Consider the following 69,612-nt stretch of genomic DNA (forward strand, 5'->3'; position numbering starts at 1 on the left):
GCCTATTATGTAGACAGACCTTAGACGGAGGAATAGGCCCGCCCACGCGGGCCTAGTGAAAATTGTGAGGCTCGGTTAATACTCGGGCCAAGCCTAGGCAACCGGACAAAAAGGCTCGGCCTCGCCCTGCCTCGCCTGCGATATGTTTAAGAAGTGAGGTGCCCTTTATTTTCAAATCCTAAAGAGACTTCTAATCTCATTCCTTCAAACACCAAGAAATTTCTCTCACCTCTCCTCTCTCTCCATTTCTTAACTCTCGCTCCACCTTTCACTTCCCCAAGCTTTCTCGTCTCACCACCTCAATCTCCACATCTCACTTGGTTCAACTATGCTATCTTCGTTTCCTTTTCTCCTTTTTTTTTCCTTTCGACGGATTTTTTCGGTGTTAATTTAATTTCAATGATTTTCCTTATATTGGTTTTTTTCCGGGATTTTTCGGTTCTGAATGTTCACATGTAATCAATCTGTTCGTGCTATTTGCTTTTTCCTCGAATTTTTCTTTATTGTCTACCCAATTTCTAAACGTTGATCTATATTTCTATCAATCTAGACTATCTTGGGCCGGGAGGAGCGAATAATTCGATCGGGCCGAGAAGGCCTGGCCCACCTCGTTCGATACCAAAACGGGCCCTGATTTTTGGGCCTTAACGGGCCTGGGACGGCCCAATCATCCGGTCTATTCCACGCTTGTTAAGCAAAAAGCCTGGCTCATTCTCACGGACCTTCTTCCTTCTTCTTCTGTTCTTCGCGGCACCGACTCCGCCGCGACTCACGACTTCACTTCGCCGCCGCCGCCTCCGCCTCCGCCGCCTACTCGGAGAAGATCGCGGGGGAGGATCGTGAGGGGTCGAATCGCCGAACTGGAGGGAATCCGGGGTTCCTCTTCTTCTTCTTCTGTAATTCGAGTGGTGGTCGATCGTCGGGAATTAAGTCGCGCGGCGAGAACTTGGTCGTCGAGGTCGGTGGCGTCACCGCCAAGTATCCCTCCGAGGATCTTCAACTGCGCCCCTGCTTGCCAAGGAGGAAAGCGAGCTTTTTTCTTGAGGTTAGGGTTTCGATTCTTGCTTTTAATCTGGCAGTTCTTGAGGGTGCGCCGCTTCGTTTGTTGGTTCGATTGGATGGGTGTTAGAGGTTGTTTTGTTCATCGCGAGTTGATTGCTCCGGTTGTTTATAATTGGTTGACGGCTTTGAGATTAGCCATTCCCGTAGTGACCCCGATTTCTTCGTTTGTGATGAAGAAAAGACAGAGACGGTCGAACCAGACCAAGAGCTGCCCAATTGAAGTTGCGTTGGTTGTGTCTTGCTGGGTTTCCTGTGTATAGTTGATTGGAATGCGAACGAATTGGAAATGCAGGTGATGTATGTTGAATGCTGCTCGTAAGTGTTTATATGTGTATCGAATCCTGTTCATGTGTGATTGTGTATGTCGAATGTTGCCAATGGAAGTTACTTTGAGATCGCGGGGTGCTGAAGAAAAGAGAAGAGAATGCTGGGAGTACTATTTTGATATGAGGCTACCGATGATGGTATACGTGAGTAGTGCATGCTTGTTGCAAACATTAAAAAAAAAAAAAAAATTGGTGTCTGGAGCATGTGAGCTACACGTATGTGCGATTTGAGAAGAAACAAGAGCTGTAAAGGAATTGAGAATAAACAATGAAATGATAGCCAAATGCTTGATTTGGATATGCAAAAGAAACATTACAAGAGAGTAACTGACGTGCATAAGGCCTTAAAGAAAACATCATGCCTTTTGCTTACGCATAACTAGCGAGCAAACGACTTAAAAGGGAAAAAAGTCAAGTAGAGAAGCAGAATGCCATAGTTGAGATTGATTGGTCAAGTGCTTAATATGAATGTTATAGATACCGTGTTCAACTTGCTAAATGTATTGCTAAAGGAATTAGTAGCGCTGACATATATGATTTTTGCAATTTGTTAAAATTTTCTGAATTTTTTCTTTTTTCCGGACTTTTGCAAATTTTTTTTATGTTTTTTACTTTGTTTATTAGCAATTTTTTATTGTGCTAATTTACTTTTTTTTTTTATTTGATATGAAATTTTAATCCAAGTAACATATACACATGAATAGCTTAAAGTGAGTTAAATGGGTGGTTACTAGTTTTCATAGATTTGTATTGCATAAAAATTGGTCAATTTGGGTCGAACCTTTTTCGACCCGACCCAAACCCGACCTGACCCGACCCGACCCATTTGACAGCCCTAGTCCTTGTTAACTGGATTGATAATTCTGACTTAAATCAGTGGATTCAGCAGCATACATATAGCTTATCAGGGTCGACGTGATTTTTTGCGTGACTTCAACTAAAGATGCGCTTGTTCGAGTTCTCGAGCTGGGTTGTTTTTTACCTTTTTGAGCTGTGAGTGTGACCGGCCTTTCGTGTTGTGTGCAGACTCTGTGTTTGCTTCAATTCCCGAGTGAACTGGGTCATTCAGATTTTGAGTGATTGTGACACTCAAGTTATTGGGCCAGGACATTCCCCGTGTTAGGCTTATCTTGCCAAGCTTGCTCACATCTCCATGACAGCATACTAAGTAAGGATCATCCACGGGACAGGATGGGTTCGGAGGTTGAAACACTCGAGGAGAGATTGAAGTCTTCCTTGGTCCAGCTCCATGCGGAATATGCCATTCTTGAAAGGATGGTGTACAAAAACAAGAACCAGCATAGGCGTTGCTCCTATTTCCAGTATCTTTTGAAGGTTCCTTTTTCCCCCACCGTTTGACTTGTGTCATGACCTGTTTTCAAGCTCGTTTTAAGGCAATGGAACTTGAAAAATGTCTTAATTGAAAGAATGAAAGGGAGAGATTAAAGTTTAGATGAATAGATGAATGATTCGTGGATCTTAAGTGTTCACTGGTGGTTTTGTTTAGGCAGCCTAAAAGGTTTAAACCAATGCACTCAAAGTCTATCTTTTGACTAGCTAAAGATCCACTATCTTGTAATTTTGAATAACAAGTATGCTTGTTTCAGGTAAGAAGGGATCTCAGGCTTTTGCAGTCAGCTAAGCTGGAAGAGTTATTGAGTTCTTGCTTTCAAGTGATAACAGGAAAGAAGCCCAAACAGAAAGTTCATCTTTTAGAAAGGTACGTTAAGCTTTCTCAAAATGTTGTGGGCATGGGAATTTTTTGCTTTTAATCTTGATCTACCCGATGCAATAGTACCCATTTTGGGAATTAGCTCTTAGTGTGTGCCTTAAGAGGTGATCAGGGATCACTACAATAGATTGCGGTCATGTTTCCCATGTTTCTTGCGTATGATCTTTTAGCAATTTTCAGCAGCTTGCTACATGCATTACTTTTAAATTGAACCATGAATGGATAATTTTATCTGATACTTCTAATGTCAGTTTTGTGCTGTAGTCTAAAGTGGAGGAAGTGTGATGTTGGGAAGCCTAATTTCATTGAACAACTTCATGGCGTCGCACGACTACTGTCACAGGTATTATCCGATCATTCTCTTTTTTGACCCCCTTCCTTCTTTTTGACCTGACTCAACAAGATGCTCCACCCGTTTGCGATTGATTAAGCTCAATGCCATTATCAAACACTAATTTTGAGCAAACCTGAAATTAAGCTAAATATTGGACTCTCCTTCAACCTCAAATAGTCAATGTAACTTGTTATGAATGGCTCACTTTCCTCTCTATATATGTGGATATCTTCATTGTGCTATGTTTCTGTGCAGATGGTTGAACCAATGTTGAAGGCAGCATGGTATCCTTCTTCTGTTGGCAAGATCCAACAAATTCATTTGCATCTTAATTTTGGCAAAGGCAGAAAAGCATATTCATTTAATGGATACATGTCCAATTAATATTTGTACTCTTGACTTTTAAATAGCGAGATATCGATCTTACTTGCTCGATCATTTTTCATGGGATTTTCTATGACAATCTTGTCTTTGCTAGCGCGTCTCAGAGTACTGGTTCAGCAAGTACGTATTTCTTCCTTATTCTACTGTTGAGGTAGTTCAGTCCTCTTTGTGCTTTTGGCCTTTGAGAACATTATGGTAATTTACGTAGGCTGCCTATATATGTGCTGATGCGGCGATGGCGCTGACAGATATGTCTTGTTCTAATCGCGAGCTTTGTTGGAGCATTGACTAGAATAGTTCAGCCAAAAGATCTAACTCTACTGTAGAAAAGGTTATGGACCATATGGTCAGACTGGAAGAACATCTCTACCAGATTTAACCAACTCCAGACTTTGTGACTTGAACCATTGCTAAAGTTGCCATTCCAAGTGAATTAGAAGCCATAGCTTTGAATGCTTATTCAAAACCTAAACAGAACTGATGGACCTGGGTTTTCAGCTTTAGTAAAACATGTTGGCAGAAGGGGGAGGACACAGGAGAACTCTTCTCTGTTTCTATGCTGCTTTCTCACCTAGTATATCATATCCTTTTGAATGTTATACCTGATTTATCTTTTGGTGATATCTCGATGCCATGCGATTTAGATAGGAACATACTTCATATCATGTGTTAGTGCTTAATAAATATATCCTTTCTTAGCCCTTACTGACTAGAAAAAAATCTTGCTTACAAATGAAGAAAAAAGATGGGGTGGGTTGTGGGGATTTTTCTCCGATATCTTATTTTTGGTGTTTCGACTTTTGTAATCTAAGATCGGTTTATCATATATCCTGCATTTTACCAAATAATATCCTTCCCTTTCCATTATACCTATAAATGAAGTCAGACTTTCTAATAGAGTTTGTGTTTGCTGAAGGCAACAAACAAGAGATCTATTCATAGTTTGCTTCTTTTAGATGCCGATCATTCTTCATATGCTTTCTTACAAAGTTTAGACACTTCAGAGGCCATGACAGAAGGTAATAGGGATTGTCACATTGAATTGATTGTCGCTTTCGTAACTTGCAGATATTACTGGATGTTGCTTCAGTATTCAACATTGTTTCTTCTATTTCGCAGAAAAAGCAGTCTGTAAAATTAACGCATGAAGGAATTGAGGTGAGTCAGGAACTTTTCTCTGAAGATTAAATCAATCTTCAATGCTTACTTCACTTATGATAACGAATTCCTTTTAATTGATGCAGGTTTTTAGGGAGTTTTATCCAACACATCAAGATCATATAATGCTAGAGTGTGTATGGAAGACTGATAAGTTTGTATTGCTTGAAAGCACATACAAGAATGAGGGTAGCAATTCGGATGGTGACAGAGCAAATGCTTCACCAGGGGCACCGGCAATACACTATAGAAGCATCGACTGTTTTCTTGAAGGTTAAGATATTCATGGTGTTTCCTAATGTGATTGACGAGCTTTCTCAGTACACCGTTATGGTCATCTTCCTTCTTGCTTCTTTCCCTTTTTCTGCCACCAAAAGGAGTTCCATCCTCTATGTTTTAGCTTCTCCAGCTTATCGCATGGCAATCTGTAATTTTGAGCAAAGGGCTATGCTTGTGGACCTATTTTGCCATATTTAGATACTGTGCTCTTTGGCTTTTGTTTTGCGGGGTGATTTGACCAGCAATCTGTGGCTTGCAGCCTTAATTTGCTCAACTTTCGCTCATTGAAATAGTTCTCTCATCTTCCCTTATTGTTCTCTAGTTCTGTTTCTCTATGTTCTCAAATCCTTTGCCTCTTTTGCAGATGAATGTGACTCAGTCCCTCAGAAGGCTGAGATGGGTCAAGCTGTTGAGCAAGCGCTGCTTCAGGTTGAAGAGGATGGGAATGGATCTACTCCCAATGTCTCCGTGCCTAGTGGCCGTGAGAAACAGGGTAATGTCTTGAGCGAGGAGGGCCATAATGCGACAACTGCACGAACCCCTGAGAACAAGTTCTCCGTGGATGGCGGGTTTCTTGATGGTCCGTCACTGAGTTCAGACCCTTTGAATGTGAAGTCTGGAACCAAGAAGGTGGCCTTTGTTTCTATAAAGAAACCTTCGTCATCGAGTAATGTGGATCTCAATTCAAACAAAACCGATGTGAAAAGCAGCAACGTTGAAGATCCGTTCTTCAATTTGCTTGCGGGTGGAAACCTTCGGGAATCTCTTCTTAATGACGATTAGTAGGTGTTGTTGGTTCGTTCTTGCATCTTTTCTCATTTATCTTACACACTATTGGTCATTACTTGTTCATTTGATTTAATTATTATCCGTGCACCGGCAAATGACAGATTTGCCGGTGTAATTGGAAATGCTACGAGCTCTAGTTTATATCAGCTTGATCCTTCAACTTCGCCATAAGCTTTCTCAGAGACATTGATGGAAAGTTTTGATTACTTAGGAAGATTACACTGTACATATAAAATCGGAAAATATTTTCGTGCTGATAAATCTTTGGCAATGTTGGTAAATTTTAAAGCCTGTTTGTAAGAAAAATCTGATGGAAATTTGCTTGCTCTGTAACAAATTAGAACCTGCCAACAGTTTAAAGTACCATCAATTATCCCAAAAATTTATCAACATTAATTTCAATAACTTATCGATGTGTTATAATTATTCACTAATGTCTGAATTTACCAATCTTAATTTGAATGATTTAACACTTTTTATCCGATTAAGTTACCAATACGATTGAGCTTTACCCTATTTTATTTGAGTTACTTAGCAAACCGTTCCAACAAGTTACCGACATATGTTTGTCAAAGCTTCCAACATGTTGAAGCGTTATCAACACTAATATTAAATTACCAACTTTAATTTGAAATATATCAATTTATCCAATTTACTTACCGACTAATTTTAACTTTACGCTCTCTTATTTGAATAACTTAATAACGTGAATTTGATTGTTTCGAAGTTAAAAAATATTCGAATAATTTTCTTCAATTTAGTAAGCAACTATTTTTAACTTTACATGATCATATTTAAGTCACTTAAAAGCATCAATTTGATCGTTTCAAAGTTAACAATCTATCCAATAACTTTCCAACAATTGTTTGTTAACGTTACCAACCAATTAAAGAGTTACTAACTGGTTTACAAAATCACCAACTTTAATCTAAGGTTGCGTTTGGTCATCTGGATTTATACTCAGGATAGGACTGGATAAGATAGGATATGAAATCTTAGGGATTTGATATATCCCATCTGTTGTTTGGTAAATCGCAAAAAATAAAGTCAGATATTTTCACATCTTACAATGTCCATTATTTGCTATAAACGTCATATCAATATAAATAAACTTAAAGTTTGCATAAACGGAGATGATAAAATCTCTCACGACACTCTTATTTACTTCATTTTTTTTTGCTTTTTTTTTTTTTTATTATTTTCCCTTTCTTTTGAATTCTTTTTTCTCCTTCCATAATTCTCTATTAAAAATTTATTAAATATTAAAATATACTAATATACCTAAAATATGTAATAAAAATATACATACTAAATGTATTTATTTATATATATGGAATTTATATCATAAGATAAAAAAATTGGAATATACAAATAAAAATAAGAATAAATAAAAATGAAATTATTGTTATTTATTTGTTATTTTGAATTTTATATATTAAAATTGAAATTTTATTTATTTTCAAATTTTATTTTAATTTTATTAATTTAACAAGTTTGTTATTCGTTAAAAATAACTTTTTTATTATGGATATTAGAAATCGTATCCACCTTTGTCCCACCATCCCCATAGGATAATTTTATCCGGGCTATATCCGACTTTATCCTATCTTGTGCAGGCACCAAACACGGGATATGATAAAATTTATCCTATCTTGAATTTTATCCCGACTACCAAACGTAGCCTAAGTGGTTTACCAACTTTTATCCAATTTAGTTACCAACTATTTTTAACTTTACCGACTCATCTTTTAGTCATCCAGCAATGTTAATTTGATTGTTTCAAAGCTGAAAGCTATTTTAACAATTTATTTGTTAAAGTTACCAACCTGTTATGAAGTTATCAACTCTTGTACATATTTTAACTAACCTTCATTAAGATGATTTACGAACTTTTATATGATTAAAAGACCAACTCGTTTTAGCTTTACCACTCTTATTTGGGTCATCTAACATCGTTAATTTGATTGTTTTGAAGTTGCTAACTGTCTAATTATTTGTTGAAATTTTGTTTATTAAAGTTACATTGAGTTCTTATCGACTCTCATACGAAATAATTGATCTTAATGTGAGTCACATTTCCAACTTTTCTCCGATTTAGTTACCAACAAGTCGTAACTTGACCTATTTTTACTCGAGTCACTGAGCAACATTAATTTGATTGTTTCGAAGTTAACAAACTTTACAACAATTTACGAACATTTAGTCGTTCAAGTTCCCAACCTGTTGTCAAAGAAGTTACAAACTCTTACATGAAATCACACACCTTAATTTGAGTGATTTTCCAACTCTTATTTTAGATTTACCCACTCTTATTTGAGTCATTCATTAAGTTAATTTTATATTTTCGAAGAAAACAATCATTTCAATAATTTTAGTGATTTATCAACTTTTCATTGATTTGGTTACCAATTAATTTGAGCTTTACTTACTCTTATTGGAGCCATTTAGCAAGTTAATTTGATTGTTCCGAAGTTACCACCGTTCCACGAAATATTTGTTTTTTTAGGAGTTGTTTAACCTTAAAGAGTCACCAACTCGTGTCAACCCACAAACTTCTGCTCGCTACAAAACTGGCCGATGATTCATTTGGCTACAGACCTTCGCGCGTGAACCTGTTGGACGTAATGCCTAAGAAAAAAAATCTCCTTTCGTTTTCTTGTGTTTAAGTAGTTTGGTTCTTTTAGACCAAAAAACAAGAAAAAGTTGTTTGGTTCTTGGCAACTTTCGTCGTTTCCTTCGGCACGAGGTTTGTCTCGCATGAAAAGCCTCATCTTTAGTGGCTGGTCTTTGCCCTTGGAGGTTGAAGTGGTCCCCGGACAAAGAATTCTTGAAGAAGAATGATGGGGAAGCTCTGTATTTCGGCATGGAATGGGATGTTGCAATGAAGGATATGCCGGTTTGATAGTAACGTGGCCCCTCATGGCTCGTGCTTGGAGATAGCCGATGGGTTGAGTTCATGTGATTCTTGCTTCACGACGAAGAAGCGGTGATGTGATTCGTCATGAAAATGCATGATTCAATTCGAAACGGAAGGTTATCTGTCGTTAGATTGAAAGGTGGAGTTTTCACAGATTGAGATTATTTCTATTTTTTGTTGGACAAGATTATAGTCATGGATGGTCCACATGATTATTTCTCAAGATCTCCTTTTCTGTACGTAAGTTCACGCAGCCTTAGGCGGATTTGTATCTTTTCTGCCTGAGGACTGACAGAGATACGATCTCGATTCATTTGCATGTATGCCCCGCTTTATCTGGTGTACCTGTGACCTGAGCAGTTGCTCTAGTTCTGGTGTTTCACCGTTCCTGGCTCATTGTGATATCGGATGCATTCGCAGTTCTACTTAAAACAATTTAAGATTTTGTTTTGGTGCTGGAAGGACTGGTTGGTGCACATCATATCACGGGTTCTCTCCATGAAAAGATGGATGATGCAACGAGTGGCCATCGGGGCCGGCATTACTTATGGTTCATACTCTCTTGAATACCGGCCTTCTCCTTCGGTGTTTATTACATGAACTTCAATATTGATAGTGATAAGTTATCGCAAGGAATGTGTGAAAAAGACTTTTAATTTTCCTGGTGCCTCCATTAAACAGACGCATGACTAGCTTTTCTTCTTCTTATCCACGAAACCATTTCTCTCATCGTTCACCATAGCACCACGTCACGCGTTAATTGACTTTAAGAAGTGTAACCCAATTTGTTTAGGAGTCCCAAAACTCCAAGGCAACTGGAGAAACCTACTCAGGGAGCTTCTTATCTTTGGAAGGGAATAGTGAACAGCTGGAACAAGGTGAATGAAGCGGTGAAGTGGGTGGTAAGCAATGGCAAGGTGGCGAGATTTTGGTTAGATCGTTGGATCATGGATAAACCACTCTTGGAGTACGCTTTTGGCCCGGTTGATCAAGCAAAACTTCAAGCCAAAAAAGGGGATTTATGAGGGTCGAGTAATCAGTGGAAGCGAGAGGAATTTCCGCATATTCTCCCTGATGACCGCGCTACTCTATCAATCACCGTCTACTTCATAAGAAAAGAAAAAATGGAGGGTGCCACTTTAATTAAGGTAACCCGGGGCTTGAACTAGTGGCAAAATAGGCTAATCTCGGTTATTCTTCCAAAGAAAATATTAGTAAGTGCTTAAGTGACTGGTTCCCTGCTTTAAAAGTGTGCATTGAGGGCACACGTGCTGCCACACCTTCAGAGTTTTCTGAAATTAATGTTTCTGAGAGTGTGGATAGCTCTCATTTTGCCACCGTGGGTCAAGTTATGCCATTCTTGTTGCATTTGAATGAAGGCCAAAATTAAAGAGGGCAATATCAACGGCAGAGCTAGAATTGCCTGCTGAATTCTGCGTTAACTCTCAGGTTATTCCTCTGTGCATGAGGTGATTTTAGAACGATGGCAAGTGGCGATAAGCAGTGGTCACTGATTAGAACCATCTGAAGTGAGCCAAACAGCTGAATTGGGTCACTGTGATGTAGCAGTTACTGGGTATTTTATTTGACTTTCATTTTTCACGAAAAGACTTGGGTTTAGTCTGTAGATTACCTATAGGCTATGGATTCATCTGATAAGGAGAGCTTACATCTTTACCCTGTTAAAATGAAGATAGTATAGAGGCAGCTCATACTGTCCGTAATTGATTAGTGTCCAGTAGAACCTTCCCCGTTTGACAATATATATTATGAAGTCCATGTCTTTCTAGTTACAAGTTTGAACCATGCAATCAAGTGCTCAGCCATAGTTGCTTTTCTATGGTTAAAGTGTCTGGTCAATCATTGAGATATTTTACTGAACGAGGTCTCTTCACGCAGCTATCTCCAGCAATAAATTTATGCCCCAACAAGCAGCGTCTCTTTCAATTAAGAAGAAAATATAGATTTTGGCCCCATTACTGGAAGTATCTCTAACAAGACAAGATCGTCGTGATATTAGTGATTTCTCATTGAGGCTGCCTTCGTCATCTTATCTACTAGCCACTATCCACTATGCACATTCCTCACCGCAAATACGACCACCTACTTTATCTCATGTCATATCACAACATTTTTAGGACAATCTCGCACTACAAGTCGTATAGATTCCTCTATATATATCAAGGAGATGTAATTTTATATTTTAGTAGAGCAAATATGCAGAAAGCTTGGTTTTATGAAGAGTATGGAAGTAAGGAAGTTCTCAAGCTGGGAGACTTCCCTTTTCCTACTCCCCACCATAATCAAATAATTGTCCAAGTTCGAGCTGCTGCTTTAAATCCGATTGATTTTAAAAGACGCCAGCGTCCCATCTTTCCTTCGGACTTTCCTGTGAGTAAAATGATTGAACATGTTGTGAGAGAGAAAGGGAGTAAAGCAAAGAGATGATATTTTTATGTGTTTATCTCTCATACTTACTGATGTGCTGTTGTTTTCCTATCTTGCTGGCCACACTTTGCTCTAGTACATTGTTGGCGGCATTCCTGTTAAGCTGGCTAGTTCTATGTGCATGTAGGTTGACTGTGACTAATTTTGAATTTATTAATTTTCCAGAGAATGGGAAATTTGCTTGTGGAATGAAAACAGCATGTTGTTTGGAGAACCGTGGACACTTCTATGTTAGTTATTGTAAATCAGGCAGCTCTTGTTAACGAGTTCGCCTTTAGGCTGATTTTACTAGTAAAACAAGTCACGATTATCCACAATCGATCAAAGTCCTGAGCATGTCATTACCCTAGAACAAGCGGTGTCGTGAATCTAGATGCATTGCTTGATATGGGATGCAGGTGGTTCCAGGCTGTGACATGGCAGGTGTGGTGGTGGCGAAAGGCACTGGTGTCACCAAGTTTGATTTAGGCGATGCAGTTTATGGGAATATTCAGGATTTCAATGCTCCTGGAAAGCTGAAGCAGCTCGGGACACTGGCAGAATTTATTGCGGTGGAGGAGACCCTGGTGGCAATGAAGCCCCAGAACCTATCATCTGAGGAAGCCGCGAGTTTGCCGTTAGCTGTTGAGACTGCAATTGAAGGGTTTGTAACAGCAGGTTTCAAAGAGGGACAGACAGTTTTTATTGTTGGAGGTGCGGGTGGTGTTGGGACTTTAGCTGTTCAGCTGGCCAAGCACTTTTACAGTGCTTCCTATGTTGTGGCAACATGTAGCTCAGCAAAGGTGGAGTTTGTCAAGAAACTGGGTGCCGACAAAGTTATCGACTACACAAATACCAAGTATGAAGAAATTGAGGAGAAATTTGACTTTCTTTATGATACCATCGGTGAGTTCCTTGAACAACCAATATTCGTTTGCTAGTTTTACCTTGGTACTTCATACTACTCAGGCAATTTCCTCGCAGTAGATGACATTGCCTGTTTTTTGAATTGATCATGTCATCTGAAATTTTGTCACGTTCACTGGTGGTGGAGCAATTCTTTTGTATGAGCACCGTCAGTTGTAGGAGACTCAAAAAGTTCGAGTACCTTAAACAACTGATGTTTTATGTCTGTGCCATCAACTTATGTCTCCAGTGACAGTGGCCCATATATAAATCCCATGAAGTTTTTAGAAGGGATAAGAAAGAGGTTGTGTGGCTTCTAGAGATTGCTTTGACCACCGGAAGATCAGTAACTAAAATGACGCTTAGTTGTGTCTAAATGTTATTTCAACATTATCTCTTGACTTCTTCAGGGGACTGCAAGAACTCCTTTGTAGTGGCTAAGGATGAAGCTCCGATCATTGACATAACCTGGCCTCCATCACATCCAAGGGCAGTCTATTCAAGCTTGACAGTTTCTGGAGAAAACCTGGAGATGCTTAGGCCTTATTTAGAGAACGGAAAGCTCAAGGCCATCATCGATCCTACCGGACCTTATGCATTTACAGATGTTATTGAAGCTTTTCGATACTTAGAAACCGGAAGGGCTCGGGGAAAAGTCGTCATTTCTCTGTTCCCCACAGGGAATGCTCCGTCGTTCGTCTCGCGCGAGCTTGGAAGCAACCAAATGCCTCGAAGGGTTGCTGTAGGGGCATCTGTCTGCTGAGTACATTGCATCCTGTTTTCTGGTATTGATAGCTTTGGTATTGCGATATCACAGACTTTGGAAAATCTCATTTTTTATTTGCAATCTAAAAGCATATATATGTCTGTGATCGCTTTATGAAATGAAAATTCTGCTCCGACATGGATGTGCTGTTTTGAGTTTTAGTTTATACTAAAACTGGTATCTGATAGACATCTCATGAACCATCCCACCTGTTGTTTAGGGTCGTCGGCATTTGATTAACACAAAAAAATTATTAGGATATCGCTTTGATGCGGTTCGATATGGATGATCGACTTTTGATTTCAACCAACAAATATAGATTTTAAACTTCCTTTGTGATGAATGCATCTTGACCCTTTTCCAGTAGTTCTCGTTCAACATGCTGAGGAAATGAGTGAGTAACAACCAAAGCACAATACAAGTGTAATGATCCTCTGCGCTACTAAACTGAAGCACGAAAGCCATCTCTGCAACAATTGAGTGTGTCGTAAGCTTTCTGAGTAGAAGTTGGCAATAAAAAGAAGGGTTAATACCACAAAAAACCCCAAACTGGTATACTTATGACAATTTTATCTCAAACTAATTTTTTTACCATCAAAAACCCCAAACTGGTACACCTGTGATAAATTTACCCCAAACTATTTTTTTGACCATAAAAAATCCCACACTTGTACATTTGTGACAATTTTACCCCGAACTAATTTTTTGACCACCAAAAACCCCAAACTGGTTCACCTGTGGCAATTTTACCCCAAACTAATTTTTTAACCACTAAAAACCCCAAACTGATACATTTGTAACAAATTTACCCTCTGTTAGTGTCCATTAAATTGGATTAATATCACGAAAAATCACAAATTGGTAAACTTGTTACAAACAAAGGGGTAAAACCCCAAACTGGTACACCCGTCAACTATCACGTGTAATCAAACATAGTAATTTGACAGTAAAATTTAACGGAAACTAGCGGAGGGTAAATTTGTCATAGGTATACCAGTTTGGGATTTTCGGTGGTCAAAAAATTAGTTCGGGGTACAATTGTCACAGCTTGGATTTTTGGTGATCAAAAAATTAGCTCAGGGTAAAATTGTTACATGTGTACCAGTTTATGGTGTTTCGTGGTATTAACCTAAAAAGAAGGGATAAGTGCACTAGAAGTCCTAAAACTTATTACGAAAGTGCAATTGAGTCCTAAAACTTTCAAAAAGTGCAAACAAGTCCTAAAACTTGTCATGAAAGTGCATTTGAGTCCTAAAACTTTAAAAAAGTGCAAACAAGTCCTAAAACTTGTCACGAAAGTGCAAACAAGTCTTAAAACTTTCAAAAGTACAATCAATGGAAGGACTTGATTGAACCAATTTGACAAGTTTTAGGACTTGTTTGCACTTTCGTGACAAGTTTTAGGACTTGTTTGCACTTTTGAAAGTTTTAGGACTCAAATGCACTTTCGTGATAAGTTTTAAGACTTGTTTGCACTTTTTGAAAGTTTTAGGACTCAATTGCACTTTCGTGATAAGTTTTAAGACTTTGAATGCACTTATCCCTAAAAAGAAAGACGATGAAGTGCATCGATCGCAAAAACATAGACTTCAAGGCGTGTCGCTATTGAAATGAAACTCCAAGCCATATTCTTCCTGACTGACCGAAACATTGGTGGATTGGCAATCTTTCAACTGAAAATGTCAAGTCCATATCCCCAATTTCACGCCATACGCATGTTGCTGGTCTTTTTGCCCGTGTGGAGGCATGGAATTTTGTTGTCTATTGCTTGAAAAGCAAGACAACGGAAAATCTATAGTCAAAGAAACATATGGTGATGGCTTTACAGAGGGCTCATGTTCACGCTCTATTGACAATGGCCTACATCTATGCGCTGTCGCTAGGATCGAAAATGGACAGCATACCTAATCTTTAAGAGAAGACATTAGAGATGTCAAAAGTAGTGTATGGTACTCACTTTAGTGCCAAAAGTTTTTTTGGATCACTTAAGTGTTAATTTTTTTAAAAAATAATCATTTCAGTGCCAACTCCGATCAGTTTGGCAGAAAATATGACGTGGCCTTTTTTTGTTAATATCTTAAACCGACGTGGCTAGCCGGAGGTTTAAATCAGCATGAAAATCCCAAAACGACGTCATTTATCCAGTTTCATCTACCTGTACAACCCAAAACGACATTCATCTGCCTCTCTCTCTCTCTTCCCCCCCCCTCTCTCTCTCTCTCCTCCATTTCTTCGTTTGAGCTCTGCAACATCACATGAAGGAGGAGGAGGGATTGGGCTTGGAGGCGGCATTGGAGAAAGATTATTGGCGGTGGGATTTGGCCCCAAGCTCGCGCTTCTCTTGCTCGCGAAGCTTCTGGATTTGCTTTTGCTCGATCTTGGAGCGCTTCTCAATCGTTGGATTCAAAGTTAAATCATGAGCAAATCGTGACAGAATGATATGGATTTGTGACGAATAGAGATGATTTAAGACTCTGCATACTATGTTTAGGCTAAGAAATACATTGAAATCAAGTCCAAAACTTAACTTTTAAAACGCCTAGCATGTGTTTGACGATTTGCCTGAAAGAGCTAACAAAGTTGTTTTCATGAAATCGATGTTCAGAGTTAGGATTGATTCACGATTTCTTCATTGATAGCTAAAACTATGTCTAAATCTATGATTCCCTATGGTTCTATGGCATGTCCTTCGATTCCCGGCGTTGGCCATGGATGACCACCTACGCCATAGTCCCTACCCATTTTCCGGCGATGCCCCATGTTCAAAACCATTGTCGTGAGATCCTTATTAGCCGGCGAAAATGGTGATCGGCGTGATGTTTTGGTGGCGGTGGTCTGGTGATTGGCAACGGCAAAGGTGAGTTGGGGTTGGTCGCGACAAGAAGAAAACGAAGAAGCAGCAAGAATGCAGAAGGAGAAAAGAAAAGAAAAAAATAGAAAAAAAAATGACGTGGAGGGAGAGGAGGAGAAATGTACACATGCAAATGTCACGTGGACCATTCTTTTTTCAAAATGCCGACTCATATTAAAATTTTAATTAAAAAAGTCACGTATTAATTTTGATTGGAATTTCTCGCCGTTGACATTTAAGTGATCGTTTTTTTGCCAGTTTAGCACTTAAAATGATCAGTTGAAAACTTTTGATACTGAAGAGAGTGCCGTATACAACTGTTGGCACTTTTAGTGTCCTTATCTCCCTAATCTTTTTTCCGAAAAAGATGTATTCATACGAATCCCATCATTTTGGGGGAACTAGACATTTGTAATCCTAGGAAGTCGACCTTTAGTAGCATTAGAATGGCCAACATAAAAGACTATTGTCAAAGCTTGTGCTTAAGCCTATATGAAGCGAGGGTTCTGTCCATAATGTCAAGAACTTGGGTGTTAAGCAGAGATCATGCCTAGGAATCTATGTGCCGTTTCTGGTTTTACCTGTTTTCTGTGGCAGAAGTCAAGAACTCAGATGATTAAGTGCTAAGTAAAGGAATGGAAAAGTCAAGAATCTTGAGATATAAATTAACGCTAGGATATCATCTACTTGATCTCCATCGTCATTACCTTCCATCTTTTTCACGAAAAAAGAAACGGACATCAACATAGTGTCTGCGACGCTCTGCTCCGCGGCACTCGTTCCCATCGCTCTTTCCATCGCCTTTGCTCTCCTCCTCCTGAAAACCTTCACCGGCAAGTCCCTCCGAAGCTCCAAGTACCCGCCCGTTCAAGGGACGGTCTTTGGTCTACTCGTCTACTTCAACCGGCTCCACGACTACCTAACTGGAGTCGCGAGGAAATTTCCGACGTTCCGGCTCCTCGCGCTGGACCAGAGTGAGATTTACACGGCCGATCCGAGGAATGTCGAGCACATATTAAAGAACAACTTTGATAAATACACGAAGGGAAAGTATAACATAGATATAATGAAGGATTTATTTGGGGAGGGGATTTTCGCGGTGGATGGAGAAAAGTGGAAGAAGCAAAGGAAGGTCGCGAGCTTTGAGTTTGCGACGAGGGTGCTAAGAGATTTTAGCTGCTGCGTGTTCAGGAAGAATGCTGCGAAGCTGGTCAAAGTTGTGCAGGAGTTGTCGGCTGCTTCCGAGGGATTCGATATGCAAGTGAGTAGTTTCGATCTTTGAAGAATGAGAACTCCACGAGGATCAAAATCACTGTGAAAAAAAGATAAGTTGAATCGAATCGAACACAAAGACTGCATATTGCCAACAGAATATCGAAATACACTAAAGTTGGTCATCCGGGTTTGATAGAGAATATAACTTTGTCTGAAAAATGATTGGATATGTGTGCAATCTAAAGAGTTAGAAATAGCTAGTCTTGAAGAGAAACCTAGGATAGACAAAAACCGTTGTGGTCACTCGACGATAGCAGCGACCATCACGTGGTAAAGAACATTTCCCGATAATGGTGTTTAGAATAAAAAAAAGAAGGTAACAGATCGTTGTACATTACTTTGCTCATCGTGCTGTCTTAAATTGTGTCTGAAGGATATACTGATGAGATGCACTTTGGATTCCATCTTCAAAGTTGGATTTAGTGTGGAATTGAAATTGCTTGGAAGGATCAAGCAAAGAGGGAAAAGCCTTCATGAAAGCTTTTGACGAGGCGAATGAACTAACCTACTGGCGGTATATCGATCCCTCTTGGGAGCTCAAAAGACTTCTCAACATCGGTTCAAAAGCTCGTCTTAGGAATAACATTAAACTCATCGACAATTTCATGCATCAACTTATCATAACCAAGAGAAATCAACTCGCCGCGCAGTGAGAACGAGTGAGTACTTTTCAATTTTATTAGTGAATGTGTGAGTACTTAGTGTATGTTTAGCTATTCGATTTGTTGAGTTCACGCACTTCTTTTGTCAAGCCACCTCTCAAATTTGGAAGAGGCATTATGGCATGTGATGTCGCGGAAGATTTTAATAACAAGAACTTGTTCGGTAGAAGGTCAAGTACAGTTTGTTTTGAGAGCAAGAATTGTGGCTAGGAAAACTTGTGGCACCATCTAATTTATCACAAAGTTGTCCTATCTTCCAGGTTTTTTCTTTGGCAATTCCTCTGACTGATTTTTTCTTTTCCCTATTTTTTCCTACAAGAATGACAAGGAGGACATTCTCTCAAGATTTTTGCTCGAGAGCGAGAAAGATCCCGAGATTATGAATGATAAGTACTTGAGGGATATGATTCTGAATTTTATGATCGTCGGAAAAGATACTAGTGCAAATACCTTATCATGGTTCCTCTACGTGCTCTGCAAACACCCCCTAGTGCAGCAAAAGATTGTCAACGAAGTAAAGGAAGTGATTGGAGATCAAGCAAGTGAAGCTAACCCTGATAGTTTTGTGGAAAGAATAACTGATCTGGTGCTCGACCGAATGCACTATCTTCTCGCCACACTCACAGAGACTTTGAGGCTGTATCCTGCAGTCCCGCTGGTGAACGTCAGTTCATTTGTTAGAATTAAAGTTCAAACCTCTAACCGATCACAGAAAAAGAAAATAAAATAGTTCAAACTGAGCTTGAGATATTATGATCTTAAATCAATACATCAGCAGAACGTCGGAGCTTGGAGAGAGCTAATCACAGCGGGTCTGAGTAAATTGCCATTGGCCATCATCGAAGTGTACTTATGACAGACTAAAAATTTTAGTTAAGTGCATGTCCGGGAATCCTTTCATTTGCATTAAGCAACTATACAGTTAACATTTTTCCCTCACAGATCAAATGCTAGCTTTTCATTTATCTCTAAATTCTGGAACAAATACTAGTGCTACCCTTCCGACTGCATTATGATCATGCAACTAGTCCGTAAGTCGCATTCAAATGTAAATGGCCATGCGAAAGAGTCAATATTCTTTTGAACCAAAGATGATCAGTGACAATGCACATGCTAGAAATCCATCGGATTGGAAAGTACAAATCAAGCACAAGCCAAAGAGAATATGCATTTAACAAGTTCCGGCTTCTGTATCAGTACATGCTAACTTCGATCTTCTGCACTTCTGCACAACAGGATGGAACATGTGCTGAGACAGATGATGTTCTTCCTGATGGCTTCCACGTGAAAAGGGGGGATGACATTAATTACTTGGCTTACTCAATGGCAAGAATCCATAACATCTGGGGAGAAGATGCCGAGGATTTCAAACCTGAAAGATGGTTGAAGGATGGAATTTTCCAGAAAGAATCACTTTTAAATTTGTTGCATTCCATGTTCGTTTCTCCATCCTAAGTCCTCGCAAATTGAATATTCAAAGCATGTGTATACGTTCCAAGCATCGTCAGTGACACTCTTACTTTTGAATATCCAGGCTGGTCCTAGGATCTGCCTTGGGAAGGATTTTGCTCTTCGCCAGATGAAAATAGTTTCAATAGCTCTCCTTCGCTTCTTCCGTTTCAGATTAGCTGATGAAAATAGACCTGTAACCTACAAGGTCATGTTCACCCTTCACATCGACAGTGGCTTACATCTTCGTGCTATTCCCAGATTGAATACATAAGAGCTGGACTATCATTGAGTATAGTTCATTGCGACATATGGATTTCCAATGTTGGATGCCAGTGGTTTTCACTGGTAAGTAAGCATGTACGCTACAAGATCTTACTATTGCATGTAAAAGTAGGAATATTAAGGTGTATTGCTTAAATTCTGTAAATTTGAAGTTATTAGTTTGTCAGGCTTTGTGACAATACTAGTAAAATCTTATTCTCATAATGCCTCTGAGAGGCTAATAAGCTGATATGTCCCTAGAACTGAGTTGGTTTTCAAGCTCATCTAATAAACAGCCATCCAGAACTTCATGATACCATTGACATACCACTCTGATAATCAGCTGATTGGCTTTGGCTGAGCTGGACCAATTCATGTTCACGCTTCACATTGACAATGGCCTCCATTTATGCACTGTTGATAGGATCGAAAAATGGATAACCTACCTAATATCTTTGCCGAAAAGCATGTACTTGTATGAATTCCATCATTTTGGGAGAACCGGACATTTGTAATTCTATGAAGGTGACCTTTGGTAGCATGAGAATGGCCAACATAAAAGAATAATGTGAAGTTTGTGCTTGAGCACAGAAGCAAGTTGATCCTATTAATATCACTGGGCTGTGTATGGTTCTGCCTATAGTGTCTGTCATAATGAACCTTTCTTAACTAGAAATATCATTAGAAAATTTGACCACTCAGTTAATTGTGAACTGTAAGCTATCAAATCTGCCACCTTTCTCATTCTTTTCACTAGAATAACAACATAGCTTGTTTTATAATATTCATGTGCCGCGGAGGAACCACCAATTATCAGGTTCATTCGGTTTAGTTTAGTACCTTAACACGACTCAAGAAACTTTTAAAAATTTGAGTAGAACTCTATCTTGTTGGGAGGTTTCTACTTAGACCAATTCCAAAACGTAATCAGAATGCATATAGCTTTTATGTCCAGTTAATTTTCCATGTTAACTATAACTGAAGCTTCACGGCCTTCATCATGAATAAGATGGCTTTATCTCTCATCGCATGCACCAAGCACTTAAAACCAAAAGAGTGGCAAGCCATCTGAATTATGACTTCCCCCACAACAAACAGATGAAACCAGTACATGCACATCAATTCCTACTCAGAATCTCAGCTTAACACCTAAGCACATCTCAATCACAATCATTAGTTTAAATCTTCCTTCCGCATTATTATAATAAGTAAAACAAAAGGAAAAGTCAATAGTCTTGACACATATATCAACGGAAGAATATCATATGCTTGATCTTCATAGTCATTACCTTCCATCTTCTTCGCAAAAAAAAATGGACATCAACATTGTGTCTGTGATGCTCTACTCTGTGGCACTCGTTCCAATCGCTCTCTCTGTCGCCTTTGCTCTCCTTCTCCTGAAAACCTTCACTGGCAAGTCCCTCCGAAGCTCCAAGTATCCGCCCGTTCACGGGACGGTCTTTGGTCTAACCGCGCACTTCAACCGGCTCTATGACTACCAAACTGAAGTCGCAAGGAGAACTACGACGTTCCGGCTCCTCACGCTGGCCCATAGTGCGATTTACACGGCTGATCCAAGGAACGTTGAGTACATATTGAAGACAAAGTTCGAGAAGTACACAAAGGGAGAGTATGACATAGATATAGTCAAGGATTTGTTCGGGGAGGGTATTTTCGCGGTGGATGGAGAGAAGTGGAAGAAGCAGAGGAAGGTCGCGAGCTTTGAGTTTGCAACAAGGGTGCTCAGAGATTTTAGCTGTTGCGTGTTCAGAAAGAATTCTGCGAAGCTGGTCAAGGTTGTGGAGGAGTTATCGGCTGCTTCTGAGGGATTCGATATGCAAGTGAGTATTTTTTATATTTGAAGGAGGAGAACTCCATGAGGATCAAAACCACTGTGAAAGATAACTTGAATGATACCAAACATAAAGACTGCATATTTACAACAATATCGTAATACACCAAAGTTGGTCTTCCAGATTTGATAGATAGTGTAACTTTGTGTGAAAAATGATTGGATATGGATGCAATCTAAAGAGTAGAGAGAGAGAGAGAGAGAGAGAGAACATAACAGTACAAGAAAAAACATTTCCTGACAATGGTCTTTAGAATAAAAGAGAAGGTAACAGAACATTGTACATTAGTTTGCTCATTGTATTGTCTTACATCATCGTGTCTGTAGGATATATTGATGAGATGCACTTTGGATTCCATCTTCAAAGTTGGATTTGGTGTAGAATTGAATTGCTTGGATGGATCAAGCAAAGAGGGAAGAGCCTTCATGAGAGCTTTTGATGAGGCGCATGCACTAATCTACTGGCGATATGTAGATCCCTCTTGGAATCTCAAAAGACTTCTCAAAATCGGATCAGAAGCTCGTCTTGGAAATAACATCAAACTCATCGACAATTTCGTGCACCAACTTATCAGAACCAAGAGGAATCAACTCCCAGTACAGCGTGTGAGTACATTCTTTTTTTTCATTGGAGAGTACTTAGTGTACATATAGCCATCCAATTTTTGAAGTTTCCGCTCTTCTTTTGTCAAGCCACAACTCAAATTTGGAAGAGGCAGTAGGACATGTAATGTTGGGGAAGATTTGAATAATAAGAACTATGGAAGAATTCTGTAGAAGCTCAAGTACATTAAAGTTTTCAGAGGAGGAATTCTGGCTAAAAAAACTCTTGGCACCATCTAAAGATTGTTTTCATCATATACCCGTAATGTTTTGCAGGTTTTCTCTTTGGCAATTCCTCTGACTGATTTTTCCTTTTCCCTTTTTTTCCTTCAAGAATGACAAGGAGGACATTCTCTCGAGATTTTTGCTCGAGAGCAAGAAAGAGCCCGAGAATATGAATGATAAGTACTTGAGGGATATAATTCTGAATTTCATGATCGCTGGGAAAGATACTAGTGCAAATACCTTATCATGGTTCCTCTACATGCTATGCAAACACCCCCTAGTGCAGCAAAAGATTGTCGACGAAATAAAGGAAGTGATTGGAGATCAAGCAAGTGAAGCTAACCCTGACTGTTTTGTGGAAAGAATAACTGATCCGGTGCTCGACCGAATGCACTATCTTCATGCAACACTCACAGAGACATTGAGGCTGTATCCTGCAGTCCCTGTGGTAATCTTCTGTTCACTTGTGAGAATTAAAGTTCAAACCTCTAACCTATCACAAAACAAGAAAAAAAAAAAGCAAAACTGAGCTTGAGATATTATGTACTCAAATCAATACATCAGCAGAACTTGGAGCTTGGAGAGAGCTAATCACAGTGGGTCCGAGTAAATCGCCTTTGGCCTTGCAGAGTAAAAATCTAATATATCACAATTGTCCTGACTTATAGAAGCTACAATGCATTATCGAAGTGTATTTTTGACAGACTAAAAGATATAGCTAAATGCATGTCCGGGAATCCTTTCATTTGCACTACACAACTATACAAGTCACATTTTTCCATCACAGATCAAATGCTAGCTTTTCATTCATCTCTAAATTCATGAACAAATACTGCTGCTACCCTTCTGACTGCATCATGATCATGCAAATAGTCCTTAAGTCAAATTCAAATGTAAAATGCAATGCAAAAGAGTCGACTTCCTTCTGATCAAAACATGATCAGTAACAATTCGGAGGCTATAAATCCATCAGATTGGCAATTACACATCAAGCACAAGCCAAAGAGACCATGCATTTAACATTCGGTTTTGTATCAATACATGCTAACTGTGATCTTGTATACATCTGTTGCACTACAGGATGGAAGATGTGCTGAGGCAGATGATGTTCTCCCAGATGGCTACCACGTGAAAAAAGGGGACGGCGTATATTACTTGGCCTACTCAATGGGAAAAATGCATAACATCTGGGGAGAAGATGCTGAGGATTTCAAACCTGAAAGATGGTTGAAGGATGGAATTTTCCAAAATGAATCACCTTTCAAATTTGTTGCATTCCATGTTCGTTTCTCCATCCTAAGTCCATCTAAATTGAATATTTTAAGCGTGTATACATATTCCAAGCATCTTCAAGTGACAATCTTACTTTCCTATTTGCAGGCTGGTCCTAGAATCTGCCTCGGGAAGGATTTCGCTTATCGCCAGATGAAAATAGTTTCAATAGCTCTCCTTCGCTTCTTCCGTTTCAGATTAGCTGATGAAACTAGACCTGTAACCTACAAGGTCATGTTCACCCTTCACATTGACAATGGCTTACATCTTCGTGCTGTTCCCAGATTGGCTACATAAGAGCAGGACTATCATTATGTATGGTCCATCGCAAAACTATGGATTTATAATGTTGGATGCTAGCGGTTTTCACTGATAAGTAAGCATGTGTGCTTCAAGATCTTACTGTTGCATGTAAACGCTGGAATGGTAGAGTGATTTGCTTGAATTCTGTACATAATTTGACGTTATAAGTTCGTCAGGCTTTGCGACAATGCTATTATTATCTTATTTTCATAAATCCTCTGAGAGGCTAACAAGCTGACATGTCCCTAGAACTGAAATGGTTTTCAAGCTCATCTAACAATCAGCAATCCCACAATTCATGATATCATTGACATACCAATCTGATAATTTGTTGATTGACTTCGGCTGAGCCGGACCTATTCATAAGTCTATATACCGAGAACAAGTTTCCTCTCATGTAAAAAACTTGGTTAAATGTCTAAACTATCACAAAATAAGGGAAAGAAAAACGGTTCTCCTCTTGCAATAAAAGAAATGAGATGTCCATGTCCTACGACAAAACTAGATATCTCAAAACCAACACTACAATAATCATAAAGGAAAAATACAGAATGCCATCATAAATTGCCCCAAAACATGTGGCCGATATATTGTTCAAAAGAAGGTCACAATGAAAAAGAGAATGAAGAACCTATTGTCGAAGGAAGTAGGGTGGCGAACCTAGCTGCCCATCCTTTGCAATATTTGTACAATAACCTGTAAACGAAGTCTCTGTTGGGATGCATTTTGCAGGGTCTTCATTGCCTTCACCCAAAACAAAACAACTATTTTCAAAATCTGCAGCATTAGTTAATTGACCAGCAAAACATAGCACACTACTTTAGGGATTACAGCCAATTTGGGCGGAGCTTCAACAACCTCTCTAAATGTGACCTTCTCATGTCCAGGAAAATCCATGTGATCCTCATCATTGGCCTTCTTGCGTTTCTTTCTTCTTGATTCCCTATACCCGAGTAGACAAATATAATATCATACTCAAAAAGACAGTCTGAATGACCCTCTTCTGGTACGAGCCACATTTCATCATGTTCATCTTTATTCAATCCCAAAATCCCTACAAAAGACGGAATCTCTTCTAGCGGCAACAATCTCGACTTTATCTTACTACCATCAGCTTAAAAAGGGCATTGACAAAACATGGAAACTGAAATCTTGGTGCCATCAACAATGTAAAAGTGGAAAGCAACACGCGGAGGTTGAGAGGAAGCGAAGGAGATGATTGGCGGTGCTTCCACCGCGAGCCACCCTGTAATTCTTCTCTCTGCCTCTCTGCTCTGCCCTGCTCTGCTCTGCTGCAGAGGATGATTGGCGACGAAGAACAAGAACTATTTTCTTTGGGGGGGTGGGGAGGGGAGAGCAAATTGATTGTTGGTCCTGTGATTTGCGTGTAATTCTAGTGATAGTCCCTAATGCTTCATTTTATATTAAAGTTAGCCTCGTGCTTTCTAATCTCTTTCAATTGCACCCCTCTGTCAGTTTTGGTGGCCCTTCTGGGCATTCAGAAGGAGAAGAAAAGGTGAGCAACAAAGCTTTTTTTATAATATTCATGTGCCGCACAGGATCCACCATTTCTTGGTTTATTTTAACTGATTTCCCCCCTCTAAATCATTTATTAACGAAAGAATATCTCCCGTCCCCTTTCGTCTCCGATGCGTACAATATTTACTTTTGTATCACTATCTCGACATGTCCGGCTAAAGACAAATCGAAATACTATTGAATGGAGTAATCTTCATAATTTCCATTCACCGGATCTTGAATCTCTCGAGCAAAACGATGCGTAGAGAATACTATTTATCATTCATTGAAACAATACTAGCTTTCACATGGTTCAAGTTCACCTACTTAGAAATAAAACCCTAGAGGTTGAAACAACATTCTTGTATGATGACCTTGACTACAGTAGGCGTGATAAGGGGGAGGGAAAAAACCAAGGAAAATAACCATATTATGCGTAATTCTTTTCTTTTTCCATAACAAAGATAAAAGAATTTGAGGGTTTATACTTATATGCTTTGTTCATGGTAACTAAAGCTTGAAGCTTCATGACCAAGAGTGGCCGGCCATCTGAGTGCTCGACTTCCCCCACAACAAACGGATAAAACCAGAACATGCACATCCTTTCCGACATGATCATACTCTACAGTGCCAAGTGAAACAAATGGACAAAAGTCAAGAGTCTTGAGACATAAATCAACGCAAGGACATCATCTACTTGATCTTCATCCTCATCACCTTCCATCTTCTTCACCAAAAAAAATGGACATCAGCATCGTGTCTGCGACGCTCTACTCCGTGGCACTCGTTCCGATCGCTCTCTCCGTCGCCTTTGCTCTCCTCCTCCTGAAAACCTTCACTGGCAAGTCCCTCCGGAGCTCTAAGTATCCGCCCGTTCGCGGGACTGTCTTCGTTCAGCTCATCTACTTCAACCAGCTCTACGACTACCTGACTGGAGTCGTGAGGCAATCTCCGACGTTCCGGCTCCTCGCGCCGGATCAGAGTGAGATCTACACGGCCGATCCGAGGAACGTCGAGCACGTATTGAAGACCAACTTCGATAGGTACACGAAGGGAAAGTTTAACATAGAAATAATGAAGGATTTGTTCGGGGAGGGGATTTTCGTGGTGGATGGAGAGAAGTGGAAGAAGCAGAGGAAGGTGGCGAGCTTCGAGTTTGCGACGAGGGTGCTCAGAGATTTTAGCTGTTCCGTGTTCAGGAAGAATGCTGCGAAGCTGGTCAAGGTCGTGGACGAGTTATCAGCTGCGTCAGAGGGATTCGATATGCAAGTGAGTCGTTTCAATTTTTGAAGATTGAGAACTCCACGAGGATCAATTCCACCGGGAAAGACAAATTGAATGGAATCGAACGTAAGGACTGCATATTTGCAACACAATATCGAAATATAATAAATTGGTAATCCATGCTTGATGGATAGTGGCAACCATAACAGTAAAGAAAGAACATTTCCTGATAATGGTCTTTAAAATAGAAGAGAAGGTCACAGATCATTGTACCTTATTTTACTCATCATATTGTCTTCAATCTTGTGTGTAGGATATATTGATGAGATGCACTTTGGATTCCATCTTCAAAGTTGGATTTGGTGTGGAATTGAATTGCTTGCAAGGATCAAGCAAAGAGGGAAGAGCCTTCATGAAAGCTTTTGATGAGGCGAATGCACTAACCTACTGGCGATATATCGATCCCTCTTGGGAACTCAAAAGACTTCTCAACATCGGTTCAGAAGCTCGTCTTAGGAATAACGTTAAACTCATCGACAATTTCGTGCATCAACTTATCAGAACCAAGAGGAATCAACTCGCAGCGCAACGAGAGCGTGTGAGTACTTCTTTTTTTAATTTTAGTGAACGTGTGAGTACTTAGTGTGCGTTTAGCTGTTTGATTTTTGAAGTCCGCGCTCTTCTTTTGTCAAGCCACCATTCAAATTTAGAAGAGGCTTTATGGCATGTGATGTTGGGGAAGATTTTAATAACAAGAACTGTGGAAGAATTCTGTAGAAGCTGGAGAACTATATTGAGAGGAAGAATTCTGAACAGAAAAACTTGTGGCACCATCTAAAGATTGTTTTCATGACAAAGTCCTACTATTTTCCAGGTCTTTTCCTTAGCAATTCCCCAGGCTGATGTTTCATTTTCCCATTTTTTTTCCTACAAGAATGACAAGGAGGACATTCTCTCAAGATTTTTGCTCGAGTGCGAGAAAGATCCCGAGAATATGAACGAGAAGTACTTGAGGGATATAATTCTGAATTTTATGATTGCCGGAAAAGATACTAGTGCAAATACCTTATCATGGTTCCTCTACATGCTCTGTAAACACCCCCTGGTGCAGCAAAAGATTGTCGACGAAATAAAGGAAGTGATTGGAGATCAAGCAAGTGAAGCTAACCCAGATGGATTCATGGAAAGAATAACTGATCCGGTGCTTGACCGAATGCCCTACCTTCATGCCACACTCACAGAGACTTTGAGGCTGTATCCTGCAGTCCCACTGGTAATCTTCTGTTCACTTGTAAGAATTAAAGTTCAACCTAATTGATCACAGAAAAAGAAAACAACAAGTTCAAACTTAACTCGAGATATTATGAACTCAAATCAATACATCAGCAGAACATTGGAGCTTGGAGACAGCCAATTATAAAGGGTCTGAGTAAATCGCCATTCGCCTTGCATTACAAAACATCACAATTTTCCCAACTTTAGAAGCTACGACGCATCATCCAAGTGTATTTATGACAGACTAAAAATCTTACTTAAGTGCATGTCTGGGAATCCTTTCATTTCCATAAACAACTATACAGGTCACCTTTTTTCATCACTGATCAATTGCTAGCTTTTCATTAATTTTTGGGTAAAGAATTGCTAGCTTTTCATTCATCTCTAAATTCACGAACATATACTATTGCTACCCTGACTGTATTGAGATCATGCAACTAGTCCTTAAATCATATTCAAATGTCAAATGCCATGCAAAAGAGTCAATATTCTTCTGAACAAAACATGATCAGCAACACCAGCAGATGCTAGAAATCCATCAGATTGGCAATTACAAATAAAGCACAAGCCAAAGAGAACACGCATTTAACAAGCTTCGGCTTTTGTATTGATACATTCTAACTTTGATCTTTCACACTTCTGCACAACAGGATGGAAGATGTACTGAGACGGATGATGTTCTCCCAGATGGCTTCCACGTGAAAAAGGGGGACAACGTTAATTACTTGGCTTACTCAATGGGAAGAATGCATAACATATGGGGAGAAGATGCCGAGGATTTCAAACCTGAAAGATGGTTGAAGGATGGAATTTTCCAAAAAGAGTCACCTTTTAAATTTGTTGCATTCCATGTTCGTTTCTCCATCCTAAGTCCTAGTGAATTGAATACTCGAAATGTGTGTACATATTCCAAGCATCTTTAGTGACACTCTTACTTTCCTATTCGCAGGCTGGTCCTAGAATCTGCCTCGGGAAGGATTTCGCTTATCGTCAGATGAAAATAGTTTCAATAGCTCTCCTTCGCTTCTTCCGTTTCAGATTAGCGGATGAAAGACCTGTAACCTACAAGGTCATGTTCACCCTTCACATCGACAACGGCTTACATCTTCGTGCTGTTCCCAGATTGGCTACATAAGAGCTGGACTATCATTGAGTATGGTCCATCGCGACACATGGATTTCCAATGTTGGATGTTAGCAGTTTTCCCTGATAAGTAAGCATGTGCACTACAGGATCTTACTATTGCATGTAAAGGTTGGAATATTAAGGTGTTCTACTTAAATTCCGTAAATAATGTGAAGTTATAAGTTCGTCAGGCTTTGTGACAATGCCAATAATATCTTATTTTCATATGACCTCTGAGAGGCTAACAAGCTGATATGTCCCTAGAACTAAGATGGTTTTCAAGCTCATCAATAATTAGCCATCCAGCATTCCATGATACCATTGACATATCGATCCAATAATCAGCTCTTTGGCTTCGGCTGAGCTGGACCTATTTTCAAGAACATGTACCGAGAACAAGTTTTCCTGTTATGTGTAGCAAAGCACTTGGTAAAATGTCTAAACTATCACAAAATTAGGGAAAGAAGAATGGTTCTCCGGTGATGAAAGAAATGAGATATCCTGTGACAAAAACTAGATCTCTCAAAACTCACTATAACAAGCAAAACTAAAACTACAGAATTCCATCATAATTTGCTTTAAAACATATGGCCAATATAGTGTTCTAAAGAAGTTCACAACGATAGTGAACCTATTTACAAAGGAAGTTGGCTTCCGGGCCTGGCTGCCCATCATTTGCGATTTCTATTCACCTCAATGGCCAGTAATCGAAGTCGCTGTTGGCATGCATTTTGCAGCATCTTCAATGTCTTCACCCAAATCAAAATGAAAAGAATTTAAAGGGTAGGCAGGAATGAAACAACTAATTTCAAAATCTGCAGCATTAGTCACCAGCAAAACATAGGAACACTACTCTTTAGGGATCATGGCCAATTTGGGCGGAGTTTCAACAGCCTCTCCAAATTTGACCTTCCCATGTCCGGGAAAGTCCATGCCATTCTCATCATTGCCCTTCTTATGTTTCTTTCTTCTTGATTCGCTATGCCTAAATAGAAAAATCTAAGATCATACTCAGAAAGACGGTCAGAATGAGGTATATGCAAAGAAAATGATCTGGGAACTACCGTGAATCCCTAGCACAAGAAGCAAGTCAGATATGAGTCTAAATTGACCATCTACTAGCCCTTACTTATTTGACCATAGATTTCATCCAAAATAATAGCTCTTACTTATTTGACTATCTACTATCTCTCTGAAGCAGACGCTTGGGCAAGAAGAACAAGAATTTTTTTGGGGGGAAAAATGAGAAAATTGATTGTCGGTCCTGCGTTTTGCGTGTAATTCTGGTGATGGTCCCTACTGTTTCATTTATTTTAGATTTACCCCCATACTTCTAATTGCTTTCGATGTTACCCCTCAGTTTTGGTGGCCCTTCTGGGCATGGAGAAGAAAAAGGTCAGCAACAAAGTTTGTTTTATAATATTCATGTGCCGCATAGGAACCACCGATTCTTGGTTTATTTTACATGATCTTTCCGTCTAAATCACTCATTAACCAAGCAACGCCCGTTGACTTTCGCCTCCGATGCCTACGATGTATAATGTCTATTACTATCTCAACATGCCCAGCTAAAGTTAGATACAGATACTACTGAATGAAAATTCTTTTATATTTTCCATTCATCCGATCTTGAATCTTTCAACCGAAAAGATGCGTAGAGAATACTATTCATCATTATCAAAATAATACCAGCTTTGGAGCGGTTCAATTTTCACCGAGTTAGAAATAAAACCCTATTAGTTGAAATGCATTCTTGCATGATCTTGCGTGTAATCGGCTCACTATTTTCAGCGAACCAAAAATTTTCATGGTTCATATTCCTATAACTTTTGTTTACGATCAAAGAAGCTAAAACGACCTTCATCATGATCAAGATTAACTTCGTCTCTCATGATCTCATCCATCAAGAACTTGAAGCCAAAAGAGTGGTAAGCCACGGATAAAACCAGAACTTGCACATCAATTTCTAGGCATAATCTCTGCTTCCCACCTAAGCACATCTCAATCACATACATTAATTAATTCTTCCTTCCACACTATTAAAACCTGCAAATGCTAAGCAAACAGATGGACAAAGTCAAGAGTCTTGAGAAATAAATTTAGGCAAGGATGTCATCTTCTTGATCTTCATCCTCATTACCTTCCATCTTATTCACACAAAAAAAATGGACATCAACATCGTGTCTGCGATGCTCTACTCCATGGCGCTCGTTCTGGTCGCTCTCTCCATCGCCTTTGTGCTCCTCCTCCTGAAAATCTTCACCGGCAAGTCCCTCCGAACCTCTAAGTATCCGCCCGTTCACGGGACTGTCTTTGGTCAAATCATCTACTTCAGCCGGCTCTACGACTACCAAACCGGAGTCGCGAGGAGATCTCCGACGTTCCGGCTCCTCGCGCCGGACCAGAGTGAGATTTACACGGTCGATACAAGGAACGTTGAGCACATATTGAAGACCAAGTTCGAGGAGTACACCAAGGGAGAGTATAACATAGATATAGCCAAGGACTTGTTCGGGGAGGGGATTTTCGCGGTGGATGGAGACAAGTGGAGGAAGCAGAGGAAGGTCGCAAGCTTTGAGTTTGCAACGAGGGTGCTCAGAGACTTTAGCTGTTGCGTGTTCAGGAAGAATGCTGCAAAGCTGGTCAAGGTCGTGGAGGAATTATCGGCTGCTTCCGAGATATTTGATATGCAAGTGAGTAGTTTCAAGGATCAAAACCTTGAAAGAAAAATTAATTGAATGGAATTTAGCATAAAGACATATCTGCAATAGAATATCAAAATTTGCTAAGTTGGTCATCCGGATTTGATAAATAATGTAACTACGTCTGAAAAATGATTGGATATTTATGCAATCTAAAGAGTTAGAAATAGCTAGTCTTGAAAAGAAACCTAGGATTGATGAAAACCGTTGAGGTCACTCGACCATAGTAGCGACCATCAATTGGTAGTTGTCAGTCCTCCTCAGCCTCCGCCCAATCAATATGAGAGAGAGAGAGAGAGAGAGAGAGAGAGAGAGAGAGAGAGAGAGAGAGAGAGAGAGAGAGAGAGAGAGAGAGAGAGAGAGAGAGAGAGAGAGGGCAACTATAACTGTAGAAGAAAGAACATTTTCTGATAGTGGTTTTTAAAATATAAGGGAAGGTAACAGGACATTGTTCATTACTTTGCTTATCGTATTGTCTTGAATCTTATCTGAAGGATATATTGATGAGATGCACCTTGGATTCCATCTTCAAAGTTGGATTTGGTGTGGAATTGAATTGCTTGGAAGGATCGAGCAAAGAGGGAAGAGTCTTCATGAAAGCTTTTGATGAAGCGAATGCACTGATCTACTGGCGATACGTCGATCCCTCTTGGAAGCTCAAAAGACTTCTGAATATTGGTTCAGAAGCCCGTCTTAGGAATAACATTAAACTCATCAACAATTTCGTGGATCAACTTATTAGAACCAAGAGAAATCAACTCCCAGCACAGCGAGAACGTGTGAGTACTTATTTTGATTTTTATTAGGGAACGTGTGAGTACTTACCGTAGGTTTAGCTATTCGATTTTTTTAAGTTTACACTCTTCTTCTGTCAAGACACAATGCAAATTCAGAAGAGGCATTATGGAATGTGATGTTGGGGAAGATTTTAGTAATAATAACTTTGAAAGAAATCTGTAGAAGCTCAAGTACATTTAGGTTTCAGAGGAATTCGGCTAGAAAAACTTGTGGCGCCAACTAAAGATTGTTTTCATCACAATGTTGCACTATTTTCCAGGTTTTTTCTTGTGCAATTCCTCTGAGTGATTTTTCATTTTTTGTTTTTTCTTCCGACAAGAATGACAAGGAGGACATTCTCTCAAGATTTTTGCTCGAGAGCGAGAAAGATCCCGAGAATATGAACGATAAGTACTTGAGGGATGTAATTCTGAATTTCATGATCGCCGGAAAAGATACTAGTGCAAATACCTTATCATGGTTCCTCTACATGCTCTGCAAACACCCCCTAGTGCAGCAAAAGATTTTCGATGAAATAAAGGAAGTGATTGGAGATCAAGTAAGTGAAGCTAATGCTGATTATTTCGTGGAGAAAATAACTGATCTGGTGCTTGACCGGATGTACTATCTTCATGCCACGCTCACAGAGACCTTGAGGCTGTATCCTGCAGTTCCGGCGGTAATCTTCTGTTCACTTGTAAGAATTAAAGTTCAAATGCCTAACTGATCACAGAAAAAGATAAAAAAAAAAAGTTCCAACTGAGCTTGATGTATTATGAACTCAAATCAATTCATCAGCAGAACGTAGGAGCTTGAAGAGAGTTAATCACAGTGAGTCTGAGTAAACGGCCATTGACCGTGCAAAATAAATCTAATACATCATAATTGTCCTGACTTTTAGAAACTACGATGCATTATTGAAGTGTATTTATGACGGACTAAAGCTTATAGTTAAGTGAATGTCCGGGAATCCTTTCATTTGCATTAAGCAACTATACAGGTCAAATAATTCCATCATAGATCAAATGCCAGCTTATCATTCATCTCTAAATTCGTGAACAAATACCACTGCTCCCTCTGACTGAATTATAAGCATGCAACTAGTCCTTTAAGTCGGTATTCAAATGTAAAATGCCAAGGGTCGATAGTCTTCTAAAGAAAACATGATCAGTAACGATGCAGATGCTACAAATCCATTAGATGAGCAATTACAAATCAAGCACAGACCAAAGAGAACAGGCATCTAACAAGATTCGGCTTTTTGTATATATACATGCTAACTTTGATCTTTCAAACTTCTGCACAACAGGATGGAAGATGTGCTGAGGCAGATGATGTTCTCCCAGATGGCTTCCACGTGAAAAAAGGGGACGGCGTATATTTCTTGGCTTACTCAATGGGAAGAATGCACAACATCTGGGGAGAAGATGCCGAGGATTTCAAACCTGAAAGATGGTTGAAGGATGGAATTTTCCAAAACGAATCCCCTTTCAAATTTGTTGCATTCAATGTTAGTTTCTTCATCTCCAGTAACACTCCTACTTACTTTCCTATTCGAAGTGTGTGTACATATTCCAAGCATCTTCATTGACACTCTTACTTTCCTATTTGCAGGCTGGTCCTAGGATCTGCCTCGGGAAGGATTTTGCTTATCGCCAGATGAAAATAGTTTCAATAGCTCTCCTTCGCTTCTTCCGTTTCAGATTAGCTGATGAAACTAGACCTGTAACCTACAAGGTCATGTTCACCCTTCATATCGACAATGGCCTACATCTCCATGCTGTTCCCAGATTGGCTGCATAAGAACCGGACTATTGAGTATGGTCCATCATGACATATGGAATTCTAACGTTGGATGCTAGTTTCACTTATAAGTAAGCATGTGCACCACAAGATCTTACTATTGCACATAAATGTTGGAATTACCCCACTGCTTGAAATCGAAGATCTTTGGGTTGCCCTCTCTTTGCCTTTTGCTTTCTCTTTTTACCTGCAATCTTCTGGCTGAGTTCATCGGCGTTGTTCCAAGGTGCAGTTAAGTATTCATCACCACCTCCAACTTCACTGATAGTAGCTTTTGAGTCAAACCCACCCTTCCAAGACTTCTGCAAAACAACAATGAGAAGTCAGAACTTGACGAGCTTCCCGGAATATCAGGTGTAGGAACAAAAGAAAGAAAAACAAAGATCGGAAAAAATGTAAAATCGTCATTCTAATACGTTCACAGGATAACTGCTTCTGTGATCTGTTCCGTTTTTAAGGGAGTGACTTCTAATCATGAGAACATTCGTAGTCAAATACAGGAGAAACAATCCTAATCATGGAGACTAACAGAAATATATCGGGCTCGTCTAGAATTGTAGTACATATTCACGGTGTCATTTCTAAACCAATTTAGTCAAGCAAGGAATAACAAGCAGAAGCTTCTGTTTTCATTAACTCCATGACCATACTGAGATGAGCATTTTGACACCATCAGAATTGCATGGACCAATTGAATACATGGTTTTGATAAAATAAATTTATCGTGATGAAAATCTAAGGGAAAACAAACATAGATACTGGGGCTCTGTTCATTTTGCAAAAAATGAATGATATGGATAACATTACCCTAAAAATAATTGTTTGTACCACTTGAAATAATGAGTCTATAGAAAATGTTTTCATTATCAATAATAATTTATATCTAAACATTTTAATGAAAATGAAAATATTTGTCGTTCATTTGATTTAGTTGGTCTTGTGTTTTGCGTCTAATTCTAGCGATGGGCCCTGCTGTTTCATTTATATTTGATTTAGCCCTATATTTTAATTGCTTTCAATGTCACCCCACAGTCAGTTTTGGTGGCCCTTCCGGGCATTCAGAAGGGGTAATAAAGGTGAGCAACAGAGCTTGTTTTACAGTATTAATGTGCGCCATAGGAGCCACTAATTCTCGGTTTATTTTAACTGATTTTTTCTTCTAAATCATTCATTAACCAAAGAATGTTGACGTCGACTTTCGTCTTCGATGCCTACAATGTGTAATGTTTACCACTATCTCGACATACCCAGCTAAGGCTTGATGTAGATATTACTACTATCGAATGAAATCATCTTTGTGGTTTTCATCCACCTGATCTTGAATCTCTCGACAAAAAGATTCGTAAAGAATACCGTTTGTCAATTATTGAAATAATACTAGCTTGGGAGCGGTTGGAGTTCACCTAGTTAGAAGTAAGAACCTAGAAGTTGAAACACATTCTTGTATGATCTTGACTATAGTAGGCGTGATAGTGGGAGGCACAAAAAAGAAATACAATCGTATTATGAGATTTGATTGGTTTAGTTTAGTAGCTTAACATATTATTCTAGTTGGGTGGTTTCTACTTAAGACCAATACCAAAAGGGCTAATCCCATTAAAATTCTAAAACAGCTATTCTCGTTACACATTTACCCCAAATTAATTTTTGATCCATAAAAAATCTCTAATTGATACCTCATAACACATTTTCCCAAATTAATTTCCATCTATAATAAATTCCAAACCGGTATTCCACAACACACTCCGAAATGATTTTTGTCCCACAAGAAAAGCCAAACTGGTACCTCAAACCTAAATTTGCCATCCATCAACATTCTGTCAAAAGGAAAAGTGTCAAAAAAGTCCTAAACCTATTGCATTTGTGTCAATTTAGTTCCAAACCTTTTTTAGTGCCAATTCAGTCCTAAACCTTTTGTCTTTATGCCAATTTAGTCCTTCCGGGTAATTTTGGCTGAATTTTGCTGACGTGGATGCCATCCAGCTTATGTGGCACCGCTGGCGATGACGTGGACAACTTTTAATAATATTTTAATATTTTTTTTTATGTTTATTTCTTTTTTCTTTTTTTCTTCCTCCTGCCAGTCGCCGGTCCAGCGGCCAGCTGGAGGTCAGGGCTGACGAGGGACCTAGCCGGCTGGAGGAAGAAGAGAGGGAAAGAAAAAAAAAAGAAAAAGAAAGAAAAGAAAAAAAGAAAAAATTAAATTAAATTAAATAAAAAAATTCAAAAAATATTAAAATATTATTAAAAGTTGTCCACGTCATCGCCGGCGGTGCCACGTAAGCCGGACGGCGTTCACGTCAGCAAAATCCGGCCAAAATTAGCCGAAAGGACTGAATTGGCATAAAGACAAAAGGTTTATGAATGAATTGGCACAAAAAAAAAGTTTAAGACTTATGACACTTTTCCCTTCTGTCAAATAACCTATAAAAATGCATACGTGACAACACATGCTACATACAACTACAAGACACATCCGACATAGAGAATGACTGATCTGATGTGGAAAATTTACATGTCTTGATACATATGCATTCGAGTGGAGGGTACATTTGGGTTAGAAATACTAGTTTGGAATTTTTTGTGAGATGAAAATCAATTTAGGGTAAATGTGTTGTGAGATACCAATTCAAGATTATTTGTGAAACAGGTAAATGTGTCAGGAATGTACCTATTTGAATTTTTCTGTGAGATAGAAAATAATTTGAGGTAAATGTATTATGGGTACCAGTTTTTGATGGTATCAACCCATTTCAAAACGTAATTATAATGCATGTAGCTCTTATGTCCACTTAATTTTTCATTAAAGAAACGAAAAAAATTCATGGTTTATATTTCCATACTTTTTGTTCATGATAAATGAAGCTTCACGACCTTCTTCATGATCAAGGTAACTTCGTCTCTCATCCATCAATCACTTGAAACCAAAAGAGTAGTGAGCCATTTGAGTTCTTACTTCTTACTTCCCCCATAACACACGGATAAAAAGCAGAGCATGCACATCACTACCTACGCATTATCTCTGCCTAATACCAAAGCACATCTCGATCTCAAACGTTAGTTTACTCTTCCTTCCACCATATTAAAATCTGTCAATGCAGAGTAAAGTAATGGAAGAAGTCGAGTCTTGAGACAGATCAACGCAAGGACATCATCTACTTGATCTTCGTCGTCGTCACCTTCCATCTTCTTCACCGAAAAAAATGGACATCGACATCTTGTCTGCAACGCTCTACTCCGTGGCACTCGTTCCAATTGCTGTCTTGATCGCCTTTGCTCTCCTCCTCCTGAAAACCTTCACCGGCAAGTCCCTCCGAAGCTCTAAGTATCCGCCCGTTCATGGGATAGTCTTCGGTCAACTCATCTCCTTCAACCGGCTCTACGACTACCAAACCAGAGCTGTGAGGAGATCTCCGACGTTCCGGCTCCTTGTGCCGGACCAGAGTGTGATTTACAGGGCCGATCCAAGGAACGTCGAGCACATATTGAAGACCCGGTTCGAGAAGTACGCAAAAGGAGAGTACAACATAGATAAAATCAAGGATTTGTTTGGGGAGGGGATTTTCGCAGTGGATGGAGAGAAGTGGAAGAAGCAGAGGAAAGTCGCAAGCTTCAAGTTTGCAATGAGGGTGCTCAGAGATTTTAGCTGTTGCGTGTTCAGGAAGAATGCCGCGAAACTGGTCAAGGTCGTGGAGGAGTTATCGGTTGCTTCTGAGGGATTCGATATGCAAGTGAGCAGTTTCGACTTTTGACGAATGAGAACTCCAAAGAAGGTATAAGAGCATTGTACATTAGTTTGCTCATGGTATTGTCTTAAATCGTGTCGGCAGGATATATTGATGAGATGCACTTTGGATTCCATCTTCAAAGTTGGATTTGGTGTGGAATTGAAATGCTTGGGAGGATCAAGCAAAGAGGGAAGAGCCTTTATGAAAGCTTCCGACGAGGCAAATGCGCTAATCTACCGGCGATATGTCGATCCCGCTTGGAAGCTCAAAAGACTTCTCAACATCGGTTCAGAAGCTCTTTTTAGGAATGACATTACACTTATTGACAATTTCATGCGTCAACTTATCAGAACCAAGAGGAATCACCTCCCAGCGCAGTGAGAGCGTGTGAGTACTTTCTTTTTTTTATTAGTGAAGGTGTGAATACTTAGCATACATTTAGCTATTCAATTTTGTGAGTTTACGCTCTTCTTCTGCCAAGATGCAATGCAAATTCGGAAGAGGCATTAGGGCATGTTTTGTTGGGGAAGATTTTAATAACAATAACTTTGAAAGAATTCTGTAGAAGATCGAGTACAGTTAGGTTTCAGAGGATTTCTGGCCAGAAAAGCTTGTGGCGCCATCTAAAGATTGTTTTCATCACAAAGTCGAACTATTTTCCAGGTTTATTCTTGAGCAATTCCTCTGACTGATTATTCCTTTTCCCTATTTTCTTCCTACAAGAATGACAAGGAGGACATCCTCTCAAGATTTTTGCTCAAGAGCGAGAAAGATCCCGAGAATGTGAACGAGAAGTACTTGAAGGATATAATTCTGAATTTCATGATTGCCGGAAAAGATACCAGTGCAAATACCTTATCATGGTTCCTTTACATGCTCTGCAAAAATCCCCTAGTGCAGCAAAAGATTGTTGAGGAAATAGAGGAAGTGATGGGAGATCAAGCAAGCGAAGCTAACCCTGATTGTTTCGTGGAAAGAATAACTGATCCGGTGCTCGACCAGATGCACTATCTTCATGCCACGCTCACGGAGACTTTACAGGCTCTATCCTGCAGTTCCGACGGTAATCTTCTGTTCACTTGCAAGAATTAAAGTTCGAACCTCTAACCCATCACAGAAAAAGATAAAGAAGTTCAAACTGAGCTTGAGAAATTATGGACTCAAATCAATGCATCAGCAGAACGTTGGAGCTTGAAGAGAAATAATCGCAGTGGGTTTGAGTAAACTGCCATTGACCTTGCACAACAAAAATCTCAGACATCACAATTGTCCTGACTTTTAGAAGATACGATGTGTTATTAAGGTGTGTTTATGACAGACTAAAAATTATAGTTAATTGCATGTCTGGGAATCCTTTCATTTGCATTAAACAACTATGCAATTCAAATATTTCCATCAAAGATCTAATGCTAGCTTGTCATTCATCTCTAAATTCATGTACAGATACTAGTGCTACCCTTCTGACTGCATGATCATGCAACTAGTCCTTAAATCGTATTCAAATGTAAAATGCCATGCAAAAGGATCGATATTCTTCTGAAGAAGACACGATCAGTAACGATGCAGATGCTATAAATCCATCAGATTGGCTATTACAAATCAAGAACAAGCCAAAGAGAACACACATTTAACAAGATTCTGCTTCATGTAGCAATACATGCTAACTTTGATCTTTCATATTTCTGCACAACAGGATGGAAGATGTGCTGAAACAGATGATGTTCTCCCAGATGGCTTCCATGTGAAAAAAGGGGACAACGTATATTACTTGGCTTACTCGATGGCAAGAATGCATAACATCTGGGGAGAAGATGCCGAGGATTTCAAACCTGAAAGATGGTTGAAGGATGGAATTTTCCAAAATGAATCACCTTTCAAATTTGTTGCATTCCATGTTCGTTTCTCCCTCCTAAGTCCTTGTGAACTGAAAATTCAAAGTGTGTGTACATATTCCATATATCTTTGGTGACACTCTTACTTTCCTATTCGCAGGCTGGTCCTAGGATCTGCCTTGGGAAGGATTTCGCTTATCGCCAGATGAAAATAGTTTCAATAGCTCTCCTTCGCTTCTCCCGTTTCAGATTAGCTAATGAAACTAGACCTGTAACCTACAAGGTCATGTTCACCCTTCACATCGACAATGGCTTAAATACTCGTGCTGTTCCCAGATTGGCTTCATAAGAGTTGGACTATCGTTGAGTATGATCCATCCCGACATATGGATTTCTAATGTTGGATGCTAGCTTCGCTGATAAGTAAGCATGTGCACTACATGATCTTACTATCGCATGTAAAGGTTGGAATATTAAGTGTTTTGCATTATATAATTTGGAGTTATGAGTTCGTCAGGCTTTGTGACAATGCCAATAAAATCTTATTTTCGTAAAGCCTCTGAGAGGATAGGAAGCTGATATGTCCCTAGAACTAAAATGGTTTTCAAGCTCATCCAATAATCAGCCATCCAGCAATTCATTATATCATTGACATACCAATCTGATAATCAGCTAATTGGCTTCGGCTGAGCTGGACCTATCCTTAAGAATATATACTGAGAACAACTTTTCCTGTTATGTATAGTAAAGCACTTGGTTAAATGTCTAAACTATCACAAAATTAGGGAAAGAAGAATGGTTCTCCTCCTGCGATGAAAGAAATGAGATATCCTATGACAAAAACTAGATCTCTCAAAACTCACTATAATAAGCAAAATTAAAATCACAGAATACCATCATAATTTGCTTTAAAACATATGGCCAAAGTAGTGCTCTAAAGAAGGTCACAATGATAATGAAGAACCTAGTTTCAATGGCCAGAAATAAAACTCTAGAAGTTGAACGCATTCTTGTATGTTCTGGTTGGCGTGATAGGGGGAGGGAAAAACGAGGAAAATAACCATATTATGAGGTTTGATTGGTTTAGTTTAGTAGCTTAGTAGAGGACTCAAGAAACCCTTTGGTTATGCAGAACTCATCTTGTTGGGTGGTTTCTACTTAGACGAATTCCCAACGCAATTATAATGAATATAGTTTTATACCTATTGCGAACTCCCCAAACCGGTCTCGCCGCCTAAGTGATTTGGCTAATGGATTACTAAGTTAAACCTAGCTCGGGCTCTCCCTAACCCATATCAACTCGCGACTTAAGGTTTAAGTTGTTAACATGCAAATCAATTTCATTTAGGAGTCGCCACTAACTAGTTTTTGGTGGGTCGATTAGACACCCAAGTAAAGTATGAGAGAAATGTCTTACTTCTACGAACCAAATATTCAATAGGTACGGAGACTTGATTACACTAATTAACCAACTAGTGCCCTTTTGGTACCTAACATTTTTCAATTACCGCCTAACATGTTCACATTAATTTGGAGTCTCAAAATTCCAAGCTAAGGGAAGCAACAATCAACATATGAGTCTAACATGCCTAATCAACCATAGACGAGGATAAATTAAACATGCAATTCAAAACGCGAGAAATCAAACATGACACTAATCATACAAAAAAGGCAAGCAAAGGCAATTCCAAAACCCAATTAGAATTTCTTTAATTTTTTTAAATTTTAAAATTTTCAATTTTTAATTAATTTTTTAATTTTTTTCAGAATTTTTAATATTTTTGGATTTTTAAACATTTTCGATTTTTTTGAATTTTTTTAATATTTTATTTTTTATATATATTTTAAATATTTTAATGTTTTTTATTAATAAAATAAAGAACTCCGGACTGGGTCCCTGACCCGATCCGCCCGACACCTGACCCAACTCTCTCTGACCTGCCCAGGATCCGTTTTTGTTTTTCTTTTCTGATTTTTTTCTTTTATTTTTTTCTTTTTATCCCTCTTTTCTTTTCCTTTTTTGTTGTTTCTTTTTATTTTTATGTTTTTTTTTCTTTTATTCTCTTTGACTTTTCTTCCCCTCTTGCGTGACTCTCTGCCCATAACGTCCCCTTCTTCACTGTTCTTCACCGAGACTACTTCTCATGCTTTCACCAAGAACTTCTTCACGCATCCAGCCGAGACCACGCCGGGAACCTCACTGCCGGCCGTCGGCTCGGGCCGCCAGCGCCGATGGCGAACGCTGTCCGTACTCCGTCACCGCTGGCCGACGCTCCAGCAACCACACCAGCCACTTAGAGAAACGGCCACAACTCTCCACCGGCGACAAACGCACTTTCCGACCACCCAGCTTTCGGCCCCGACGACAGACTCTAAGTCTGAAACAACAGGCATACACGCACCAAGCAAAGCATATAAAACTGACACTGTGGGGCTCCAAACCAAGGCATCACCGGAAACCAAACAGTAGCTCCGACTCGTACACTCGTCCGTGGCCGATATCAGGGACAACGGAATATGCCATGCAAACACTTAAAAAAAGGAAAGCTTGGGATCAGTAACTACACTAGAACCATTCAAGCATATAACAAAACTTTAGGGCGTCGGTTTTGCAAAAACGGATTCGAAGTTTCACTTAAACATTTTGTCGAACAGGTGGTGGGCGAAAAAAAACGGATCCACAGGTCCAATTTTGACGAGGTTCACGAATTGTTTTCAACATACAAAGCTCAAAAAAGGTTTATGGAGTGTCGAACGAATGTTAGCCTCTGTCGACGGGTCCGGGCGACCACCGAATCGGCGGCTGGAGGGGTTCGGCGGCGTCTTGGGTGACCCTCTAGCGAGTGGGTAAGACTCGAAACTCACCGATTTCGCTCGACTATCTCCCGGCCTCCTCTTTCTCTCTATTTTTTTATTCTCTCTGTTCTTCTTTTCCGTCACCTTCCCTTTCTCCGTAACCTCTCCTCCTTTTTTTAAAACGCCTTGCGGGTACTCTTTTGGGCATCTCTCCAAAGAGGCTCCCGATGGTCAGCGAAGCCGGCTGCTAATTTCTTCCATCTCCAGCTCAAAACTGCTGTTAATCAGTCCGCCCTCCCTGCCTATGTACATGCCTGCAACCAATCCACTCTTCGGGACTGAGTTAGGTCTATTTTCGGCTAAGATGGCTGAAGGTTTTCTTGGGCTCTGTCCAGCATAGTTGCTGCCACATTGCAGCAACATGTCATTGCTTCCACTTCTCTAAAATCGCAGTTATCACTCTCCTCGTGCAAAGCAACCTTCTGTTTTGTCGTCGCTTCCTGTTGTGAACAACGTGAGGGAGAGAGAAGGAAAATGGACGGAGGGCTGGGCTTGAGAAGTAGGGAGAAAGGAAATAGGGCCAAGCCCAGAAAGGAAGAAAGAACAAGCAAAGGGGCTTTGGCCTAAACAGCTTAGATAATTAAAAGAGGGGCCAGCCCTATCAGGCCGGATCAAATCAGCCCGACCAATTCCTTTTTTTTAAAAAAACTTATTATCTCTCTTTTACATTAATTTGGCCCACTTACAATTTAACTATTGATTTAACGAGGTGGGCAAAATTATGTGTCAACAATGCCTAGTAAATTTTCCATAACAAGAAAAGAGGAGTTTCAGGGTTTATATCTAGGGTTAATACCACGAAAAACCCCAAACTAGTACGCCTGTGATAATTTTACCTCAAACTAATTTTTTAACTACCAAAAACCCCAAATCGATACGCTTGTGACAAATTTACCCTCAATTTATTTCCGTTAAATTTTATTGTCAAATTACTTTGTTAAATAACACGCCACAGTTAACTGATATACAAGTTTTATGTTTTACCTTCCATTTGTCACGGGTGTACCAGTTTGTGATTTTTTGCGATATTAATTCAATTTAATGGAAACTAACTTAAGGTAAATTTGTCACAAATATACCAGTTTTGGGTTTTTAGTGATCAAAATATTAGTTTGGGGTAAATTTGTCACATGTGTATCAATTTGGGGTTTTTCGTGGTATTAAACCTTATATCTATATACTTTGTTTATGATCAATGAAGCTTGAAGCTTCACGACCAAGAGTGGCAGGTCATCTGAGTTCTGGACTTCCTCACAACAAACGGATGAAACCAGAACATGCACATCAATTCCTAATCAGAATCTCTGCTTAGCACCTAAGCACATCTCAATCACAAATCATTAATTTAAATCTTCCTTCCACATTATTATATTCTAAAGTGCTAAGTAAAACAAATGGACAAAGTCAAGAGTTCTGAGACATAAATCAACACAAGGATATCATCTTCTTGACCTTCATCCTCATTACCCTCCATCTTCTTCACCCAAAAAAAATGGACATTGACATCGCGTCGGCGACACTCTACTCCGCGGCACTCGTTCCGATCGCTCTCTGCATCGCCTTTGCTCTCCTCCTCCCGAAAACCTTCACCGGCAAGTCCCTCCGAAGCTCTAAGTATCCGCCCGTTCGGGGGACGGTCCTTGTTCAACTCGTCTACTTCAACCGGCTCTACAACTACATGACCGGAATCGTGAGGAGGTCTGTGACGTTCCGTCTCCTCGCGCCAGACCATAGTGAGATTTACACGGCCGATCCGACGAACATCGAGCACATATTAAAGACCAACTTCGATAATTACACGAAGGGAAAGTATAACATAGATATAATGAAGGATTTGTTCGGGGAGGGGATTTTCGTGGTGGATGGAGAGAAGTGGAAGAAGCAGAGGAAGGTCACGAGCTTCGAGTTTGCGACGAGGGTGCTCAGAGATTTTAGCTGTTGCGTGTTCAGGAAGAATGCTGCGAAGCTGGTCAAGGTCGTGGAGGAGTCATCAGCTGCTTCAGAGGGATTCGATATGCGAGTAGTTTCAATTTTAAATAGTGAGAACTCCACGAAGATCACAACCACTGTGAAAGAAAGATAAGTCGAATGGAATCGAACATAAAGACTGCATATCTGCAATAGAATATCCAAATATGCTAAAGTTGGTCATCGGGATTTGATTGATAATGTAACTTTTTCTGAAAAATGATTGAATATGTATGCAATCTGAAGAGTTAGAAATAGCTAGTCTTGAAGAGAACCTAGGATAGACGAAAACCGTTGTCACTCGACCATAGTAGCAACAATCACATTTACAGCAGAAAAGAAGGTAACAGGACATTGTACATTAATTAGTTTGCTTATCGTATTGTCTTATATCGTGTCTGAAGGATATATTGATGAGATGCACCTTGGATTCCATCTTCAAAGTTGGATTTGGTGTGGAATTGAATTGTTTGGAAGGATCAAGCAAAGAGGGAAGAGACTTCATGAAAGCTTTTGATGAGGCGAATGCACTAATCTACCGGCGATACGTCGATCCCTCTTGGAAGCTCAAAAGACTACTCAACATCGGTTCAGAAGCTCGTCTTAGGAATAACATTACACTCATCGACAATTTCGTGCATCAACTTGTCAGAACCAAGACGAATCAACTCCCGGCGCAGCGGGAGCGTGTGAGTATTTTCCTTTTCTTTTTTTATTACTGAAGGTGTGAGTACATAGTGTACATTTAGCTCTTTGATTTTTTAAGTTTACGAGCTTCTTCTGTCAAGACACAATGCAAATTCGGAAGAGGATTAAGGCATGTGATGTTGCGGAAGATTTTAATAACAATAACTTTGAAAGAATTCTGTAGAAGCTCCAGTACAGTTAGGTTTCAGAGGAATTCTGGCTAGAAAAACTTGTGGCGCCATCTAAAGATCGTTTTCATCACAAAGCCATACTATTTTCAAGGTTTATTCTTAAGCAATTCCTCTGACTGATTATTCCTTTTCCCTATTTTCTTCCTACAAGAATGACAAGGAGGACATTCTCTCAAGATTTTTGCTCGAGAGCGAGAAAGATCCCAAGAATATAAACGAGAAGTACTCGGGAGATATAATTCTGAATTTCATGATCGCTGGAAAAGATACTACTGCAAATACCTTATCCTGGTTCCTCTACATGCTCTGCAAACATCCCCTAGTGCAGCAAAAGATTGTTGATGAAATAAAGGAAGTGATGGGAGATCAAGCAAGTGAAGCTACCCTGATTGTTTCGAGGAAAGAATAACTGATCCGGTGCTTGACAGAATGCACTATCTTCATGCCACGCTCACAGAGACATTGAGGCTCTATCCTGCAGTTCCGGCGGTAATCTTCTGTTCACTTGTAAGAATTAAAGTTTGAACCTCTAACCCATCACAGAAAATAATAAAGAAGTTCAAACTGAGCTTGAGATATTATGAACTCAAATCAATACATCAGCACAACATTGGAGCTTGAAGAGAGCATATCGCAGTGGATTTGAGTAGACCGCCATTGACCTTGGACAACAAAATCTAAGATATTACAATTATCCTGACTTTTACAAGCTACGATGCATTATTGAGGTGTATTTATGACAGACTAAAAATTATAGTTGAGTGCATGTTCGGGAATCCTTTCATTTGCAAGAAACAACTATGCAGGTCAAATATTTCCATCATAGATATAGTGCTAGCTTTTCATTCATGAACAAATACTACTGCTTCCCTTCTGACTGCATGATCATGCAACTAATTCTAAAGTCGTATTAGAAGCAAAAGGGTCAATATTCTTTTGAAGATAACATGATCAGTAACGATGCAGATGCTATAAATCCATCAGATTGGCAATTAAAAATCAAGCACAAGCCAAAGAGAAGACGCGTTTAACATGATTCAGCTTTTTTGTAGCAATACATCCTAACTTTGGTCTTTTTTTACTTCTGCACAACAGGATGGAGGATGTGCTGAAACAGATGATGTTCTCCCAGATGGCTTCCACGTGAAAAAAGGGGACGGCGTATATTACTTGGCTTACTCAATGGGAAGAATGCATAATATTTGGGGTGAAGATGCCGAGGATTTCAAACCAGAAAGATGGTTGAAGGATGGAATTTTCCAAAACGAATCACCTTTCAAATTTGTTGCATTCAATGTTTGTTTCTCTATCCTAAGTCCTCGTGAATTGAATATTCGAAGCATGTGCATCTTCAGTGACACTCTTTCTTTCCTATTTACAGGCTGGTCCTAGGATCTGCCTCGGGAAGGATTTTGCATATCGCCAGATGAAAATAGTTTCAGTAGCTCTGCTTCGCTTCTTCCGTTTCAGATTAGCTGATGAAATTAGACCTGTAACCTACAAGGTCATGTTCACCCTTCACATCGACAGTGGCTTACATCTTCGTGCTATTCCCAGATTGGTTACATAAGAACTGGACTATCATTGAGTATGATCCATCGCGACATATGGATTTCTAATGTTGGATGCTAGTGATTTTCACTGATAAGTAAGCATGTGCACTACAAGATCTTATTATTGCATGTAAACATTGGAATAATAAGGTGTTCTGCTTAAATTCCATATATAATTTGTGTTAGCCTTTGAGAGGCTAACAAGCTATTATGTTCCTAGAACTGAAATGGTTTTGAAGCTCATCTAATAATCAGCCGTCCAGCACTTCATGATATCATTGACGTACCAATCAGTCAATCAGCTAATTGGCTTCGGCTGAGCCGGACCTATTCTCAAGTCTACATACTGAGAACAAGTGTTTCTGTTACGAATAACTAAAGCACTTAATTAAATGTCTACAAATAAGGGAAAGAAGAATGGTTCTTCCTATGATAAAAGAAATGACACATCCTATGACAACAACTAGATATCTCAAAACTAACACTATAATAATCATACAGGAAAAATACAGAATACCATCATAAATCACCCCAAAACATTTGGCCAAAATATTGTCCCGAAAGGAGGTCACAATGATAATGAAGAGCCTATTGTTGAAGGAAGTTGGCTACCGGGCCGGGATGCCCATCCTCTGCGATTTCGGTACGCCTCAATAGCCTGTAAACGAAGTCGCTGTTGGGATGCATTTTGCGGGGTCTTCAATGCCTTCACCCAAATCAACATGAAAAGAATTGAATGGGTCAGCGGGAATGAAAAAACCATTTTCAAAATCTGCAGCAATAGTCAATTTACCACAAAAAAAACATAGAACACTACCTTAGGGATCATGGTCAATTTGGGCGGAGCTTCAACAATGTCTCCAAATTTGACCTTCTCATGTCCGGGAAAGTCCATGTCATCCTTATCATTGGCCTTCTTGTGTTTCTTTTTTTTTGATTCTCTATACCTAAACAGACAAATATAAGATCATACTCAGAAAGACAGTCTGAATAATCTATATGCAAACAAAAGCATCTTGGAACTACCATGACTCCTTAGCAAAGAAGCAAGTCAGATATGAGTCTAAATTGACTATCAACTAGCTCTTGCATATTCACATTACATTTCATCCAAAATATTCACTAGATGCACAGCCAGATTTAACAAGTATAGATTACAACCGCATGCGGATTTTACAGAACTCACAGGAAGAGACCGCTAATTTGGGCAAGACTAGGGATCTCGCGTCAATGACATCAAAAGATCGTTATCTGTTAGTTCCAGAAAAAAATTATTTCCTTAATTTAGTAATCTGTGTCTAGAGTGACAATAATGGATTCTTACATATCCATTTTCTATGCAACTACTCTTACACTTGAAAAGCTCCAGCCCTCTCATTTAAGTCGAGGTTTCCTTCAGCCCTAAACTGTCTGAGAATTACCCTATGGCCAATGCCTTGCAAATGACCTCTTTCTGCAAATGCTGTGTTATAGGATAACTAGATCTAGTGCCAGTACATTGCTTCACTGAAGCTGATGTCATTCTAGAACTCACTCTATTGTTCCTTCAACCCAGCAAAAAGATTAATTTTCCCTTTGACAATATTGCTTCAGACATTACAAAAGTGGATCTCCCTCATATCCACCCCCAGAAGTAGCAGAGTGACCAGCTGGTACGAGCCACGTTTCATCATGTTCATCTTTATTCAATCACGAGATCCCTACAAGAGGCGAAATCTCTTCTAGTGGCAATGATCTCGAGCATATCCTATTATCATCACTAGCTTAAGCTAGGCATTGACAGAACATGGAAACTGAAATCTAGGTGCCGTCAATAATGTAATAAGAAAAGCAACATGCATTTGTAGTATAAACTTATCGCGGAATACATTTTCTTGCGTTCCTTCCTTCTAGAACTGGTGCTTGATTCCTCCGGCGCTTGAAATCGAAGATCTTCGGGTTGCCCTTTCTTTCCTTTCCTCTTTCTCTTTTTACCTGCACTCTTCCGACTGATTTCATCATTGTCGTTCCAAGGCGTAGTTAACCGTTCATCACCACCTCCAACTTCACTTGCAGTAGCTTTTGAGTCAAGCCCACCCTTCCGAGAGTGTTTCTGCAAAACAAAATTTAAAAGTCAGAACTTGACGAGCTTCCTGGAACATCTTGTGTGGGAACAAAAGAGAGAAAAACAATGATCAGAAAAGGCAGGTCAGCAGGAGAAGATATGAGTGGAGACAAAATATGAATCATCATTCTGGCTTCACTGGACAATTGTTTCCTTGATCAGTTCCAGTTATATAATCTGGCTAGAGGAAAGGGAGTGACCTCTAATCATGAGGAACATTCTATTCAAATACAGAAGAAACTATACCCAATCATGAACTCATCTAGAATTGTAGCACAGATACATAATGACATTTCTAAACCGTTTTAATCAAGCAGGTCATAACAAGCAGAAGCTTCTGTTTTTGTAACTCCATAACAATATTGAGACAAGCATTTTGAAACCCACTGAACTACAAGGAACAATGAATACACGGCTTCGACAAAAATTTATCGAAATGAAAATATGAAGGAACAACAAACATGGAGACTAAGTTAATGAGGCAAACAACAACTAAAAGCAGCTCCCTAGGAAGAAAAGAAGCTGAATTCAACCAAACGCCACGGCATCCACACTCCAATGTTTCGCACAATTTCTACCTGCGGTTTCGGAAGAAACGAAGGCGAGCCCACTTCCCAGACATCAATTAGCAAAGAGAAACACGGAACCAACGACAACATTACTTGGGAAAGAGACGGACTTTTGGAGGCCCAGGAGTACCACAACCAACATTGCCCCCAGAAACCAATCGAATGGAGCCGCGGAACTTACTTCATCGTCTCCCGACTCGCTCCTCTTGCAGGTCTTACCGGCATTCGAATCATTCGCCGCACCTGAAAAGCACGGAACGGAAGAGGGAACGAAAATGGGTCTCAACAGAAGCAGCAGAGGGATACGACAGAGTTGGCTCTAGAGAGAGAGAGAGAGAGAGAGAGAGAGAGAGAGAGAGGGGAAGGGAGGAGAGACCTTGGGGAGGTGGAGGTGGAGAGGAAGCGAAGGAGATGAGCCTGCGGAGCTTGGAAGGCAGAGCGTCCACCTGGGAGGGATCCGGCGGCGGAGGAAGGGCGGTGCCGCCGCCGTGAGCCGCCCTGTAGTTCTTCTCTCGCCGCCGCCTCCCCTTGCCCACCATCTCTCTCTCTCTCGCGCTGCTGCTGCTCCTGAGGAAAACTTGCCGCTCCGCCGCCGGGAGGTGCTTTGGGGAAGAAAGCACAAAGAACTTTCTTTTCGGGGGGCCCGAAAGAGATCGCAATTGATTGATGGTCCAGTGTTTTGCGTGTGATTCTAGTAACAGTCCCTACTGTTTCGTTTTATTTTCAATTTAGCCCCGTACCTTTTCATCGCTTTCAATGTCACCCCCTCTATAAGTTTTGGTGGCCCTTTTGGCGAGAAAATATTCGGTTTCACATAAAAAAATAATTAAAAATCCAATTAGAGCACTGACCCAGTGACCCTCTTATTTCTCTCTCTCTCTCTTCTCCTCCATCACAGCCATGGCTGAGCTCGAGTCCCGCTGCGCTTCCCGGGGCCGCCTCCAGGCCGACTGCAGCCTCTATCGTCTTTGTGGTTAGCTCAGCGCTTCCTTCTATTCCTTTGTTTTTAATTTTGCGTTTTGAGTTCAAAGTCATTACCCGTCACGATGACTTGTCCATGGTCACCGGGATCTCGACCTAGCTATCAAGGGTTGCAACCATGGACCAGTCGTGGTCACCAGATTCTAGAGCCATGGCTCCTAATCCGGAAGTTCAACTCCGTCAATGGTGTTCGCCAGATTTGGCAGTTCAGCTTTGTCGGATATCACAATCTTCGAGGTTAGATCCGTCTAGGATCATGACGGTCGAGGCATGTCTCCGTCAAGTCGAGCCACTCCCTCTCTTGTTTTGTCAAGCTCGGGGTCTCCGTCGGCTTGTCACTAGCATATTAGTCGACATGCATCTTTCTAGTAGTACGATAACTCACATTTGCGAACTTATTGTGCAATCACAAACAACGATATGCGTGATATAAGATGGATTGGTGGTGTTTCAATCAAAGAAATTTCTGGTTATTGTCTTTTTTTCGTTTATTTGTTATTTTTTGGGCCTTGCAAGGGCATGTTAATATTACTGCTAGAAAAAAAAACTAAAATAACGAGCAGAAAATAGGAAAAAGCAAATTATATTTGGATTGATAGCACGGTTCATTCGGAAAAATTTTGGTCGATTCATTTAACTTTTTGGTCAATATACATTATTACCGTTGTCGAAAATTAAAGACACTCTCGAATCCGAACTTGTACAATTGAAAACCGTGGGTCGGCCCAAAACACACCTGAGAATTTCACCAAGGAATATAAAAAAAAAACTATGTAGTACAGAATGGAGAATGGAGGAATTTGCAATTACATATGAAAGGTTACGTGAGCAACACAACAATAGCATTGGTATGCTATTGTTGACGTCACGATGACCCCAAACAATGTGCTGCCGAGGTAGGCAGCCCAAGCGAGTTTTGTGACCCCAGGTGGCGCAACGCGAGGACTGCACGACTAGATAATGCGTCACAGCCAGATCCAGCTCACTTGCGGCTCTCACGCCGATGCACGTGTCAAGAACCCAGGCATCACTGCGGAAGCGAGATTTAGCTAGCTCGCCTGTGGCCCTCGCATCAATGTCGATCTCAAGAAACCAAGCAACGCCGCCGTTGAGGTCGCGCGACCCTAAGCAATGGAGCACTGGGTTTGTCAAACCACCAACGGTAGTAAGTACATTAACCAAGGCCACAATTTTTGCCTTGCAGTTGTTTGTGGATAATGTGTTATGTCTGAATTCTTCCTGTGTATGTCAGCCGAAGCTGAAATTCCGTGGAAGCTATATCGCAATATTTAAATATTAAAGGTGCAGTCATTACGCAATGCATTATTCATCATGTACGAATCTAAGGGACAAGATAAAATAAAGGGAGAAAATTAAATGAAGTAGTACAATTGCGTGAATTAGTGCAACGAATATTCGAACATATATGAATTCATATATTTGTATTAATAATTTATTAACCTACGAATCCATATTTTTTTTTTGTATGAAAAAAGGCTAAAACCAAATAAAAAAATTCAGCGACTTGAATCTAAACATCCCTATTTTATCACCTAATAAAACATGAAATAACTTTTAAGGAGGCAAATAAAAGAATCTAGTCTCAAGGGCTTATCCTTTCAAGATTAGCAAGCCAATCAGCAAGACAATTTTCTTCCAAAAAGTTATGTTGCAATTTGAATTTCAAGTGAGAGCTCAAGGGTCTTCTGATATCGTTAAGCAATTATGATTGTGCATTTAACAGTAATCCAGATTATATACATATATATATAGAATTTATTTTTAGAAAGTGTAAAGGAATAAGTATTATCAAAGAGACAAGTTGATTTGGCTATCTTATTAGATAATTCGACTTCAATTAGGACATGATTTGGATTTCTAATAATTATAGCTGCAGACAAATTGATTTGGCAATCTTATTGGAGAATCAAGTATTGATTAGGACATGATTTGGATTTCTGGTAAGTATGAATGCAGGCAAGTAGGTTAGGCAATCTTATCTAATCGCGGACTTGCCTCTTCGATGATATATATCCTTATACGCTGTCTAATAATAAATTCGGTTTGACATTATACCATATATAAAGTTGTGTCTATATATAACATGACCGGTCATTTTAATATAAAATACGTGCCTTCACAAGAAAACTAAGTGAAAATCTCCAATCTCCGTGATAAGAAAATCGAATCATGCAACCTCAGTTTCTTCCCTATTCCTGATCCTTTTCCTCATGACCTTCTAGTTCAGGACACCTACAAGAAGATTGTTGCTTAAGATGCATTGTTGAACTTCGACTGTTGCGTGAAGTCTCTTGGGTCAGACCCAGAGAGCCATGAGGTGGATCTCAAGGGACTAGGCTGATCAGGCTCAAGTTGTGCAGCTAATCATTAATTTGGTGTTCAATCGAACCACATGAACTCTATACATCTACATATTTGAGTATATTATCTGTTAGTTATTCGGTTTAAATGACAAAAATGTAAATATTCTTTTTCTTATGGCTAGGCATCCAACTTAGGATCTTACGCCCTCCCTCCTTCAAATCCCAACTATCGGGCAGTTTTGTTTAGCATCGAACAACAACACCAAAATGAATTCCACACAGATATCAGCTCTCAATGACTAATTCGATTGGAATCGATTTATCATGCATTCGTTAGAGACTCAACTTGAGATATTGATGGGCCACCAATGTGCTCCCTTTTGGACCCAATGAAATTTTCGAACGTCAATTTTGATTTATGGAGATCAGGTTCATTCTAATAACTGTCATTTGTCTATAGGTAAAGGATCTTCATCCATAAGAATCCATTTGCAAGAAATAGAGTCTATATACAAAAAATTACTATAAAAGAGGACTCAAAGAACCATGGAGATTCATAGACCATGCATTAAGTACTATGATGGACAATTCGATATACCTTTTATCAAAGGTGGAACCATGCCTCTCTTCGGCGAAAACTGTGTCGCAGATATCTTCGTAAGTTATCACTGCAGACACCCCAGTATTCACAAGGATGTAACACTTGCCTTGTAAGCTGGGGTCATGTCTTTGCCTTCGAATAAAGGAGTAAAGATCCGAGCAAAGCTAGAGCCCGATCAGTCCTAGTCCCACGAGATCCACCTCATGGCTCTCTGGGTCTGGTCCAAGAGACTTCACATTGAAGTCGAAGTTCCAACTCTAAGTCATTGGCTGCAATCTTTGCAGGTGGCCTGAACGATATCATTTTCAATTGGACATAGTGGAAGATTGTGAGGAAAAGGATCAGGAATAGGGAAGAGATTGATAGGTGATAATACCTTTATATGGCCATAATATAATTTAGTTATAGTAAACTCTTACTCATGTAAAGGATACACTATACGAGTCGTAAAGAAAGCACCAACAGCAAAATACATTATGTTCACATCTTGTTTGCCTACCCAATATTAATTATTAGTCTTAGAAAAGAACACCAAGGTTTAATTATTACAATAAACCTATGAAGGTTTTGCAATAAAATCGATGCCTTTCTGCCCATAAATGAAGTTCATCGACCATAAAGCCTGCGAAGTAGCTTCATAACAATAAGAAATACTCGATTTTAAATTATGAAGTTAGCAATGAGAAATACTTTCTTATCCAGCAAAGAAAGGTTAATTTGCCCTACTAACTCAAGCTTAGACATGTTTTATGTTCGATTCTTGAAAATCAAATGCTTTCACTATACTCTTGGTGATATTTTATATCATTTTCTACACGAATTAATGCATTGAACTCTTTTGTTTTAAACGCTTTCATCATATCATGAGTCTCAATTGGAACAAAAAAGTTCATAAGGATTTGAAAGGGAAAAGTGCCAAAAAAGTCCTAAACCTTTTGCGTTTGTACTAATTTAGTCCTAAACCTTTTTTTTGTGCCAATTCAGTCCTTCCGGCCAATTTTGGTCGGATTTTGCTGACGTGGACGCCGGCCGGCCTGCGGCCGATCACCGGTGCTGACATGGACAACTTTTAATAATATATTTAATATTTTTTTGAATTTCTATTTATTTATTTTCTTTTTTTTTCCTCCCCCCTCCTTCCTCCAGCCAGTCGCCGGACCGGCGACTGGCCAGAGACCAGAGGCCGGTGAGGTCCTCGCCAGCCACTAGCACGACCTTGCCGGCCATTGGCGAGGCTCGCCTTCACTAGCAACGACGAAGGCGAGCCTCCCCATGGCTGGACGAGGCGAGGTCGACTTCGCCGACCCCTGGCGAGGCTCGCCCTCACCAGCGAGGGCGAAGGCGAGCCTCGCCATGGCTGGGCGAGGTTGGACCTTGCCAGATCTAGCAAGGTCGACCTCGCCGACCCCCGGCGAGGATCGCCCTCGCCAGCGACGGCGAAGGCGAGCCTCGCCATGGCTGGGCGAGGCTGGACCTCGCCAGATCTAGCAAGGTGGTGCCTCGCCCAGCGGCCGACGAGGCTCGACCTCGCCAAATCCGGCGAGGTCAGGCCTCGCCCAGCCACCGGTGAGGCTTGAGCCCTCGCCAGAGGCCCCCTCCGGACAACTTTTATTTTTATGGCTCGGGATCGAACTTGGGACCTCGCGCACTCCCTCCAAATCCCAAATATTGGGCAGTTTTATTTAGCATCAAATAGCAACACCATTCACAAGAATTAGATCGTACAAGAAAAGAAGAAGAAGAGGAGAACCCTGAAGATTCATGGACCATGCATTAATTTATTGGCTAACACACACTTCATTGCGACCCTTATGCTCTCCCTCACAAAATACTCACAATACCAAGTACTATGCGGGCCAATTGATAAATATCAGCATTACGCTTTGTCAAAGGTGGAACCATGCCTTTTTTCATCGATACTTGAGTGTCGCAATTATCTTCCTGAGTTATCACTCTGGACACCCAAATATTCATATCGAAGTAACGCTTTGCCTTGTAAACTGGGGTCATGTCTTCGCCTTCAACTGATGAGTAAAAACCCAAGCAATCCGAGAGAGCATTGTGCAGGCGCGAGTCTAATTTTTGCTTCAGTAGTTGCTTAGTGTACTCGGTTATGCCTGTCAAGTTGGCTTGTAATAGCTTGAGCCCGATCAGCCCTAATCCCTCGAGATCCACCTCATGGCTCTCTGGTACCCAAGAGACTTCATGCAAAAGTCGAAGTCGAATCGTTTGTCTTTGGTTGCAAACTTCTTGCAAGTGTCCTGAACGATATCGTTTGCGGATCGGACAGAGTGCAAGATCATGAGGAAAAAGATTATGAATATGGAAGAGATTGAGAATGCACGATTCATCTTTCTTATCGCGGAGATGGAGATTTTCATCTAGTTTCTTATGAAAACAGCGTATATGTACTGAAAGGACTGGACATGTCATATATCGACACATTTTCTGTAAGAACCCGAGGTCTATACTGTGTAATATTGTCCGCTTTAGGCCCACTGACCCTCACGGCTTTAAAACGCGTTGTATTGGGTAGAGGCGCTCTCTGGCCCTTCCTCCCCCAAGCCCAATATTGTCCTCTTTGGGGCGCTCTCTGGTCCTTCCCCTCAAGGCTTTGTTCTCATCATGCGCAGCGGAAACAAGCTCATGTGAAACGCGTTACACAGAATAGAGAACCAAAGCCTTATAAACTAGCCCAAGACTCCCCCCCTAAGCGATGTGGGACAAGAGACATGCCCCCTTTGCCATCCTAGAAGCCTGCCAGGAGTCGCTCCTTGTCCAGGCCCTCTGGCCCCGGCGACCACTCCCCGCCCTCGTCGGACCGGGTCGTTACATTCTCCCCTCCTTCGAGCACAGCGTCCTCGCTGTGGCCCCACACGCGGTCGGGAGTCGGCTCTGATACCATTTGTAAGGACCCGGGGTCTATACTGTGTAATATTGTCCGCTTTGGGCCCACTGACCCTCACGGCTTTAAAACGCGTTGTCTTGGGTAGAGGCGCTCTCTGGCCCTTCCTCCCCCAAGCCCAATATTGTCCTCTTTGGGGCGCTCTCTGGCCCTTTCCCTCAAGGCTTTGTTCTCATCATGCGCAGCGGAAGCAAGCCCATGTGCAACGCGTTACACAGAGTAGAGAACCCAAGCCTTATAAACTAGCCCAGGACTCCTCCCTAAGCGATGTGGGACAAGAGACATGCCCCCCTTGCCATCCTAGAAGCCTGCCAGGAGCCGCTCCTTGTCCAGGCCCTCTGGCCCCGGCGACCACTCCCCGCCCTCGTCGGACCGGGTCGTTACATTTTCATATATGGTATTATGCCAAATCGAATTTATTATTAGACAGCGTATAAGAATAAATATCATCAAAGAGGCAGTTCGATTAGGCAATCTTATCTAAGTCTTGTAATATTGCCTAATCGACCTGCCTGTAGCCATAATTTCCGGAAATTTAAATCATGTCCTAATTAATACCTGATTCTCCAATAAGATTGCGAAATCATCTTGTAGCCATACTTACTAGAAATCCAAATCATGTCCTAATTAAAATCGGATTCCCCAATAAGATTGCCAAACCAACCTGCTCTTCGAGAATATTTATCCTTATACACTATCTAAAATTAAAATATATATAGGTACATATTCTGCTAGATTATTCGTTGAACTCTCACTTAAAATTCAAAGTGCAACATAGAAGGAAATTGTCTTGCTAATTGGCTGCTAATCTTGAAGCGATGAGCCGTTTGATACTGATTCTTTTCATTGCCTCCTGGAGAGTTATTTTATGTTTTATTAGATCATAAAATAGGGATGACAGATTTACGAGGTTAAATTTTTGTATTCGATTTTGGCCCTTTTTTATACAAAAGAAAATCTGGATCCTTCGATAAGATTGCCTAATCGAGAATGTTTTTTTTTTTTGGTAAGGTGAGATGTAACCTAATCGAGAATGTTTATACTTATTATATACATAAATGTAAAGAAACTTTTGATAATCACAATCTAAATATTCGAAAAGAAATATGGCCGAAAAAAAGTATTGAAAAGGATAAACTCAAAAGCAAAAAATCATAAAAACGAAAGAATTTTATCTCATGTAAATATTATTGTGAAATTGCATTGCAATTTAACTTTAGAGAGAAAAAAGTAACAAAGAAAAAAAAATAGGTAAAAGAAAAATTACCTATCCGCTTTCCACTAAAAGCTACATGTAGTGCACCGACTAATTTCATTCTTCTCTTATTTTCCTTTTCTAAATTTTGAAAAAATGGGGTTAATAATACCAAAAATCTCACACTGCTGCACCGATGCACAATTACCCCTAATTAATTTTTGTGCCGCAAGAAAATCTCAAGCTAGTAAATTTATGACAAAACCAGTAAAATCATAGGGCAAAATTATGGATTTTAGTGGATTAAATGCGAGGAAGCTTTAAGGGCAAAGATGGCATAATTTGGAAAATTTCCAAATGTCGAGATCCAACTTTCTCAAAGCGATTCGCTTAAGAGATCAATTTATGTTGAATTCACATCATTTATCGATCATCTAATTTGTCGGGGGTGTGTCGAGAACTTTTATGATACCGAAATTAGTTTGAGGTAAATATACCACGATGTGTCAATTTCAGATTTTTGTTGGTATTCATCCGAAAAAGAATATGTTTAAGAGGTTTAGAGGATGACAAATCATGGTTCCTTTCCAAAGAAAAATCCACTAAAATATTCTTATTTTTATATTTTTTTATGGTGGTAAAATTTGAAAATAACATGAAAATATTCTTATTTTTCATTCAACTGGAAATATTAATCGCATGATTACATCATCGCAAAAGAAATGAGAAATAGTCGCCCACGTGCTCTATGCCGAATAATCGTCTATATTCGCAATTAATATTCATGTATAATTTTAGAGGATTTCATATTTAGATTTGCTTAGTTCTTCAAAAAATAATTCTTTTTAATAATATTCGTCACAAAAAAATATATTTTCCGATTTTTGAGAGGACAGTGAGAACTCATTTTCCTGTTCAGAATTAAATTCCTTTCTTCTCTCTCAAACCTGACGTTCGCACTCACCAATACCATGCCTTCCCGCCTTCCTCCTCCTCCTCCTCCGCCGCCACCGCCGCCTCCCACCACCACCGGCGACCACCACCCCTCCTCCTCCCCTCCGTTATACCTTTATAGAGTGTTCGTGCCTATGTGAATTTGTGAAATGCTGACGACTGAGGCGTAGGTTGTTGTCCCTGTCCCTGTGCTAGTATAATAATCTGATGGTTTCCTTATGCTTGTTGGAGTCACCTGTCGCTATACTTTAATACAAATGGAAGAATCGCTTGCGTAAGAAAATACGGCCTCTCGCCGTTACCTCTCTGTATTGTGTTTGGTCTTAGCGTTACCACTAGACAAGCAAGGCTTGTCTCTTTGGTTTTTCTTCATGATTATGCCCATGCAAGCTGGTATCCATGTGATGAGCACAGCTACAAATTCACGAATTATTTCTTATGGAGATATCAGCTATACAGGCTATGCCTCTTAGGAAGCAGATGAATTAGCCAAATCTTGTCAGTTTGAAAGTTGAGTGAAGAGTGATGGTATTTAGGAGTGGATGGAGAAAATTTTAGGCGCGATTCTTAAGAGGCAAGGGTCATGGAAAAGGTAGGAGGAGAGAGAATTGGTAGCATATTCAATTTTGAATATCAAAGTCTGCCAAGGCATGTTTGTCTAGATCTCATGATTATCACTAGGTTGTGTTTAATGTATAGGGTACCTCTTGGGATCTATCAAAACTCGTGAATAATAAATTCTTAAGCTTGGCTTAGTTTGTCGCAACATTTCATCGTTTATCTAAAGCTTTGCCTTGCATATTGTCATGCATCTTGATGGAGCGTGATTCATGAAGTTCCTCTTTTGTGGTTCAGGTACACTCAGACGACCCGCGGAGTTTCTTGGGCAAGGTCATGTTGCGACTAGAATTCGGCCAGTGGAGGCATTGTGGGCCTTGGCTTATGGTGGTCCCATGTCTTTACTTCCTCTTGTGGTTGCCAATGTTGAAAAAAGATAGCCTTGAACCGCACCTAGGGGGTCTTCCACTTTCTTTGGCCACAACTAATCATGCCGCTCCAATGTTCTGTACAATATCCAGAGGTATCCAATAGCCCGGTAACAATGAAGAGTTGCGTCGTGTCAGGGGACATGAAGTTCTCTCGAGACTTCTAGACCGCCTTTTGAAATCCTTTTCAGTAGTCAACGTTGGCCGGACTCCGGAGTGATGATGTAGCAGACGAGGGACTCGTTGCAGCGATTGTCTCTTTATGTCAGTCTCAGAAGATTAACCATGCTCTCAAAGTGCAGCTTTTTAGTAGGCTGCTGTTGGATCTAAAAGTTTGGAGCTTTTGTGCAACTACGGTTTGAAGAAGAAGCTTCTGTCTTCACCAGCAGACACGGTTTTTACAGAGTCATCTGTGATGCGAGATGCGGACGCCATTCGAGTGCTTTTTTATGGCTGTCGAAAATGCTATTGGACAATCCGCAAAAAGGACTCATGCCGATAACTTCTCTTTAAACGATACAACCCGGCCAGTAGGTGAAGTCAATGCTTTAGTAGATGAACTCTTGGTGATCATTGAGCTATTAATTGGTTCAGTACCTACATTGATAGCTGAAGATGACATTTGTCATTCAGTGCCTGCTTGGTTTCTTGGTTGATTGTCCTCAGCCCAATCGAGTAAAGTGTTGTTCCGGAAGATTATATACAAAAAAAAAATTGAGCAAATTTTAGTGAACATGTGGTCTCTTTGTTGTGTACTGATTCTAAGTTAATTTATTGAGTATGCCAAATTAAGTTTAGAGTTGACTGGGTAAAAACTGTTAAACAGCAACAGTTTCTGCCTATCGATAGTCATGAATTCAAGTTAACATCGTGGTCAAGTTCTTCTTTTCTGTGCTACCTTCATGAACCGTTAAGCCCTGTTTGCTTAGACAAATAGTCGGATAAAAGTTTCTGGACATGCCATTCTTTGTATTGCTTGTACAGTCACGTGGTGATAAATGCTCAGTAACGAGTGCTCTAGTTTTAGAACAGGAAAAATGGTGACTTGATATTCATCTCTAGTTGGGTTCTAAATCTGATTATATCCAATCCCTCCGGTGTTTGTCGGGTAATTGTTGGAAAAATGTGTTTGGAGGAAATCGGAATGTAGTCGGACTTTGAAGCGTGTAATCATTCTCTTTTAGGATCAATTTGTCCCACGAAGTTGCTATAGATTACTGGTAAATTCCCTTTAAGATACAACAAATTTACGGTGAGATTATTGGATAGCAATTCCAGTATTTCTCCTAAAACTCTCTACAAAATAATTGAGAAACTAGTTGTCTCATTTCTCTTAAGGAAGATGAAAATGAAGGGAATTCTGTTCATCTACGAATTGAACAGAATTGTCCAATATATATAAGTAATTAGAACACAACTCTTGGTAGCTAACTACCAATATGGACACACCCATTCATATCCGAAAAATTGCAATTCAAACATAACCCTTTGTGTCTGAAAATCGCCATTCGGACATAACCGTTCATATCCGAAAGGTTGCAATTCAGACACAACTCTTCGAGCATGAAAACTGTCAATTTTGGACATACATTTTCGTGTCCTAAAATGGATAGTTTTGTCCGAACAGACACAACCTTCCAAAGGTTATAAGAGAGCCTAATCACCGGTAGGCAGAAAATAAAATTCGAAATTAAATTATTAAAAAATAACCGCCACTATTTTGTGAACAAGTCACACTACTTCAATAGGACAAAATAATTATTTTATAATAATAAATTCACGTAGTATGCACGTTAAAATCGCGCATCCGCACGCGAATATTCTGGGGTCTAGCATATTCACCAATTTTTCTCCATTTACAATAAAGAATAATACCTTTACTTATAAATAGACCAAAAATTTCCTTTCTTTCCTATGTGGGATAAGGAAATAGCGTTTTTTGTTTGTTTTACATATAAACACCAACAATCTCCTACTTTGTTTGTAAAATAAATAATTTAAAATATTTAAAATAAGATACAGCCAAATTTTCATGAGATCAATATACATACATGAAGGTCTCTTTCAAGTTAAACCTTCATTTAATGCAAGTATCTCAAAGCCCTATCAAAGTCACAAGTAGCTACTGGCTTTAAACTTGGTACTTTTAGTAATAGAACTGGACATACTGCATATATACTAATCTCTTGTTTCAATGAGAAGTTTATAATTTACTTAGTACTATTATGGCCTTGTGCTTGTACCTTTTCATGAACTCTCTAGAAAGCAACCCTAACTTTCGGTAAGAAGCGGCACCACTTCTAAGCTCATATAGGTGAAGTATCTATCACGTGTTTCTGTTACTAATGAACATGATACATTAATGTATTATACTTCATTAAGAATATAATTCAACTTCTAAAACGTAACAGACGATACTGATTTCTCATATCGGGGCTATATCAGTATCATACAATCACTTTCAGTAACTTGTTCTTATCCATTAAACCATATAACTAGTGATGTTTTAGTATTTGGTCGAGTTATCATTACTGGTGATTTTAATTAAAGGGTTTTAGCCCCATTGCTTTTGAGCTCATTTTTACTACCTCTCTTGGTAGTGTCTTTATAAAAGGGTCAGCCAGATTCTTGCTTGACCTCACATAGACAATTGTTATGGTACCATTCTGAATCAATTGTCTCACATACTCATGCCTTAGGCTAATATACCTAGACTTACCATTATAAGTGCTACTATAAGCTCTTACCAAAGTAGCTTAACTATCACAATGGATAGAAATAGAAGGCATAGGACTATGCCATAATTTGATGTCCAACAGCAAATTCCTAATCCACTCGGCCTCTTTCCGAACTACTGCTAAAGCAATAAATTTGGATTCCATGATTGAGTTAGATATACAAATTTGTTTCTTGCTCACCCAAGAAACAACACATACTCCTAATGTGAAAATCCATCCAGAAGTGGAATATTTATCTCCTATGCTTGTAATTCAACTAGCATCGGTGTATCCTTCTAGTACAGCCGGATGATTAATATAGAACAATCCCAAAATTTTGGTTGCCTTAAGATAGCTAAAAATTCTGATAACGGCATTCCAATGTTCTGTACTTGTATTACTAGTGTATCTACTCAACTTACACACGAAAAAGGCAATATCGGGTCTAGTACAATTCATTGCATATATTAAAGACCCTATAGCATTAGCATATTCAAGTAGTGCTACTGTCCTACCAGAATCATAATTTAATTTCACATTGGGATCAAGTGGAGTACTCATTCATTTGAAACCAAGATACTGAAATTTATTTAACATTTTTTCAATGTAATCTTCTTGGCTCAAAGAATAACCCCACCATGCTTTTTAACTTCAATGCCCAATAGAGTATCAACTTCACCCAAGTCTTTCATTTTAAAATTCGAAGCTAGATACTTCTTAGTCTCATTGACTCAAGTCATATTGGTTCCAAAAATAAGCATATCATCAATGTATAAGCAAACCAAGACCCCATAGTCTTCAGTGAACTTAGAGTAAATATACTTATTAACACTATTATGTTTGAAACCGTTGGACAATATAACCGAATCAAATTTCTTGCGCCACTGCTTTGGAGCTTGCTTAAGCCCATAGATAGATTTAATCAATTTACACACTTTCTTTTCATTCCCAGGAAATACAAAGCCCTCTAGTTGTTCCATGTAAATTTTCTCATTTAAATCTCCATTTAAGAAAGCAGTTTTTCACATCCATTTGATGAACGTAAAGATTATAAGATTATAAATGGATGCTAAGGCAAATAGTATTCAAATAGATGTTATACGTGCCACATGAGCATATGTGTCAAAATAATCTATTCCTTCCTTTTGCCTAAACCCTTTGGCTACTAACCTAGCCTTAAAAGTTTGGATAGTACCATCAGAATTATATTTTCTTTTGAAAACCCATTTGCTTCCAATAGGTTTAGATCCTTTTGGTAAATCTGCCAATACCCAAGTATTATTGGACATAATTGAGTCCATTTCATCATTTATAGCTTCTTTCGAAAAAGAAGCATCTCTAGAAGACGTTGCTTCACCGAAGCTTTTAGGATCGTCTTCTAAGTTTAATAATAGGGGGTATTTATTTACCACGTTATTATTTCTGTCTCCTTCAACAAGGAAAACATGAGTAATAAAGTCAGGACCTAAATCTTTCAATTTTCTCGCTCTAGTGCTTCTCCTTGGTTCAGTTATGTCTTTTGAATCCTTTGTTTCCTTCTCACGAGAATCTACTTGTATTTCTATACGTCTTGAATTATTATCTTCAATAATTTCAAAGTACTTAGAACACTTATTCTCAAAGAATTCAACATCTCTTAATTCTACTATGACATTTGACTCTAAATCAAGAGGTCTATAAGCTTTACTATTTTCAGCATATCCAAGGAAAACACTTTTAATAGCTCTAGGACTAAGTTTTGTTCTTTTAAGATTCGTTACTCGATAATAAGCCAAACACCCCCATACTTTAAAATATGACAAGTTTGGCTTTTTATCCTTCCACAATTCATGTGGAATTATGTTATTCTTCTTTGATGGTATCCTATTATGAATATGAGATGTAGTAAGTAATGCTTCACCCCATAAATTAATTGGTATAATAAGGGGTATTTATTTACCACGTTATTATTTCTGTCTCCTTCAACAAGGAAAACACGAGTAATAAAGTCAGGACCTAAATCTTTCAATTTTCTCGCTCTAGTGCTTCTCCTTGGTTCAGTTATGTCTTTCGAATCCTTTGTTTCCTTCTCATGAGAATTTACTTGTATTTCTATAGGTCTTGAATTATTATCTTCAATAATTTCAAAGTACTTAGAACACTTATTATCAAAGAATTCAACATCTCTTGATTCTATTATGACATTTAACTCTAAATCAAGAAGTCTATAAGCTTTACTATTTTCAGCATATCTAAGGAAAACACTTTTAATAGCTCTAGGACTAAGTTTTGTTCTTTTAAGGTCCGGTACTCGGTAATAAGCCAAACACCCTCATACCTTAAAATATGACAAGTTTGGCTTTCTATCCTTCCACAATTCATATGGACTTATGTTATTCTTCTTTGATGGTATCCTATTATGAATATGACATGCAGTAAGTAATGCTTCACCTCATATATTAATTGGTAGCTTTGAGTTAGAAAGTATACAATTAACCATTTCTCCAAGAGATCTATTTTTTGTTTCAGCCAAACCATTCTGTTGTGGAGTGTATGGTGCTGAAATTTAATGAATAATACCATGTTCTTCACAAAATAATGAAAATTCAATTAAGAAATATTCACCACCTCTATCCGAACATAAAATTTTAATTTTCCTTTCCAATCGGTTTTCTACTTTGGCTTTGTAGTTCTTGAACACGGTAAACACTTCATCTTTCGATCTTAGGAGATAAACGTACATATACCTACTGCAATCATCTACAAAGGTAATAAAATATCTTTTACTACCACGAGTTAACATTTTATTGAATTTGCATAAATCGCTATGGACCAAGTCCAATAAATTAGAATTTCTGTTTGTACTCGGAAATGGCCTCTTCATTAATTTAGACTTAGCACAAATTTCACATTTATCTAATTTGCCATTAAAATTGATTCAGTCTAATTTTTTCATATTCTTTAAATAGCGAAAATTTAAATGCGCTAATCTACTATGCCATAAACTAGAAGAGTCAACACTATAAACAGAAGATTCGATCTTATTATTGATACTTAATTGATACATGCCCTCAGTGGCATAACCCTTCCCCACAAAATGCCCATTCTTCGATAGGATAACCTTGTCGGACTCAACCATTACCCGAAATCCCCTCTTACATAGCAAATCGACATAAATTAAATTCTTTCTAATTTCAGGCACATATAATACATTGAGAAGAGTAATCTTCTTTCCAGAAGTAAAGTGTAACTCCATGGAGCCTTTGCCATTGGCCTTTGCAAGACTGTCGTTTGCCATTAGGACCTCTTGAAAATTAGCATCCACAACCTCATCCCATTGCTTGAACATGGACTTATCATTGCACACATAGACCGTTGCTCCAGAATCTAGCCACCAACCCGTTTGGACAAAAACATTGTTGATTTCGGTAATTGTGGCCATGGTACCATCAAATTTCTCAGAAATATCCATGTTTGAAAACATGTTTGTAACCATGGCAACGAAATGTTCTTCAACCACATTTGTATCTGCCTTCACATTTTGTGTTGGTGCATTCTTCTCTTTGGAAGTATTGTTCTTGCGGTGCCTACAATCCCTTGCAAAATGCCCTACTTTGCCGCAAACGAAACAGCCACCCTTCTTCTTGGTCAAAAGCTTTAATGACTGAACAGTTCGCTTCAGATAAGCTTCGCGCGAAAACGGAAGGCTAATGTTGGCTGGTGCTCAAAATCGAAGCCATGTGATCCATAAACTGAAGTACTCAAGAGTCAAGAGTAACCCTTTTGCTTGGAACCGGTAACAAATATAGCTTCGTTAAACATGAAACTTGTGTTATTGCGTTGACAGAGAGACATGGTCGACCAATTTGATCCAAAGCGACTTCGACTCGTCGTATATCATTGCAACGCCAAAATCTCTCGCTCGTAACAATTGGAACTCCCTTGTTATACAACAAAATGGCAAATTAGTGACTTTCTCTTCGCGCCATTCCTCCCAGGGAACCGAATCTCAGCTTGTCCGATTCCATCATGGAAGGCACATTTTACATTGGGAGCTTGAGACTCTCTTCTAAGCTACAAATTGTAATGCTCCTTGATTGTTACCTTCTCCTCTCTGTTATTAACCGTTTCATGTGTTTCTTGGTTCCGGTTGAAAGCAGCCCATACGATGGGAAAAAGAAAAAGCTCCTCAAATGACCAGAAAACAAGCTATCTTTAAAATGTGATCGAGCTTACACAGCAGAGAAAATGAAAGGTTTAGCTAATGATAGCTCAAAAGTAATCCACCAGAAATATATCGTGTGCATACATATTGTAACGACCCGGTCCAACGAGGGCGGGGAGTAGTCGCCGGGGCCAGAGGGCCTGGACAAGGAGCGGCTCCTGGCAGGCTTCTAGGATGGCAAGGGGGGCATGTCTCTTGTCCCACATCGCTTAGGGGGGAGTCCTAGGCTAGTTTATAAGGCTCGGGTTCTCTATTGGTACGCTTTTAAAGCCGTGAGGGTCAATGGGCCCAAAGCGGACAATATTACAGTGTAGACCCGGGTCCTTACAAATGGTATCGAGCCGACTCCCGACCGCGTGTGGGGCCACGCGAGGACTAGAGGTGGCCACGGTTCGGAACCGGCGGTTCCGGTTCCGGGCCGGTTCCTATTTTTTTCTGTTTTTTTCTTTTCCTTTTCCTTTTCTTTTTTTTTTCTTCCTCCGTGGCCGGCCATACGGGCCGGGCGCGGAGGTCGCCGGCGTCGGGCGAGGCCGGCTCGCTGGCCGGGCGAGGCCGGCCTCGCCAACGCCGGCAAGTCGAGCCTCGCCGGAGGCCGGCCTCGCCCGACGCCGGCGAGTCGAGCCTCGCCGGTTGCGAGGCCGAGCCTTTGCGGCGTCGGGCGAGGCCGACTCGCCCGGCCCAGCGAGGGCCTCGCCCGCGACGCCGCGAGGTCGAGCTCGCGATTGCGAGGCCGAGCTCCCTCGCCGGCGTCGGGCGAGGCCGGCCTCGCCCGGCCGCGAGGGCCCGCCGCCGACGCGGCGAGGCCCTCGCCCGACGCCGGCGACCTCCGCGCGGCCCGGCCATGGCCGGCCGGCGGCATGCGGAGGAAGAAAAAAAAATTAAAATATAAATTATAATTTTAAAAACAGAAACAAGGAAAAAGACAAAAGAGAAAAAGGAAAAACAAAAAAGGAAAAGGAAAAGAAAAAGAAGAAAAACAGAAATGAAAATAAAAAAAATACTATTCTTGTGATAGAACATTATTCAATATAAATTGTGATTAAAATGTAAATTGTACTCAAATTTGGGGACAAAAAGACAAGAGAGAAAGAGAGGGCTTCAACTTAATAAATTATCATTAAGCACATTACAATTCGTTACAACGATCTTAAAAAAAAAGGAGTACAATATATATACCCTAAAATTATCCCAAAACCTAAGCATTCCGTGCGCAGGGGACCAGGTCACATATCGTCGGATTATATTTCGATTTCCTAAGCTCACGTGGGCGTACCCGGTATGAGAAACAAGAGTTCCCGAAATATTTGCCAACTCCAATAGTTCTTTTACCCTCAATCGTCACTACCCGTTCCGAGTACCGATAGTGGTAGGCATGTAGTATCTCCGTCGTTAAAGAATTCGGATTCATTATTCCGATCTATCTCTTGTTGCCGGTATTGAGCCTTCGTCCAATCAGCAACACAAGCTTGCATCTCCACCGATTCTGGATATAATCTTGAACGATGTTCGTTCAAAATATTACCTCCGCACCTTGAATGCTTGTTCGACCGCAACGTGGAACAAGGGGTTGAAAAAATTTGTTTTGCAATAAGAGAAAGGATTGGATATTGGCTTGCGTGCCTCTTCCACCAATCCAAAATAAAAATCTGTACCACCTTCGGCTTGAGAACTCAAATAAAATGGTTAGATAACTCTCTAATTCAGAAATATTTCCTATTACTCCCTTTTGTTTTTGTTTGTCTATGTAATAAAAGTTGGTACCCTCTACTAATTTTACATGTACTGTCATTTTGTATCTCCGTAGATTGAGAAGATCTAATATCACCTAAATTATATTTAGTATAAAATTCATTATATAATTCTATTACTACGTTTTTAACCTCACGTACTATGGTTGTAACATTTGTCACATCATAATGTAAACATTGATAATACGCACGCAAAAAATCATTTAAGCCATCCAATTTGCAACGCGGATAAAAAACATAAGCAACTAAATAAATCATGGGAATTTCACTATAATAATGAAGTCATTTCATTTTCATTGCAACTATAGTATGTTGTAATTCAACATCATTTTCATATTCATGAAAAGTTCCGACAATATTAGTACACTCTACTAAAACTAAATGTGTAGTAGGATAATAAACACCAGACAAAGTATAAGTTGCATCATTAAAAACCTTTAAAAGATCTAAAAATTTTGGCAAATATGCCACTCTTGTGGGTATAAATTAATCTCAGGTATATTATTAGAAATGAATGCATATAATAAATCTTTATATGCTAAAGATTCACTAAGCAAGTGGAAAGTAGAATTCCAACGAGTTGGAACATCTCTTGGAAATCTTTTTGGCTTTTTGCCATTATCTCTACAAAATCTACCCCATTCTTTCATTTTTTGGGATGTTTCCATAAAAATTGAATCGCCGTTTTATTGGTTGAAGAAAATATCAAGAGTTTTCAAACCATCTTGTACACATAAATTTAAAACATGACAAGCACATCTAATGTGAAAAAATTTTCCGCCAAAAGCGGGTTTACAAATATTTTCTAACTCGGCAATTGAAGCGGTATTTGCTGCGGCATTACCAAAACCAATTGAAAAAATTTGTTAAGCAAATAATATTCTTCTAAAACTTGCCTAATTAGTCTATAAATATTATTTGCCGTATGATGATCATCGAAAACTCTAAATGCAATAACTCTTTTTGAATAGTCCACTCGTCATCTATCCAATGACATGTTATGCCCATGTAAGAATGATTTTGCCAATGATCACTCCAAATATCACTACCTATATGCACGCATCCATTAAATTGCATAAAAAGTTTTGTAAATCATTTTTTCCATTTTTGTAAAGATCTTTAACTACTCGTTTAGTTGTATTTCTAGAAACACGTTTTGCTTGTGGAGCACATGCTTTTTGTACAAATTCATTAAAACCAAATCTTTCTCCAAAATTAAATGCTAAATGCTCAACGGAAATAAATTTGC

The 69,612-nt window shown here is 39.6% G+C and overlaps 7 protein-coding genes and 2 pseudogenes across 17 annotated transcripts; 8 read left to right on the forward strand and 1 right to left on the reverse strand.

Annotated features, from left to right (window-relative positions):
• Positions 1 to 772: 772 nt before the first annotated feature.
• LOC115691813 (uncharacterized) lies at positions 773 to 6,210 on the forward strand. Of its 3 annotated transcripts, none has more exons than XM_030618547.2 (9): positions 773 to 1,045; positions 2,415 to 2,723; positions 2,996 to 3,108; positions 3,385 to 3,463; positions 3,710 to 3,738; positions 3,865 to 3,958; positions 4,907 to 4,996; positions 5,083 to 5,269; positions 5,640 to 6,210. In XM_030618547.2, the coding sequence occupies exons 2-9, from the start codon at positions 2,580 to 2,582 to the stop codon at positions 6,056 to 6,058; spliced, it is 1,155 nt and encodes a 384-aa protein (XP_030474407.2). In that variant the 5' UTR covers positions 773 to 1,045; positions 2,415 to 2,579; the 3' UTR covers positions 6,059 to 6,210. The 3 variants fall into 3 exon arrangements, with proteins under 3 accessions (XP_030474407.2, XP_056174030.1, XP_056174029.1); XM_056318054.1 differs by lacking the exon at positions 773 to 1,045 and adding an exon at positions 1,220 to 1,354; XM_056318055.1 differs by lacking the exons at positions 3,710 to 3,738; positions 3,865 to 3,958.
• Positions 6,211 to 11,174: 4,964 nt separating this feature from the next.
• On the forward strand, positions 11,175 to 13,216 carry LOC115691814 (2-methylene-furan-3-one reductase-like). The gene is made up of 3 exons (XM_030618548.2): positions 11,175 to 11,372; positions 11,828 to 12,314; positions 12,725 to 13,216. Exons 1-3 carry the CDS (start codon positions 11,199 to 11,201, stop codon positions 13,075 to 13,077), a joined length of 1,014 nt encoding a protein of 337 aa, XP_030474408.2. The 5' UTR covers positions 11,175 to 11,198; the 3' UTR covers positions 13,078 to 13,216.
• A 3,433-nt stretch (positions 13,217 to 16,649) lies between these two features.
• LOC115691808 (cytochrome P450 704C1-like) lies at positions 16,650 to 19,666 on the forward strand (annotated as a pseudogene).
• A 1,014-nt stretch (positions 19,667 to 20,680) lies between these two features.
• Positions 20,681 to 50,334, reverse strand: LOC115691809 (protein PXR1). 7 transcript variants are annotated; one of them, XR_008817905.1, is made up of 7 exons: positions 50,125 to 50,330; positions 49,930 to 49,991; positions 48,944 to 49,167; positions 47,893 to 48,022; positions 24,497 to 24,580; positions 21,745 to 22,754; positions 20,681 to 21,473 (listed from the first exon to the last, which is right to left on the reverse strand). XR_008817905.1 is itself a non-coding variant. In XM_056317611.1 (6 exons), the coding sequence occupies exons 2-6, from the start codon at positions 50,285 to 50,287 to the stop codon at positions 47,644 to 47,646; spliced, it is 717 nt and encodes a 238-aa protein (XP_056173586.1). In that variant the 5' UTR covers positions 50,288 to 50,292; positions 50,325 to 50,334; the 3' UTR covers positions 47,423 to 47,643. The 7 variants fall into 7 exon arrangements, 3 of the variants coding, with proteins under 3 accessions (XP_056173587.1, XP_056173586.1, XP_030474404.2); XR_008817904.1 differs by having other exon boundaries at positions 21,745 to 22,749; positions 24,468 to 24,580; XR_008817903.1 differs by having other exon boundaries at positions 22,605 to 22,754; positions 24,468 to 24,580.
• LOC115691810 (cytochrome P450 704C1-like) lies at positions 20,857 to 23,866 on the forward strand. The gene is made up of 5 exons (XM_030618545.2): positions 20,857 to 21,422; positions 21,761 to 22,039; positions 22,371 to 22,709; positions 23,342 to 23,542; positions 23,642 to 23,866. Exons 1-5 carry the CDS (start codon positions 20,895 to 20,897, stop codon positions 23,828 to 23,830), a joined length of 1,536 nt encoding a protein of 511 aa, XP_030474405.2. The 5' UTR covers positions 20,857 to 20,894; the 3' UTR covers positions 23,831 to 23,866.
• LOC115691805 (cytochrome P450 704C1-like) lies at positions 26,020 to 29,226 on the forward strand. Of its 2 annotated transcripts, none has more exons than XM_056317609.1 (5): positions 26,020 to 26,623; positions 26,892 to 27,176; positions 27,513 to 27,869; positions 28,504 to 28,704; positions 28,803 to 29,226. In XM_056317609.1, the coding sequence occupies exons 1-5, from the start codon at positions 26,096 to 26,098 to the stop codon at positions 28,986 to 28,988; spliced, it is 1,557 nt and encodes a 518-aa protein (XP_056173584.1). In that variant the 5' UTR covers positions 26,020 to 26,095; the 3' UTR covers positions 28,989 to 29,226. The 2 variants fall into 2 exon arrangements, with proteins under 2 accessions (XP_056173584.1, XP_030474403.1); XM_030618543.2 differs by having other exon boundaries at positions 26,023 to 26,623; positions 27,513 to 27,851.
• Positions 31,080 to 34,420, forward strand: LOC115691811 (cytochrome P450 704C1-like). 2 transcript variants are annotated; one of them, XM_030618546.2, is made up of 5 exons: positions 31,080 to 31,671; positions 32,175 to 32,459; positions 32,798 to 33,136; positions 33,767 to 33,967; positions 34,072 to 34,420. In XM_030618546.2, exons 1-5 carry the CDS (start codon positions 31,144 to 31,146, stop codon positions 34,258 to 34,260), a joined length of 1,542 nt encoding a protein of 513 aa, XP_030474406.2. In that variant the 5' UTR covers positions 31,080 to 31,143; the 3' UTR covers positions 34,261 to 34,420. The 2 variants fall into 2 exon arrangements, with proteins under 2 accessions (XP_030474406.2, XP_056173585.1); XM_056317610.1 differs by lacking the exon at positions 32,175 to 32,459.
• On the forward strand, positions 37,449 to 40,465 carry LOC115691806 (cytochrome P450 704C1-like; annotated as a pseudogene).
• On the forward strand, positions 44,045 to 47,242 carry LOC115691804 (cytochrome P450 704C1-like). The gene is given in 6 exon segments (XM_030618542.2): positions 44,045 to 44,696; positions 45,049 to 45,333; positions 45,674 to 45,887; positions 45,890 to 46,011; positions 46,618 to 46,818; positions 46,904 to 47,242. Coding segments are annotated over 6 exon segments (1,539 nt in total). The 5' UTR covers positions 44,045 to 44,168; the 3' UTR covers positions 47,093 to 47,242.
• Positions 50,335 to 69,612: the final 19,278 nt, after the last annotated feature.

This window comes from Syzygium oleosum, unplaced genomic scaffold (genome assembly GCF_021117445.2).
Source record: "Syzygium oleosum isolate NSW1041296 unplaced genomic scaffold, Sole_v2.1 Sole_v2.14, whole genome shotgun sequence".
Taxonomy (NCBI): Eukaryota; Viridiplantae; Streptophyta; class Magnoliopsida; order Myrtales; family Myrtaceae; genus Syzygium; species Syzygium oleosum.

Excerpts from the sequence above, each read along its gene's own strand:
- LOC115691813 (XM_030618547.2), top strand. The coding sequence starts at position 2,580 with ATGGGTTCGGAGGTTGAAACACTCGAGGAGAGATTGAAGTCTTCCTTG. Across the intron at positions 3,109-3,384 it reads AAAGTTCATCTTTTAGAAAG|TCTAAAGTGGAGGAAGTGTG; the intron begins GTACGTTAAGCT and ends TTTGTGCTGTAG. Across the intron at positions 3,464-3,709 it reads TCGCACGACTACTGTCACAG|ATGGTTGAACCAATGTTGAA; the intron begins GTATTATCCGAT and ends GTTTCTGTGCAG.
- LOC115691814 (XM_030618548.2), top strand. The coding sequence starts at position 11,199 with ATGCAGAAAGCTTGGTTTTATGAAGAGTATGGAAGTAAGGAAGTTCTC. Across the intron at positions 11,373-11,827 it reads TCTTTCCTTCGGACTTTCCT|GTGGTTCCAGGCTGTGACAT; the intron begins GTGAGTAAAATG and ends TATGGGATGCAG. Across the intron at positions 12,315-12,724 it reads CTTTCTTTATGATACCATCG|GGGACTGCAAGAACTCCTTT; the intron begins GTGAGTTCCTTG and ends TGACTTCTTCAG.
- LOC115691810 (XM_030618545.2), top strand. The coding sequence starts at position 20,895 with ATGGACATCAACATTGTGTCTGTGATGCTCTACTCTGTGGCACTCGTT. Across the intron at positions 21,423-21,760 it reads CTGAGGGATTCGATATGCAA|GATATATTGATGAGATGCAC; the intron begins GTGAGTATTTTT and ends TCGTGTCTGTAG. Across the intron at positions 23,543-23,641 it reads TCAAATTTGTTGCATTCCAT|GCTGGTCCTAGAATCTGCCT; the intron begins GTTCGTTTCTCC and ends TCCTATTTGCAG.
- LOC115691805 (XM_056317609.1), top strand. The coding sequence starts at position 26,096 with ATGGACATCAGCATCGTGTCTGCGACGCTCTACTCCGTGGCACTCGTT. Across the intron at positions 27,177-27,512 it reads TCGCAGCGCAACGAGAGCGT|AATGACAAGGAGGACATTCT; the intron begins GTGAGTACTTCT and ends TTTTCCTACAAG. Across the intron at positions 28,705-28,802 it reads TTAAATTTGTTGCATTCCAT|GCTGGTCCTAGAATCTGCCT; the intron begins GTTCGTTTCTCC and ends TCCTATTCGCAG.
- LOC115691811 (XM_030618546.2), top strand. The coding sequence starts at position 31,144 with ATGGACATCAACATCGTGTCTGCGATGCTCTACTCCATGGCGCTCGTT. Across the intron at positions 31,672-32,174 it reads CCGAGATATTTGATATGCAA|GATATATTGATGAGATGCAC; the intron begins GTGAGTAGTTTC and ends TCTTATCTGAAG. Across the intron at positions 33,968-34,071 it reads TCAAATTTGTTGCATTCAAT|GCTGGTCCTAGGATCTGCCT; the intron begins GTTAGTTTCTTC and ends TCCTATTTGCAG.
- LOC115691809 (XM_056317611.1), bottom strand. The coding sequence starts at position 50,287 with ATGGTGGGCAAGGGGAGGCGGCGGCGAGAGAAGAACTACAGGGCGGCT. Across the intron at positions 49,992-50,124 it reads TCCACCTCCACCTCCCCAAG|GTGCGGCGAATGATTCGAAT; the intron begins GTCTCTCCTCCC and ends CGTGCTTTTCAG. Across the intron at positions 47,782-47,892 it reads AATTGACCATGATCCCTAAG|GCATTGAAGACCCCGCAAAA; the intron begins GTAGTGTTCTAT and ends ATTTGGGTGAAG.